Source organism: Camarhynchus parvulus, chromosome 9 (genome assembly GCF_901933205.1).
Source record: "Camarhynchus parvulus chromosome 9, STF_HiC, whole genome shotgun sequence".
In the NCBI taxonomy this organism is placed as follows: Eukaryota; Metazoa; Chordata; class Aves; order Passeriformes; family Thraupidae; genus Camarhynchus; species Camarhynchus parvulus.
Window position 1 is genome coordinate 22285297 of NC_044579.1, and position 71938 is coordinate 22357234.

The 71938-nt window shown below is 40.9% G+C and overlaps 3 protein-coding genes across 3 annotated transcripts in view; all 3 read left to right on the forward strand.

Moving 5' to 3' along the window:
- Nucleotides 1-13424: 13424 nt before the first annotated feature.
- On the forward strand, nucleotides 13425-33056 carry NMNAT3 (nicotinamide nucleotide adenylyltransferase 3). The gene is made up of 3 exons (XM_030954611.1): nucleotides 13425-13459; nucleotides 21386-21522; nucleotides 32571-33056. The coding sequence occupies exons 2-3, from the start codon at nucleotides 21414-21416 to the stop codon at nucleotides 32978-32980; spliced, it is 519 nt and encodes a 172-aa protein (XP_030810471.1). The 5' UTR covers nucleotides 13425-13459; nucleotides 21386-21413; the 3' UTR covers nucleotides 32981-33056.
- A 2163-nt stretch (nucleotides 33057-35219) lies between these two features.
- On the forward strand, nucleotides 35220-52067 carry RBP1 (retinol binding protein 1). Its single transcript, XM_030954550.1, has 4 exons — nucleotides 35220-35328; nucleotides 35945-36123; nucleotides 47332-47433; nucleotides 51885-52067. Exons 1-4 carry the CDS (start codon nucleotides 35256-35258, stop codon nucleotides 51936-51938), a joined length of 408 nt encoding a protein of 135 aa, XP_030810410.1. The 5' UTR covers nucleotides 35220-35255; the 3' UTR covers nucleotides 51939-52067.
- A 17518-nt stretch (nucleotides 52068-69585) lies between these two features.
- The window catches only part of RBP2 (retinol binding protein 2), a 7839-nt gene continuing 5486 nt past the window's right edge, over nucleotides 69586-71938 (forward strand). Inside the window, exon 1 of the mRNA XM_030954574.1 lies at nucleotides 69586-69682. Within this exon, the coding sequence (XP_030810434.1) occupies nucleotides 69610-69682 (73 nt within the window). The 5' untranslated portion in view covers nucleotides 69586-69609. The remainder of the gene's footprint in view (nucleotides 69683-71938) is intronic.

A 71938-nucleotide genomic window follows, 5' to 3' on the forward strand; every position in this document is an offset into this window, starting at 1 on the left:
AGAAGAAGAAGAAGAAGAAGAAGAAGAAGAAGAAGAAGAAGAAGAAATGCCCAATTCCCTCCATCTTGTCCCCAAAACCCCCATTCTAAAAATCCCAAAATATATCTTTTCACCCGGTGATAATTTTATTATTACACTATTTAAACTTCTGTGGCTTTCAGGTCTTCATACAAAGCTGGTAATTTGCTCCACAGGTCATAATCAAACCCACAGGTGTTCTGAGCTGTGTACCAGGGTCTCTGAGCCCCCTGGCAGGGGTCCTGGAGACTCTGGACACCCAGAGGGATGCGCTGAGTCCCGACAGAATTGATCCCTGTTAATGGCAGCTCCTCCCACAGAATCCCAGCAGGGCCAGCGGGCAGTGACAGAGATTTCTGCTCAGAGCTCTGCTGGGACACTGATGCACTGATGGGGTTAGGATGGTGTGCTGCATGTTGAGGATGTGGACCGGGAATTTTAACTGCACTCATTTGCTAAATTCTTGTTAAAATCTTTTCTTAAAGTCTGTTCTCTTTGAGTTAACTTCAGTAAGTTCTCACAAGGTGCCAGATACTGCAGGTAACCATTTCCAAAGGCTGAGTGTGACTGGCACCCCCCAGAGAAACACAAGACACATCTTTACAGTCCCAGCCTGTGCTCCCTGTGCGGTACTGCAGCAGAACTCCACCTGCATCACCCACCTTCAGATGCATTTACACACCCATGCAGAAATGGAGAAATGCTATCCCACCTCCATTGCAAACTTTCCTTCTGCATCAAGTAATTCAGCTAAGACATTTTTTTGCACATAAAATCATTCTGGTCTTAAGCATCTCTCACAAAAGAACAATCCTGCAGTAAGAATTGACAAGAATCCCCTAAAGAATTATGGATTTCAGAATCAAGAACTATCTTTTGCATTCCAATTCCAACAAAAATTCCAATTTCTAGATGAAAAGGTACCTCTGCAAGCAACATACAGACAGTTTTCACTCCTGAATTTCTGCCTCTCTGTGCCTCTCCTCTCATGCAGAAAAATTAACTTGTCTTTGTCATCTTATTAGCCAAGAAATCACTGCAATATCTTACATTTATACAATTTCTGCTTTTTCCTTTATGTTGGATATATCAGTTTAGACATGTAAAGTCTCCATCACTCATATTTCCTGTTTAATATACATGAAGTATCAGTAATAAGTGGGTATCATCTCACATACTGTCCAGGTGTTTTTTGAAAATAAATTAATGGCAAACTGTTGAATCTCACTAAAGGGATATTTTGCAATTTTTATTAGAGCATGCAAATAACTGCAATTACTTATACCATAAAAAATATTAGTAAAAAGTGTTTTTGGAAGTCACAGAGCAGAAAATACTTTTTTTTTAAATAAACCATGAAAATAGATACAGGAATATTGCAATCAACTATATTCATAATTACTTTTAATGCAACTGAGAATGAAGTTTTCCTAAACCCCACCTGTCTGTTGATTTAAATGGTACCTTTCACACACTGCAGTAAATCTGCAGCTTTCCTAATGCAAATCAAAAATATGCAATAGATGAATGGTCCAATGCAGCAATCATGATTGCAGTAAAATAATAAACAGCCACAGCTTGAATAATGTTTCTAGTTTGATCACAATGTCAACAATCAAACAGCCAAATACTTTTTCTCTTGAACAAAATTTAGGGAAATGAAAAATACTCAAAACCTCATGCAGGTGACATTCATTAAGTATTTTCCTCATTGTTCAGCAATAACTTCCTTTTTTATTTTATTCAAGCAAGTCACAGTGTTGCCAGGACATTTTTGTGAGAACATTTACCTTCACGTATGCTTGTCAAAAACATTATTTCTCCAGAAAACAGAACACTGTAAATTGGATAGACTATTTCTTGAAGGCAAGGAAAATAATGTTGTTTACTGCTATTTTTTCTAGGTTTCTACATATAATAAGACTCTGAAATTAGCTCCTTGGGATGGTTAATGAAGTCAAGTAAGCCCATTTATTGTACAACAGAAGCAATAACTTGTTTTAATTCCATATTAATATAATTTTGCCTGGATTTTTTTTCAAAATAGACAATTCTGCTCCATTCTGGGGCAAATTATGTACTCTGTGCACATACTGAGCATGCCTTGATAACCAGAGATCCCATTACATATTTAATAATTGACTATTCAATAGAGCATTGATGCATTTTTGTCTGGAACTAATTCACCTTTGTCTGTGTATCAAGAAGAAAGTACAGTGAATTACAGATACGGTCTTGAAATGTAAAGGCCATATGCTTTATTCATCTCAGGTCTTTTAAACTCCATATTCATGACAGGCACTGCTTGGGAATTAATATCCTGACTTGGATATGCCAGTATATATACAATATGATTTATTAGAGCAATGATTCGTTGAAAAGCACCTTGAACCTCTCAGGGAGACAGCACCTTCTGTAGCAGGTTTGACCTCACAAATAAATCACTCACTGCTGTATTTGCAGAGATGTGTGTGACGTGTCACACTAACAAATAAACCTGGTGGTTACAGTATTTAAAACCAAGTTTAACAAACCCGCCCAAAGTCTAAAAACTCCACACACAAATGTCTCTGTGGCAGAATAGTAAGCACAGGAAGGTCCCCTCTGCTCATGCAGAGTTGTCATCCCATCACTGCCAGCTTAGGAAGAGAAGACCTTAACAGAGGGCTTATTCTCAAATGTAGGATGTTTCATCTCACCAAAAAATAAGCATCTCCAGCACCTCCATTCTCACCAAACACTTCTAATGAAGGTCAATCAGCCCGGGTGGTTTCAAGCACAAACTCACTGATCTAGGTCTCACAACCCCATTGAAATCAGCCCAGAATGAAAAATAAGACTGAAGAAAGCAATCTCTAGAATTTTCAACAAATGGCATTCAATCTCAAGGAGAAAGAGCAGTAATTTTTCTCCATTGGTAAACATTCTCTCTTAGCTGTACCGTAACCAAACCACTTTTCTATGTTTGGAGGCTGCATGTCTAAAGGTGAATTTGTTGTATATTATGCCATTTAAGCCAGCATCTTCAAGAGCAATAAATTCCCATAGAAATTATTTTGTCACTTTGACACAACTGCACTATTGGCCCAATAATGCCTCTGAATTTCCTCTGACTATAACCAAAGCCAAATCCCTCACAAGTGAAACAGCAATGCCCTGAAGTAAAGCATCTGCTACTTTTATAGTGATTTGTAAAGTCACAAATGTAGGTTTGTCACCAACCAAATCTGGTGAAGGGTTGCTTCTATCTGATAATTACTGAAGTCCAACTAGCTGTGATCCCAAATCCTGCTTGGAAAGGGAAGCATGGCATAAAATAGAGGAACAGGTATGATGAACTTGCCCAAAAATAAAGATCTTTAATAGCAAAATAACATATGAAGAAACCTCACCATCTGAGGGGCAAGATCCAAAGACCTGTGGGCATGGCAAATGCAGCCAGGTCCAGGGGTATCTGAAGGCAAGGGTCCAGTCACGAACACGACCTGATTTGTGACAGCTTCTGAACTAACTGAGAACAAGAGCCAGAAACATGACCTAATACAGAATGGTTCCATTGACATCCTGACTCCCATAACCATGTTCTTCTCACCATGACCTGACTAGGTGCCCTCCCTTCAGTATCCTGTTTCCCATGGCCTGAGGTTGATGCCCTCTGTAAATGCTACTGAGGCAAAAGTCCCAGCTGGACACAGGTCCATAGATAATCTTATCTGTTACACTACCTTGTAACATATACAGGCTGACATAAATCTTGTCATGGAAAAAACCTGATAATGTTCAATTTAACATTTTAAGAGATTTCAGATACAGACTCTGGTATTACTTCACCATTCTTATTCTTAGGAAGTGTTTATCTTCAGATCCCTAGAAAGTAGAAAACCATCCCAGACACCTCTTTGCGTCTTACTTTAATTTTTGCTGTCTTTGCAGCCATTCCTCCAAATATTTGGGTTTCATCTCTAAATGTGTTCAAACCATAACAGACTTTTCCCTGTACTTGGCAGTTGTTTTCCCTCAGAGGGTTTAAGAACACAAAGCACCGCAAAAATTTTTATCCACCAATACACAGCTATGTTTTGAGAGGCATTTATCAAACAAGGTCAGTTTTGCCACAGCCAAGACAGACCCCACTACACTGATCACTCTGCAGACATCCCAGATGAGTGCACTGTTCCCACAGCCCCATTCTGAGGGTGCACTATCACGGCAGTCACTCACACAAACCCAGGGGATCCCCAGCATTTGTTAAATTCTGCTTGAGGAAATAGCTGCAGACACGCCCTGTGTTGGATAAATGACTCTTCCTTGCTGCCATCAAACCCAAAAGTGAGTGTTCTGCTAAATAAGTGCTTTTTTTCACAAAACCACCCTGTGGTTGCTGATGAGAAAAGAATTTTGTCCCATCTCAAGAAAGAATTTCAAGTCATGTAAGCTACAAACCATTGGCTCAGCTCTAGAGGTGGGGCCACTGCATGTACCCCATTCTCTTTTAGGTCGGGAGCAGAACCAAAGTAAAACACTGAAAAGACCTGAACTAGGATTTTTAGGAATCTACATTCTTTGCTTTCTAACACATTCGAAATGTCTAAATTTCATTTCCCTGAGGAATGTGGGTTTGACTACACAGCTATCCAGGTGTTAAACAACTTCATTTGTAATTGGATGCTGGTCTGTGATTTTATTTCATCTTTTACTGATGGGGCCCTTGACAGGCAAAGTCAATTTAGCGATTTTCTGAAGCAAACAATAACTTACAAGATATGAATTCAATTCACGGTCCAGTTGAAGTGTTGGGTGATCCCCAGTGATCTCACCACATGTTTAATGTGGTTCTGCTGTACCTGGGAATATTTCCACTCTTTCACACCCTTCTTTGTTGAGAATACCTTTGGTAAGTACCATTAATTCCCAGTGATTTATTGACTTCATGTTTATTTGACAAGATGTGCTCTTTACCCACTTGTGTGGCGTTACAGCCCTGACATGCTGCACACCCACACCTTCACTTCTGGTTTTGTTGGGATTGTGATCACAGACACGTGGGCAACAAAGACAAGGGACACTGAAGATCTTAATTACAGATCTCTTCTTCCTTGTGTTTTTGATTCAGGAGAACTAATAATTATTTATAACACAGACATCTGGGGTTTTTTTCTGCTCCCACATAACTGTTATGTTGTCACTGCATTCAGTAAAACACATCTAGTGAAAATGCTTTCCACTGACGAGTTCAGGAGATAATGCTGGTTCTGCATTAGCTGGAAAATTACTGACATTTCACTGCATGAGGAATGCTGTTTCCTAAGTGGATACTTCACCTTTTAAAGGGCTTATTCCAAGCTTGGCTGTAGGCTGTACCATTGCACACAGCTTTTGTCTTTCATCAACAACAATGGCAATCACCAACACTGCTCTGCAGCCCCAGACACACTTCAGCTGCCTCCAAGTGGTGAAAATAACCAGCAGTTCCTTGCTCCTGAGTTACCCTGTGGTTTTCCTAGCTGGCTCTCTTGGTTCTCTGGATCCTGTCAAAATAAGTCAAATGCCCCATCCAGGACTAAAATGAAAATGCACTCAGAAATATGTGGGAAAGTAAGATTTTTATAAAAACATTAATATCTTTAAAGAAAAATAGACAAAGCTCTACTTATTATTTCTCTCTCTTTTTAAAATATGCACATATTGTCAACTGTTAGCACATCACAACCAGCTACACTATTTTGCAGTAATAGGTAACAATGACACACAAGATTTTGTGGCTCTCCTGAAGGAAAAAATCTTGATGCAGCCGTTATGAAAAGTAAAACAAAAACAAAATAAAACCAACCAAACAAAAACCAAAACCAAACAACCCCCCAAAACAAACAAAACCCCACAAAAACAAAACAAAAATTTAAAAAAACCCACCCAACCTTATGTCTGCATTTCTCAGAGCTTCATATAAAATATTTTTCTCTGCAAGGGTTTATTTCAGCAGTGATCTCTGCAGGAAGAGCAGAGCTCCAAAGTCAGGCACTGCTGCTGGATTCTGAATTGCCTGTGTATGGGCAAACCAATTAGTGACTGGCAATAAGTCATCAGGTGCAATTGAAAGGAATCTGCAATCTGGCTTTCCCTTCTCAAGAGGCACTTATCTCCCCATCCATTGCTGCTAGAACTTGAAACTCCTCTGCAGCTGCCATCTGGCATGCAAGTGTGGATGTGGGCCTAAATGAGGAACAATAAAGATGGATGGAAGCCTTGATGCTTTGTACTGCACAAAATGGCTTTGTAAAAGATCCTGTATATTAATTGATACTGAAATCGAGATTTTAAGCATTATGACTACGCCTCATTGTATCATTTCAAAGTTATATAAAACAGATTAAATAATCTTCTAGCCAAGTCACTATAAACTAAACTGGTGAGGGATGAGAGAAAGAAATAATCTAGCTGATGAAGATAACAGAAACACTGGTAAAAAAAATGGGTAAAATGTGATGTTTGTGGCACATTGAATTTTTACTCTCTAAAGTACAATATCATATTCTCGGGGTCTTTCTGGGTCACTGCAACCCTGAGAATGTTAAAAGTCTCTTTTCCCAGCCCGGCACTTGAAGAAGGAGTCAGAGCTCTTCATTTCTCGGTCTCAAGGTTGTTTATTGTATCTTATCTATAAAAAATTTTCTCCTGTCCTGCCGAGGTCCGTCCAGCCGGACAGTTCCAGGCACTGCGTGCCCCCAGGGCAGTGTTATATCTTTATACTAAAAACTACGTGTACAATGTTTACAATCACTTTCCAATACCTATCACCTGTGTTAGACAGTGAGCTTCTACTCTAAACCAATCTGTAAGTGCCAACATCACAGCAGAAGATGGAGGCCAAGAAGAAGAAGGAGAAAGGCTGGACATGCCCAGTTCCCTCCATCTTGTTCCCTGAATCCCCATACCAAAAACCCCAAAATCTACTTTTCCACCCCGTGATAACTTCACTATTATTGTGCCTAAAGTGTTGTGGCTTACAGATCTTCATATAAGGTTGGTAATTTGCTCCATGGGTCATAATCAAACCCACAGGTGTTCTGGGCTCTGTGCCAGGGCTTCTGAGCCCCCTGGCAGGGGTCCTGGCCATCCTGGACAGCCAGAGGGATGTTCTCGGTTCCCACATCACATGTCTTAAAAAAAGTGTACATATATGAACAAAAAAAAAAATTATTTCTTTTTGAAATTCAAGCCATGTTGTGCCTCAATAGTCCTGTAGGAGGAGGATGCAGTAGCAGGTACCCAGGGAAGGCAGGCATCTGGCTGTCATGGCCTGGTGACATTGCTGAGAGCCAGAGCACCAGCACTGCGGGACACAGAGGGAATTCCTTGTGGGAACAGTGACCCTGCAGTGCCTCCCCGAAGCACAAACCCCACACTCTCCTAACCACTTTGTTTGTCCACATAAATCCCACTGTACTAACTGGAGATCAGTTCTAGGACAGGAAAAATTCTCTCAATTTCCTCCTGACAACTCCAGGAGAGGAAAAGGAGGTTACATGGGGGAAGAAACCTATAAGTATGGTTTGCTATCAGAAAATAGCAACAAACTTGAGTATTTCAGCAAGCCTGTGTGGCTGTGGCAGCAGAATCAAAGACTGGAGTACCTCCATTTCTGAGAGTGGGGAAATGATATGCCTTCGCAGCAATTCCTCTCAGAAAAGCAATAATGAAAGCCATATATTATCTTCAGTTTTTCTACATTACACAATTCAGTGTTACAGAGAAGCTATTCTTAAATTTACAGAGCTCCCAAAAAATGCCAGCTCTGGTTCACAACAAACCTTCAAGGTTTGAAATTAGTCTTTGGTCTGCATTGAGAGAACACAAAATCCTCTCCGTATTTTTTCCAAAGGAAAATGTGTCAGATACCAGATTTTATATAAACCCAAATGCTTTCCAGTCCTGTACTCATCTCTTTTCTCTGTGCCCTACCTGTGCAAGGGATCAGTGAGCACTCTGCAGTCAGAAAGTTATCAGAACAAACATGCCACCATGACACATTTCCATATTGACTCCTGCCACATTTGATCTAAATGCAATTTAATTAAAATCATCAGCACAGGGCACACGGAGATCCAGCAAGTGCCAGTGCTGGACAACAGCACAGAGAGAAGTTCTAACTCTGCTGGCTACCCACGTTCCAGCTGGGCATGTTACAGCACCTTTGCTGCACAGAAATGTATTACAGATTACAGCAGAAGAATTTTTTTGTCTTGGTCCTTTCTGAATTAGAACAGAGTCATACCAAGAAAACAAGAATGGTTTCCTTTTGGTAATGGGATTACTCCCACTTTCAGCTCAGCAGAACTATTACATCTCAAACTTCCAATGATACAGAAGCTTTAGGTATAGGAAAGCTGACATTTGACAAAAATGGTGCTGTGGTTTCCAGTACAATTATTAGAAATACCTGCAGTTAAATTCTGTAGGTTACAGAAGAACACAGCACCATGCTAATATTCACTAATGAAATCCCACAGAATGCACGAATGAAAAGCAAGGTGCCAAATACTTTCATAAAATCCACTTGAAAAAACAATATCAAATTTCTTATATTAAGAAATAGATTTCTAAATGATCTTACAAAATTTCTCTTGGACTTGTTATATGTTGTTGTTGTTGTTGCTACCTCCAGACACAACCCTGCAAATTGTTTTAAATTGTGATTAAAATACCAAACAACTGTAGGATTTTATCAGCCAGTAATACCACTTACTGTGCTGGAAAGATAAAATGGAATGTCATCAGAAGCATTATGCAAAAAAACAAGCTATTTTAGCTCCACTAAAATTTAAAATACAAGCAAGTAAATGAAATGACAAAAACAACTGATACATATTGACATAACTTTACAAACAGTGGAGGATTAAGGAGAGGGAGGAAAAAAAAAGAACCCAAAGCAATTTAAAATGCATGTCTAAGAGACTGTCTAAAAACAGAAAGAAATGAACCAAACATTTCATTCTGTTCACCTGTGACCAAAAAAAAAAAGACTGTTTTGATGGTCATGGAACCTAAAACAAGTGAAAAATTTTGTTTATTTCCCTTTTTATGTTTGTATTTTATCTTCCAGATAAGCCCTCCTTGCAGCCAAGTTAAAAAGTTTTATGATTGTTCTTTGAGCCTTTTTAAGTTGGTTTGGGTTTATTTCTTGACTTTTAGACAAAGCTTTGTATTCTCCCCTGTCTCTACCTCCTCAGCTCATTTATCTTCTGTGACTTCAGAGGAATCTGCACACCAGAGCCTGCTTTGCTTTGTTTCTGTACTGCAGTTCAGCCTTTTGATTCCTCCTGCTTGCCTCTGTAATACTGGATTTGCTAATGTTTGCCTTTAATTCCAACAGCCCTCAGCCAATGGAATGATTTTCATTTGCAGGAAGTCAACATTTTCTTGCCCACCCGTATTTGTGATATTCGATGTAATGTTCAAAGTAGCTGTAACTGCAGCACTTAAGTAAGTTCAAGATAAAGGTTGTGTATTTCCTTTACTTGTTTATGGATGAAGCCATGGGAATATCAGCAAAGCTTCAAGCTAATGCTCTCCAACTCTGCTATGGAGGGGAAAGGTTAATGAACAATTCTCTCATGTCTCTCTTCTCCATCTTGTCCCAACAGAAATTTCTTCAGATCTGAACTACACAACAGAACAGAGCAGATGCCAAGAACTAAAAGATTATTTATTCATTTACAATTACAAGCCCTAATTCTACAGCCTCAGTGTGCACGAACTGTGTAAGACCCTGGATGTTTTGCATCTCAAGAACTGCATTAAATGCCAAATTTTCTTCACAACATCTGGAACGACTTTGGTTTGGAATTCCATACTTACAGTTTAACACCTTGACATGGGTATTCTGATTTACATTTTACTTAGTATAAGAGTAACCGAATAACATCTTGCTCCAAATTCCCCCTGAAACTAATCTAGAGACCCATGAAAATAATTCTGTGATAAAGAGTAGAAGCCAGTCCAGTGATTACCATTCTCTTTAGGTGATTGTCAGAACATGACCTGATTCTGTACCAGTAACCTTGTCTTTATTTGGTTGCTGGAAGACAGGTTTTAATTAACCCACCTTTCATGTTGCTGGGGAACTTTGGTCATTTGTTCTTCCCTTGCAGAGAAGCATCTCAGCTCTTGTACACCTTCATGTCTGGTGCCCTCATCATCCCTTTACACCACTGTACCTCAGGCATGGTTTGCAATTTCACCCACTTCCAGAGGGCTCATGGAGAACTCAGCTTAGGATCACATCCAGCTCTCTGTTTGTTACCTTCAGCAAATTATTCTCAGTTCTAAAGCATTTTGTTTATGAAACATGTTATTAAAAACTAATGTGAACTGGAAACCTTATGTTTAAAGGCAGCAAGCCAGAAGTGCACACCTGTGATGCAGTTTACAACAAAACTGGTGAAGGACAGAACCTCGGCCAGCCCAGAACAGCTCCCACTGGCACCAATGGAGCCTCACTAATTTGTGCCCACTCACCAGGTCATCCTTAGTTTTTCAACCTGATGCACAAAATTTAACCTTTGGATTGGTTGTCTTTTCTATAAATGAAATGTTTCCTTTTATAAGGAATTGTATATATTGACAAAATATGTAACAGGAATTCAAACTCTAGGAAGAGGAGCTACTACTTTTCAGGAAAAACTTTATATATTTAGTAAGCGTGGTCAGCCAAAATAAGTGGTCCATTATGCACAGGATGACAGTGTCATAAAGTTTTTTAAAATGGACTTTTGTCTGTCAAAGGGAGTTGGGGAATTGCTTTTTCTACTAAGTTCTAGATCCTTTTGTAAGAAAGATTATTTATATACACATTAGTTCATTTCAAAACGGCTAATCTGATTTTTCATCATTATATAATCCCACAGTTTTTAAAAGTTAAGCATCTATGGTCTGGACTCCTTATACCATAAGAAATTCCTTGAGTAGTCTTTGTCCAACACTCTCCCTGTTTTAAAAAATGACAGAAGTCACCCTGGCACTAACAATAATAGTTCCCTAATATCTCAAATTGCAAGTTGTTGAAGAATGAAACTTGATGTGAACAGAGCAGGACCAATGACAAGCATGGAAATGTCATGGAGAAATACACAGCCACACACAATTTCAGTTCAATTTCAGCATTTCCCACACTGCCACTTTATCCCCCTGAAGTTAAACCTCAAAAGTGCAAACTCTGTTCCCAGTCTGAAACCAAAACCCCACTGCCAAAACCATCTCTTGGTCAGCTTTCACCAAGGGCAACAAAAAATCTGAAGTACATCTCATGGCCTCTGTGCAGGAGTGAAGCTTCATCATTTGCATGTGCATTTCACATAGCAGAGCTTAAAAATGCATTCCACAATCCTATTTATTATTTACCATGATGCCAGACCAGAGGAAAATTTGTGTTTCCTTTCATCAGTACAAAAACCAGGATGTTTGTGGTGGGCTCTAAACCTTACTGCTGACATTTTGATGTCTCAAGAAACTGGATTTCATATGCCTAAAAATTAAAGAAGCAAATTATTTAAAACTCTCTGGACTTCACTTTTTGCAAAATCTATTTAACACACTTTTCATTACATTGGTGTATTTTGCAGAACGTTCCATAGCTGATGGAGAAGGAGATGACTTTGTGAGGCCATTGGACACAGTGAAAGCTGAGCTTCATGAAGAGTAAGGCGACTGTGTCTTTGCAAACACACCATGTGAAACTCCTTGTAGACAGGGCCAGGGACTCACACACGGGGAGATGATGGAAGAGACTATCAGCTCTAGAAAATGGTACTTATTGGCATGGACTGCTGCTCAGCCAAGGCCCTGGTAAATTCCTGAACTTAAAAAGAAAGAACAAAGTCTTAATAGAGTTATGAACGGTGTTTTGTTACATTAAAGAACAAGAGAAAGGGGGTACATAGTAGAGAGGGACATCATAGAGTAGGGGATGCAGGAAGTGCCTTGTGAGAACCTTGGCCCATGGGGAGAGCAAGAGGGCGATGAGGACAGGAAATTAGGGCAAAAATGGGGCTGTGTCCCTCAGGCATGTGAAAGATCCCATTGGAAATGCCCCATGGCCTCTCCCTTCATTTAAACGACATTACAGGACTCCTCTGTCTCCTTTTCGGACACAAACCTCCAGTGAATTTTCCCACAGGTTCATTACTCTGCGTCTCACAAGCCGACCTTCCCCATGCTGCCAGTACAATCCTGCGACCTCACCCTCGGTAACAGCGGGAAACTGAAAGTTTGGGAGGTCACTCTCAGGTGACAATAAAAACACACTCACTGCTGTTATAAATAAGCTTGACTAGGCCAATATTCAAGCAGCAATCAATTTATTAATTAATATGGTAAAGTGTGAGCAATACAGTGCTGGGTACAGTGGGGGAAGTTTTCTGTCCAACTGCACACCCATAGTTGGGGCTTACAGGTATTTACAGGGGTACTCATAAGCTTTCTCAGCAGTTTCTATTCCCAATTTTTACATCACAATTCTATACACTATTGTAATTTAGTTTTTCTCAGGATGTACATCCCAAAAGGAGTATCCCAGGTGGTGGTGGTCCGGCTTCCGAAAGAAGGAAGGAGTATTTCATCTGGTGAGGTCCAGATTCCAGATGTGGGCCCACCTTTTGATTGCAAGGACTATAAATCTCATAACAGCGATGTCCAGCTCCCCTTGGTCAAACCTATTAGTCCTTGAGTTGATGTTCATCTTCCTTTCTCAAGCTGCATGTTTCCTTTTTATATATTCTAAAGCTATAGTTTCAAAAGATCCTTACTACAAGCAATATTCTAAAATTACACTTCAAAAGGTTATTATTGCAAAATTCTTTAAGGCTTACAAGCAGAGAGCTCCTGTCAAAAAGCAACATCCTTAAAGCTGTAATTCAAATGCCCCTAAATCAACTTAGGACTTATAAAGATTAATTGCACACAAAGGATAGGTTCAAAGGCCTTCTTCCATGCCTTATTTTTATCAGTTATTATTAGAATTCGTCTTTATAACTGTCCCATGGTCAGTTTCCACACATATTACAATCACAAATACACACGTTGCCTGTATGTACTGGACCCGAAACACAACTTTGTATTTCACACTGCGGTGGAAGGAGGCAAGGCTGCGGCTGTGGAGGTCACCCTCAGGTGACAATAAAAACACACTCACTGCTGTGGAGGTCACCCCCAGGTGACAATAAAAAAACACACTCACTGCTGTGCAAGGAGGCAAGGCTGCCGCTGTGGAGGTCACCCTCAGGTGACAATAAAAACACTCTCTCTGCTGTGGAAGGAGGCACGGCTGCCGCTGGGCAGCGGCGCTGGGGGAGGCCCGGCCGCGCGGGGCCGGCCCCGAGCCTGCCCCGAGCCTGCCCCGGGAGCCGGGGGCAGCGCTGCCAACCGCGGGGGCCCCGCTTGTGCTGCGGTAAGCACGGAAGGAAGGACGGACGGACGGGAGGAGGGTCGGAGCCGGCCGGACGCCGGCGGGAGTCGGGAGCGGCTGCGGGCTCGGGCGGGGGCGCGGCGCGGAGCGGGCACTGAGGGCATTGCGGGTAGGCCTCAAAGCCCCGGCCGCGGCTGCTGGGCTGGCCACGCCACGCGCCCGATAAACGCTTATCCACCACCATATAGGCATATATATTATATATATATTTGTGTGTGTTTAAAACAGAATGCTTTTTTTCCCTTCTCCCCCCTCCCTCCCCCAACACCTAGGCAAGTGCAGTGAGGGTTAAAGAGTACAACAGCAGATATGGTTACATTTTGTTTATTTCAATACATGTGGCTTTCGCCGTGCAATTTACTCGTCTTTTTCCTCCGCTTTAAGACGGTGCAGCAGCTGCTGTTTGATTTTATAAACAATGCACGGTGTTTGTTTTCTTTGAGCTTTGTAGCAATACAGTCCGTGTGAGCTCATTTTCCAGGTGCGATTCACTACTGAAGTCTGGTTCCACTGTGTGTACCAGTAAACCGACTTTGTGCCTTTAACTTCAGAAATGTGAATTTCAGAATTTAGCCTATTGTGACAACCTAATTAGCACTGAGATGATCTCAAAGACCTTTGAGAAGTTCAGAGCTGTGTGTGGGGAGCACGAAGGACACAACAGGTGACAGTCCCATCAGAGGGGAATTTGAGCTTGTGCCTTTTAAAATAATTTAATGAGTCAAACTGGGTTTCATAGCAGGGATGATTTCTGAGGATTTAATTGCTGCAGTGTTTCAGTTGCAGGTGGAGCTGTCAAGGCCCAGGTGCCTGGCCTGGCCCAGCAGGTGCCACTGGAGCCCTGCCTGTGTCCCAGCAGCCAGGCTCGCTGTGCCTTCCCCACCACACTGCTGAGAGTTGTGAAATACAAAGCTGTGTTTGGTGTCAGGTACATCCAGGCAATGTGTGTGTTTGTGATTGCGATATGTGTGGAAACTGACCATGGGACAGTTGCGAATTCTAATAATAACTGAGGAAAGTAAAGCATGGAAGAAGGCCTTTAAACCTATCTTTTGTTTGCAATTAGCCTTAGTTGATTTAGGAGCATTGGAATTAAAGCGTTAAGGATGTGGCTTTTTGCTTGTAGCTAAGCCTTAAAGAGTTTTGCAGTAATAACCTTTTGAAGTACAATTTTAGAATATTGCTTGTATCCTTGAAACTATAGCTTTGGAATATATATAAAGGAAATACGCTTATCTCACACCTTAATAAAGCAGAGAAAACAGCTTGAGAAAGGAAAATGAACATCAACTCAAGGATTTATAGTTTAGACCAAAGGAAGCTGCACGTCAATGTTATGAGATTTATAGTCCTTGCAATTAAAAGGTGGACCCACATTTGGGGAGCTGGACTCCACCAGATGGGATTCATCTTTCTTCTTTCGGAAACCAGACCCCCACCACCTGGGGATACTCCTTTTGAGATACATCCTGAGAAAAACTAAATCGCAATAGTGTATAGAATTGTGATGTAAAAATTGGGAATAGAAACTGCTGATGAGTAAAAACTGGGAATAGAAACTGCTGAGAAAGCTTATGAGTACCCCTATAAATACCTGTAAGCCCCAACTATTGGTGTGCAGTTGGAGGGAAAACTTCCCCCGCTGTACCCAGCGCTGTATTGCTCATACTTTACCATATTAATTAATAAATTGATTGCTGCTTGAATATTGGCCTAGTCAAGCTTCTCATTTATAACAGGGTGTGCAATTACTGCTCAAATGCTGGTGTGGATGTCACCCTCTCACCAAGCACTGTGCATTTTTCTGAACAATAATTAGCAGAAATGAAGAAATTTGGCATGCGGGGTCACAAAGTATAATGGTGAACTTCAAAAACATAAGAAATGCCATGCAGCCCAGTGATCTGGCACAGGCAGGTCTTGCTCTGTGTTCTGGAAATCCTGCCTCATGCCATGGGTGTTATATATAATTATTTTGCATTTGAGTGTTCTGCAGTAGCACTGCTAGGGGTTTCATTAGCTTGCTGCCTTGTAAAACCAGCTTTATAAGAGCTGATTGAAGATGTTTTCTTTATTACTTAAATTTATCTTCCATTTGTGTGTGAGCTCAGTTTCTGAAATTTGCCTTAGGATATGCTAAGTGTGTTTTACTAGTTGAAAGAAAATTACAGAAGTGTTGATAGACAAAAAATCGCTCTAAATGGCTTCTCAACAGGAACTCTTGAAGTTTTAGCAAGAGTTTGTTTTGACAGATAAGTTGGTGCTTTCACTAAATCAGCAGTTTGTTTGCTTAAAAATAGGCTCCCAGAGCTGCAGTTCTGCGTGAATCCTCTTTTTCTGTAAATCAATATATTGTGCATTGTGGATGACTGGCTCATACATGCAAACAGGAGGACTTAGAATAGTTTAGACAATTCTTCTGTAGAAGAAGAAAAAGCTTATTTGTTAGTGTGATATGGGCACAAAGAATAGGAAGGGAGTTGAGTCAGGTGTTGAGTGATCACTAAGATTATTGGAGCAGTAATTATAAAGATCATACTGCAGGAAATACAAGATACAGGAGATGATCATAATCTCTTGAGTTGTGGAAATGCTGCAAAACTGTGCAGGGAGTGGTGTTGTGTGAGGCCAGTGAGATCCTGCACTACCCAGCAAACACTGGCTACGAGGTGTTGGCCTGTCTGGTCCTTTTTTACTTATTTTCTGCATAGTTCTGGGTTAGTGGAGGATCACTGGCCTTATCACCAGATGAAACTGCTGCAGAGCTCTATGTCTAAGTATTGTCAAGTGTTTTATGAACAGTTAGAATATAATTAATGCCTTTCGTACAAAATGGGATTATTTCATTATTTTCCCTGATACAGAAAAATAACATTAAGGATGTTATGCTGTGGTTGTATCTACATGTTTGCTGTTTAAGGACAGCAGAAAATCTGAAATAACCTCAGAATATTTAGTAAATGCACAAACAGGGATGTTAAAAATATGGTAGTTTACTGTTGGTGTGCAGGAATAGTGGTTTCAAAATTCCATGTTGCTGAGTTGTATTCCTTGTTGCTGTTCAGGCAATGGGCAGCCTGTAAGCATGATTATTTTGCAGGATGATTAAGAATGTTAATAACATATAATATTCTTAAGAATACTCAGAAAAACATGTAGGATATTATCATGGGAGTATCTCTGTGGATAATTCAGTGGCTGGACTCTGGGAGCAGACACTCTTGTGCCCCACTGTGGAATTCTAGTTACAAACTTGCAGCAACTCACAGGCTAAAAAAAAAGTGTTGTTCACTTGAATTCACAGGCTCTGTTTTGTGTGTGTTGAGAAGATAATCTTTGTAACCTTGTGTTAAGCAATAATTCTGCTCAAATTTTACAGAGTACAAAATTGTTGAAGGCAATGCTGTGTTCATTATTAACTGGACGTTCAATATTTGCATGTATTTCAGACTGCGTGAGTCCTGTGCTCAATTTATTATTTATATTTCTTGTGCTTTGTCAGTGTGTGCTTTTTGTGGTGAATTTTCTCCTTTAGACCCTTTAGACTGCCGATTCTCTGTAGCAGTGCAGCAGAAAGAGTTGGGATTGGAAACTGAAAACAGAGAAGTAGTTTCATTCAGAAGAAAAAACTCATTCCAAGTAAATGGAGCCATAAGTCATGTTTAGGTTTTAGAGATGTAACTGATGGAGAGGTTTTGTTGGTTCTTCTGTGGAAGGGAATACAGCCTGAAATAAAGGAATGGCAAGAGTGAAGTGTGCTGTGATTTGAATTATAATCTCAGGAGAGGAGGAGACACTTCAGCTGAGGCTGCTTTCTCTGGTTGCCACCAGGGCACTTGGAATTTGGGCCACAGGCAGTTTTCTATGAGGTGACTTGTTCACCGAGAACTTTTTGTTTTGCTGGGAAAATTTGCTCCCCAGAGTGAGCAGGTCTGTCTCAGACAAACCCCCCTGTGCATTGTCAAAGGCAGCGTTTGCTGTGTTTTGAGCCATCTTCTGTGTTAGACGTGAAAAAGCCCAGATGATTTTTATAGGCTTGGATGAGTTGCTGCTCTGGTGAATTCTGCGGTGAGGAGAGGAGCAGATCTTGGGATTTCTCTGAAGCTGCAGTGGGACTTGTGTTCTCTGACTAAAAGTCTGGTGTGGAGATTGGAAGGAGCAGCTTCATGGTTCTGATACAGTGAATTTGATAGGAAATTATGTGTTCTGTTATGGCTTTCAGTGAAAGTCCAACAAATGGGGTCCACCTGAATCACTGGAATTTAATAATAATAATGATATGACTCACCATGTGGCCCTGAAAAAGCTGTTTTGGAGGGTTACAGCATCATATTGGGCTGTGTGTAATATATATGTCCTCCTTGTAAAATCCTTTGTGGCTGGAGTGAGTAACTTCTTGATGAGTAAATGAAATACTGCCCCAGATTACACATTTTCCATTTTTGCTCACCCAGGTACATATGTTCATTATTAAAGGGAAGGTGGGGATATACAGGTAAATATTTGTCACTGTTGTGGAGGATTGCTTTTGGTGACAGCAAATGCTGGGAACTTACTGACTGGAGTAACTTCTCTGTGGCAGCAGAGAATTATTATTATTATTAACAGCATGAGAAACTCTCATATCCAGTCATATTTTTAGGGATATTTGTGTACTGTGGTTTGCTATGATTTGGGTCAGCTACTAATGTGTTTTATTTCCTGACTTTCAAAATCTATCTCACAATTCTAATACTTTTAGTGTCATTTGGTGTAACTCAGCTGGTCCCAGTGCATCTGCATGAATTGATATGAAGTGATGATGTGGCCCAGTAAAAGAATGGAATCGGGCAGCTTTGAACTTGTTCAAATCTAAATTTCATCTAAATTAATCTAGATTCCCCCTCACAGGAGGAGATAATGCTTTAATCCTGTGCTAGGATTTGGTTTATTTCTGCTTTTTGCAGAACTGTTTCCCTCAAGGGTGAGTGACTCATAGCGTGCGTGCACGTATTAGTGCCTTGTTCTCCAGTTTACTAATTGAACAGCTCATGAATCAGACTGTGCTGCTCAGCACTCCATTCTGCTGCTGATAATTAATCAGATATGGCTCTAATTACTGACTTTCAGCAGAACTTAAGTGTGGTCATCTGTAACGTCATCTGTTATTGACATATTGTAGGAATACAGGCACCAGGGAAAGAACTTGCAGGAACTATCTAATGAAAATCATTATGCTTTGTCCATCATGAAGCCTTTTTTATATAGCTTGTGTGGCTTCCCCATCTGGAGGTGACTGCCCTTTTCTGCATTGCCACACGTTGTTGGAAGCTTCCCAAGCTGCAGACTGGCATTTCTAGGAATGCACTGCTTGCCCGGGGCTGCTGGAACACGGGCCCAGAGCAGGGCACACAGACTCTGTGTTTAAACTTCCCCCAGTGTTTGATTTCTCAAGGGAGCTTAGCTGAAAAATCAGTTTACTCTCTTTTTTTTCTGTTACTTTGAGTAAGGTGTTCTAATTATTTGAAGTGTTCTAATGATTTGAAGTGTTCTAATGATTTGAAGCCCCCCAGGTAATTAATACCAGCTGACATAGCAACTGAATCAGAAAATTTTGTTTCAAATACTAAAAGTTGTCCTGGACCTGTTGAATAGGTGTAGGATGCACCATATTTGGGGATAGTAAAAATAAAAACACTGATTAAAAAAAAAATTATATATATATGGGGTGTTTGTGAGTTTATAGATGTATAATACCTTGTGAGATGCTTTTTCATTACGTGTTTATTTTCTATAAGTACAATCTTGGTTTGTTGTGTTGGGTTTTTTCTGTTTTCTTTTTTGGTTTTGTTTGTTTTTTTGGTAGTGGTGGTGGTTTGATTTTTGAATTTCCATGGTCAGTATGTCAAGTTATCACTAAAAGGCACAGGTTGAAGTCTTTCCCTCGAGTTTCCGGGGTATAAATGAGTAAGAGCTGCAACAAAACTGTCCAACACCTTTGTTTCAGGTGAGGAGTAGTCTGTAGAATTAAAAGCAAAGCAAAAGCAGTCATTCAGTTGAGATGGCAAATAAAGGAACGGCTATGGAAATATAAACTGCACTTGATCAGAACAGGAGGGAGCATGGGAGGGCCGTGAGCCAGCAATGAGAGCTCCATCCAGATGCTGATGTTTTGCTCAGTTTCAGGGCAGAAACGCCTTCCCCCATGCAATGGAGATACATTTACAGAATTGCTGATACTGAACAAAAGAACAGTTTTGGTTTTTTCTGAATAAAGAAGCTGTACATTTTGCATACAGTTTTCATGGGGGAGTTTTTGTATTTGCACAGGGACAGTAAAGCAGAGGAGAGAGCAGGGTGCAGTGAAAGGAGCTTCCTCCAGCTGCTCCCATCACAGACCATAAAACTTGCTGTCTTTCAGTGGCTCTAGAGCCAGCAAGTGTTTTCTCCCCAGTATGTCTCCCCTAGTATGACGAGAATTGAGGAAAGTAGAATAAAAACATTATAAAACAATTGTATTCATTACTAGATGCTGGAGGTACAGATAGCACTTAGTGCTTCAGAGGATTTTCTCAGTAAAAAGGTTCAAATGTCAAAGGTTGAAAAAGTCACAAATGACAATATTAACACTTGTTACTTGGTGCACTGGGTGCTGTTCCGTGGTACAGTCCCAGTCTTCAGGTTGTAAATCCTCCGTAAATGAACTGATTGGGTTGGCAGCTATAAAACATGGACTTGACATGGATTTAACCATTATTATTAAATTTTTCTAATTCAGAGAAAGGGGAGAGGGAAAAAGGGACTGTAAGAACTGGTAACTACAAGAAGTGGGCTCTGAGCTGCAGCTACAGTGCAGAAGGAGAATGAGATTTGGCTGATCAGAACACACAATCTGTGCTGGGTTTGGTCTGTTATCCCAAGACTGGGCTCTGAAGTTTGGGGTGCAGGTGTCTCCTGCTGGAAGCCTGTTCTGTTTGATGGGGGGGCTGGAGGCCAGGGAAGGGAGGAGAGTGGTGTTTGTATGATACACAGGTGTGAGCAATGTAGAGATTTCAAATTCTAGGAAAAGACTTGGGATTTGCAGACATGGATGTGGGACAAAATTGTTTTTATCATGCCAGTTGTATTCTGGATTAGTGTGAAAAAGAGTTGTGCAAGTAAATAGCTCCAAGCACAGTGGATTTAAACTGGTTTTTGCTACATTTTTAGTAGATGACTGACAGTTTAACATGACAGGGTTTTTTGTAAACACCCCTGCAAGGCTCCTCACAGCTTTTTAATGCCCTGCAGATTTCCTGACGCTGCTGTGCTTCCTCTGCCCTGCTGCTCCCTCTGCAGGTGCACTGTCCATTGCTCTGCAGCCCAGCAGAGGAGCCGCACATGCCAATGCTGATAATCTGGCAGGAAGTGTTTGCCAGCAGGCTGACCCCCAGTGCTGCCTGCCCGGCTCCCAGGAAGTCACACTTTAGGATTGGATGTTGCACGTGAGGTTTTGTCACATGTTGCAAGGGTTCATTGAAAGAAGTTACTTAAAAAAAAAAAATTGCTTTAGTAGTAGGCCTGCGGGTTCCAACATTATCAATGGCCACCAAGACAGAACAAAACCTTTCTCTCTATTAAAAACAAGTTAAAAATTAAAAAGAAATTTAAAAAATTGTCAGGATTTAGTAATAGGAATGTAAATTTCTAAAAGTATGTTGTAGCCATGTCTGTGTGTGGGGAAGCAGAATGTATTGGTGTTTTCCTAATTAATATCTAGGAACAGCTGTGTTCCTGAGCAGGTAGGTGCTGAATGCTGGGACAGGACTGATCTCTGGACACTGCACTGGTGCTCCAGGAACACCCAGTCCTGGAAACAGCTCCTTTTATGTCAGGAATCAAGGGCAGACTCCTCTTTCTCAAGTTTGTCTTTTAATTTTTTTTCTTCAGGGAGGAGCTGTAATGTTTTGCTGTCAGGATGAGGAGCAGGATCCCTGTCATCCTCCTGGCCTGTGGCTCCTTTAACCCCACCACCAACATGCACATGCGTTTGTTTGAGCTGGCCAGAGACCACCTGCACCAGACAGGTCAGTGAGGCCTGGGAAAAGCAAGAAAGAGTTTTAATACTCACTTAGATCAGCTCTTACTTTACAGCTGGGTTCATTTTAATATTCTTTACTGATATTAATGTAAAGCTTTCATGGGATATTCAGTATAGAAAGTCTGGCATTACTCAGTGTATAAGCAAGTATAATGAGTGCTCATGCAAAGAGAGTAAAAGTTTTATCAGCAGTTTGAGGATCCTGCTCATGGCACTGGCTGAACCTTGTGAAATAATATGGTTAATAATTTTGAAACTTAGGAAAATCTTTTATGTTCTAATTCGGTGCTTTTCTGACACAATGTGTTTCAATATGAAGAAGGGCTCAGGTAGCAGTTTTGATAGCTGGGGGAAATTGGAGAAAAGATGAAATGTTAATTATTCATTATCTGTCTTCACTAAGAGGCGCTTCATCTATCCTAAAAAGATCAGAAAAGCAAGATGCCACAGGCTAGAATGTTTTGGAAACAAAAGAGCAAGGTGGTAACATCAGGAATTTAAGAAAGAATCAGAAATGCCACTGGAAAGCCTTGAACTCTAAGCTTGAGCAGCTCCTTAGTTGCTCAGGGATTTTTTTTCCATCTGCAGCTAATATATGCGGTTATATTTCTGCAAGTGGTTGGGAGGGAATCATTATTTATTGGAATCTGACAGAGAAGATTCTAGGGAGGTGGTTCAGTAGGAACCTAAACTGCAAATAATAGTGAAAGGAATTTGGCTGTCAAATTGAGCAGGGGGAGAGAACCTGGGAACCCACTGATATCAGTGTGCAGTAAAAGCAGCAGTTGCACACTCAGAATATCCTGTGAGGAAACCTTGACTGTCATGAGGAGGAACTACAGAGCTGGCTCTGAGAGCAGCCTCTACAAGTCTGTTTTCCTAGAATTAACATTATTTTGTTGCTCCTGCAGGACTAGAAATAAAGGGTTAAAAAGAGATTTTAATTTACTTTTTTCACTGTAGTTTTATAACTGATTCTGCTGCCCAGATATGCAAAGAGTAGAAAGGTAATATGAGACCAGCTGGTAATTCTGTTTAAGTCATAAATTGTAGTCCAGTAACATTTCTCTTTGCCTTTAAAGAAGGACTAAACTGGGAAATTAATTATTATTCTGTCTGAATCAATTTAATGTCTGGTCTGCCCCAGGGTCAGTTTAGAAAGTCTCCACCCCTTAGTCAGGGTAGTTTGCTTAAAATCTAGTAATAATCATATTAAAAATGAAATTTTTAAAGGTTGAAATGGAAATTGTGCCTTATATTACACCTGATGTCAGTGCCTAGTTCTGGGTAGGGTGCGACTTGCCTTTTGGCATCTTATTTTAATTTGTGAAGCCTTACAAGTACAAGGACTTTCTGCATTGGATAATCCTTCTTTGGTGTCTGGGCTGCTTACAGCATTGTCTTTGCACTTTCTGAAAGCTTCACCCAGCGTGGCAGCAAAGTCAGAGCCCTCAGTTTGCCTGCAGCAGCTTCACCCATCCCGAGCAGAGGTGGCTGCCCCTGCAGGAGCTCCAGGAGCAGCTGGATGTGTTTGTGCTGTGTGCATGGGTGTGTGGTTTCTATGTGTGGGTACTCAAACCCCACCTGTGGCCCCTCCTCGACAGGGAACTCAGTTTCTCAAGCAGATGGGGTTGGCAGCATGCTATAAAAATGACTGATTCTGGATGCCTCTTTTATAGCAGAACCATTCCTACCCAGCAAATTTATTGGTCATTCTCTCATGGTTTCAGCCCTGTTTCCACTTCTGGGGTTAGCAGGGAAGGAGAGGAGAAATTGGAGCTTATTTGCTGAGAAGCAGCAGCAGCTGCAGCCTGGGAGCTGATGGAGGGGCTGGAGAACAGGAGTTGTCTGACTTGAGGCAGCAGAGATTCCCTTTCAGAGGGAACAGTTCACTTTGGAGCTGACACCTACACTGGATGCATGAAACAAGTGAGGAATTAATCGACTCGTGTGAGGGATGTGTTTCCTAGGCTTGGGAATGGCTTCATCCTCCTGCTGCTTCAGTAGTGCTGCTCCATCACAAATCAGGCTGAAATGATGAGTTGGGCTATGGCTTGGCTGGAGTTCAGTCATCAACCCTGGAAGTGTACCAAGGACGTGTGGATGTGGCACTTGGGGACATGTTCTCTAGTGCTGAGTTACTGGTTGGACTCTGTTATCTTAGAGGGCTTTTCCAACCTCAGCAGTTCCAGGATTCTGTGACTTCAGAGGCAGGTTTCAGTGCCATGAATGATGTGACTATCCCTGATGTGCATCCTGACTGACATCTCCAGTAATTCTGTCTGCCAGCTTTTTGTATATCACGTCAGTTTCTAATGCTGCCTAATCTTATTTTTCATACATCCCTATTTTAAGTAAGACATTTTATTGGGTTTCTTTAAGTGCCGTTTCATTGCCACATGTCAAGTAATTCATCCTTTTTCTGTTAATATCAGCCAATAAATCTTGTCATGCTGCCTTTTAAATACAGCACACATAGCTGTGTGTGCCTGAATGACTCAAATCATTCTCTTTACCTGGATTTTCTGTCTACTCTTTTGAATCTGGCACTTTACACATCTGCAGACAAAGCTAAAATTTTCCAATATTCAGTCCCTTGTTTTAAATTGTTTTTTGAAACTTGCAGTGACTGTGGCAGATGCCTTTAGAGTCTATGAATACCTAATATCAAGTACTTTTACTTCTCTGTGACTGTATTCCTCATTTGACCATAAAGACCAAAGAAATAGAACTAGAATCAATCTATCTGAGTTACTTTTAATCTTGTTTCCCAAGGGTTGGCTGTGGAGGACACTTACATCCCCAAGTTTCCAGGTGAGACCAAAAGCGATGCAGGTCAAATGAGGAGGGTGTGAAAGACAAGATGTTTTATCTGTGGCAAGACAAATGCCAGGGGAAGGTGAAGGATAATGAGTTATTATCTTATGAAAACTGGGGAAAATGGGACACCATTAATGGGTTGCTATCACAGTGTGGCTCTCTGCAACCCCAAGTATGGTCCAGCCGGGGGGAACAGCAGAAACAGAGGGACAGGAATTATGGACTTGTCCAAATATAAAGAACTTTATTAGCAATATAACAAAGGCAGAAACATGATCATCTGAGGGGCAAGATCCAAAGACAGGGGGGCGTGGGGAGCATAACAAGATGCAGGGGTATTCTGAGGGTGACAATTTACAGTGACACCTTGATAACAGAAAACTAAATACCTATTTTCCTTAATAATCTCCTTTAACATGTTTGAGGGACAGTCTTTGTTTCATTCCTTTTGTTATATTTAGTTTTCTGAGCACTAGCCAGTTCTCCTAAACAGTTCTTAGATAATGTAAGTTCATAGCAAGAGGAACTTTTTTGCTGCTTTTGGTAGGTACATCTTGAAAAACAAAGCCACTTGAGGGCCTGGAGGACTTTTACACATATTTAGGACAAGTAATAATAACAAACTACATGATGAAAACAAATACAATTCCAGAGAAATAGAATTTGAAGATAATTCTAGACCAAGGAAGGTATGAAACAACCTGTAATAATTTATGGGAGAGAGAAGAGAATTGCAATGGACATTAATAAAAGCCTGAGGTGACAGAATTTAATTATTTCTTCTTCACACACCTGCCAGAACTGAGGGGCATATTTGACCAAGTGAACTTCTAAATTACTGAATTGGAAAGAAGTTATTTAGAGCCAGTAATAAAATTATTTCCTATATTTTGACAGCTAAAGTTTGTGTGGAAGGCTCTCGTGGATGCTGCTAGCACAGTGCTGGTTACTCCATTGTGAATCTTCTCAAGCCATTCCTGTGTTTGACTCTTTGAAGTGTTACCAACCTTGTTTTTCTTTTCCAGTTGGTTTCATTTCTGCTTGGGAACAAGCTGATATGGCACCAGAAGCTCTTATCTCATTTCATTTATGCAGCTCAAGGGCAGATTAGAGACTGAAATCTTTCCATCTCACAAGGATGTGGCAGACCCATATGCTTGGTTAGCATGAGCTCACAGAAATATGATTTTTTTCATTTAATATATTCATTTAAGTTATAAGGGAAGAACTTATATCTGTAGAAATGTAAAGAAAGTGAAACATGGCAAATAAAATCATCATGTAGGAAAAACCTTTTAATAAGGTTAACATAGTACTGAATTCAAACTGCAGTTTGAAAAAAAGTTTCCTTCCCTTTAAACGAGAAATGAATTTAAACTGTAATTTCTTTCCCTTTAAATGACAACTTGTTATAGCACTGTATAATACCAGAGTATGAGAGAATAATTGTTGTTCATAAATCAAGTGGAATTATTTCCAATTTCAGATCAAGAGAAGGACTTAATTATATACACATCTTTGCATGATGCTGGAAAATTTTATCTTGCTCATTTTTCCTTTAATGAGAATATTTTAAAACAGAGGATGGTTTGAGCTGACATCTTAAGAGGATGTAAATCTCATTGAATCTTACTGCTGGTTTTTTAAGTCCAATTCAGTGAAGTTCTTTTGAAAATTTTATTGCATCAAAATAAATGTGACATTGCTAGAGTGACATTTTCGTGTTGGAATATTAAATTGTCATGTACCAGTATCAGAAATGTCAGGGGTGCTGTTTTCCTTACAAAGCAATAAAGGTAGCATGCTGCATTGAAGTTTCTCTGTTAAAATAATTGAATTAGAAAAAAGGACAAGGATTTTTTTCCCTCTTCAGTAGCATATTTATCATAGTTATTTAAAATGCATGTGCTACATTAGAAATAATTTTGTTCATTTCTGTTCAGCTGAAACACTCTTCCTCTCCTCTCAATTTCTCAAGGCTTGCAGCTTGTGGTGGTGCTTTATTTTTGTTTGCTGGTTTGGGGCCAGAACTGCAAAGTCTAACCAGTCTGTTGTGTTAATGCTTATGTTGTGTTACAGGGGTAGAAAACCAGGGGCATATTGTCAAATGTATTTGACATGGTCAGCCAGATAGAAAGGCATTTAGTGGCTGCTGAGCTGATGTATGGAGCACAATGCTCCAAGTCTTGTTTTAGACTCCCTTAGCCCCATCTTTGTGCTTCAATCTTCTGATTTGTCTGAAGCACATCTACCACAGCTGCAGTAATATGCTGTAATTCTTGCTTTAACACAAAGGAAGGCACAATGATTCTGATAAATAACAATGATCAGATATCTAAGAACAAAGAAGTGGTCAGTTAAGTCATTCTTTGCTCTGGCTATACCAACTGTACTAACTGGACTATGAAAATTAATTCCATCTAACAATTTTGATAGTGTGCAACACCAATTATTACTATGTCTACATGGTTTAAAATTGTCTGTTTACTCAGCTTTCCTTTTTGGGTCATTTATTAGGATAAACATGATAGTAATTGTGAGCAGTTCACAGAGGAGCAAAACATTTGCATTTTAATTTTGTAATTGCTGGGAATGGATTAATAACAAAACCCAAATCAAGTTGTCCATAGCATCTCAAACCTTTGCCCTTAACCATGATGTTACCCTTTGAAGAGGTTGGACTAGGTGAGCTCCCAAGGCCCTATCCACCCTAAATTTTCAAGATTCTGTGAAGAGACCTAATTTTCGTATTTTTCTTTTCTTTTTTCCCAAAGGAAGGTATCAGGTGATTGAAGGCATAATGTCTCCTGTCAGTGATAGCTATGGGAAGCAAGGCTTGGTGTCAGCAAGGCACCGGGTGGCAATGGCCAGACTGGCCCTGGAGACATCTGACTGGATCCGTGTGGATCCCTGGGAGAGCCAGCAGGACACCTGGACAGAGACAGTGAAAGTATTAAGGTGATTACATTATCTTCTTCCTATCTTTATGAAATTACTGACTGCCAAAATTCTGCCATGTCAATGCACAGAACTTGCTCCTCTAAAACACTCAGTCAGGACTCCCCACCAAGAATCTTTCATTTGCTTCCCCCAGACCTGAGCAATAACCATGGTCCTGCCCTTGTGTCCTTCAAGTAGTTGGATGCATGTGGAAAGCCTCTGCAAAATGATGGCCACTGCTGGGTTCTGCAGGAAAAGTTCCTGCCTCTCATGTTACCTTTCTTGGGTGTAAGTCTCTAAGCAGGTGACAGAGAGCTTGTGATCAGAAAGTAAGAGAGTTCACAAATGATGCTGCTCTTCGGGAGCATCTCTGTTCCAGGTTAGCTATGGTAGCAGTATTATGCCTCCAGGTTTATCTGTGCACACATCCTTGTAAAGTTTTCTTATTAACGCTATTGGTAAATTAAGCCCAAGCCCATAACTGTTGATGTTTTCTTCAAAATCTCGGAGTCTGCTTTGGTTTTGTGCTGGGAGGAGAAATTAAACAAGTTGTCCAAAACTTGATGCAAGGACCTTGAAACATGTCCTTTCCATATGGTAATAAATGCATGTGGGGCAGGGAGTGAAAACACAAACTTCTTGTGCTAACTGCTCTTTGGAAAAGGTGCTACAGAATGTAACAGATACCATGAAACTGGAAGCCTTCATGGAAGTCTACAGCAAATGTGCTGTAAGAGCTATCACTGATTCTTCATTTTTATCCCCATTTTCCAGGTGACTTTCTAAGTGGAAACAGGTGTTCAAGGCTCTAAATTGTGCTCTCCAACAGCTGCCCCAAAAGCTCTTGTAGCTCTTTGTGAAAGCTGTTAAAAGCCAGACCTGTTACCTTACAAAAGCATCCATAAGAATTCATTGGAAACTTACAAGACAAAGTAGAGCCTTTTAAAACTGCTTTTATTTGCTTCCTTGAAGGAACACAGACATCCAGTTGCTCCTTTTGCCCCTTCCCTCCAGGCAGCAGAGCAGGATCAGAGTGGGAGGTTTTCTATCTTTGCAGAAAACTCTATTCTTTCTCTAATCATAACTGTTATGTCCTAGTTTGAGAAGTCACCAAATGCTGTCCTACAGTATGGCCTGGTTATGGGGCTTTTGTCCTAAACTTCAGTTCAGTCAAACCATTTTCCTCCAGAGCAGCAGTCTCAGATCTTACAGATCAGGTGATCCTACTTTGGTCTCACACAGCTCCAACTGAAGTGAGTACTGCTTGCAAGACAGGGTTCGTAAATTATAAATCCACTTCTGAGTTCTTCAGGATAAGAAATCCAGTAAGTAAAACCTATATGAATATTTTTCTGCTCAGGCAATGTGGTATGAACAGCCAAACTTCCCATCTGCCTAAAAAGTGAACCTCTAGTTATATTAGGAAATCAACAAAACATTAAAATGGATGCTCGTTAAGGAGAGAAACGAGCTTAAATCTTGTTTTGTCCACAAATGTTGATGTGTATTAATGAGCTGAACCAGTGCAATAATCCAGTGCTGAACCTTGTCCCTTGAATGGGGAAGCAGCATTTTGATTAAATGCAAGTGTTTGTGCTTTACACTGTATTTTAAGTGTCACAGGTGAAAAAAAGATTAAAAAAGAGCAGATCCTTACTAAGTATAAACAGGCAATGGTTTATTGTAGAGTTGTTGTTCTTCACATTCATTCAGAGTTAATCTATAGGTTCTTCACTCCTCAAAAAACCAAGGACTAACTGCTACCTTCACAATAAGCTCCCTCAGGTAGGAAACTTCACTACCAATAGAAAGAGATTTTCCCATTGCAAGGCAGAGGAAATCATTATTGTACCTAAGTGTCTCTTCTTATCAGTAGTTTGAGTTGTACACTTACCTGCAGTAGAACATTTAGTCCTGAAGCACATGAATGGCCTTTTCCTACAGTGCTTGTTTTAACTGAGTGCGATAAAAATGTCACATTTCATCAAAACCTGTGGATTTTGCAGAGGATCCCAAGTAGCTGTGACACAAAAGAATTTAAAGCAGCAAAGCTCAAATCCCACTTATGGCAGTGCTATTAAATGAGTATGGAAATCTTGGAGACTCTCCCAAGGCTTTTCTTAGAGAGGAGGAGGGAACATAATAGAGCTGTTTTCCACTTAGCTGCTGTTGATGAGTATTCCTAAACAAGGAAGAAGTATTGTCAGTAGGCAAAGGACTGCAGTCATTGCTCCTGTGGATTTGACTGGCATGCAGCTACACCACACAGTAATTAAAAATTGGCAAAGATCTGCATTACCCAACTTCTGTTGAGTTGTGCTTGTGATTTAGCTCTATAGTTACTCAAAGCTTCATACACAGTTCAGAAAACGCTTGAGAAGCTGGCAGATGGGTTTGTCCTTTTTGCTGTGTCTGAAGTAATGCAGCCCCACTTGCTCCAGCCCTTGAGCTGCTGAGCAGACCCAGGGCAGCTCAGATTTTGCAGTGTTTGTAACTGCAGGGAGCTCTTTGCCAAAGGTTCTTGTTTTTGAATCCTGGCCCGAGAATGTCAGAGCACGACACACAGTCGGTGTGCTTGGCTATAGATAGCAGCAGCCTGTTTACAGCAAGGCAGGGTTAAAATTAGCTGTGTGGGAAGGCACAGACCAAGCTCCTGGTACCCACTCTCTGCTGCCATATGTGCCTCACCTCTTGGCTGTGCAGTTTTCCTGGCCAGTGGCTGAGCACCAGAAATCACTGGAGGCTGCTTTGTAGCCTGCCTGGGTGTAGGTTCTTGACAATAAACTGCACATACTCAGCTTATTCCTATGGGTAAAGTGTTTGCACAATTAGAAGAGTGTACTTTTAAATCAGTAACCTGTGAATTCCTTCCTTACAGCAGACATTCCGAGGGTCAGCTGGGGCTTTGTACATGCACTGGATTCAGACTGTTCCTTGAAACTCAGAACCTTTGTGTTGCTGCAGCTGGATAAGAGCTGATGGTCACTGTGGCTCAATACATGCTGCACTGAAATTGGCCACAGCCTTGATTCTGTGTCTGCTTGTCCTGCCTGACCAGGAGCTTGTATCCTTGGAACAATGTTGGCTTGTGCAAATGTGAGCAATGATTAGGCCTGGCTCAGGATGGTGCAAGGCAGGGACTGTTCTAAACGAGCAAGGTTGTGCTGATTTGGAAAGAAAAGGCCACTGCCATGAGGTAGCAATTGCAGGAGGGCCCAGAGATGGGGAGTGGTAAAGGATAAAGTAGCAAAAACCTGGAAAAACATGCAAAGGGATCCTTGCCTGCCTTCCTGGATCTGGACCCAGTAAAATTAGAAGCACGGCAGATGTCAAAAGTCTTATGAGAATTTTTAGTTTCTTGGAATTGTGATTCTTCTAATTAAAATAAACAGGAAAACAGCAAGGTGAAAACTCAGGAAACATATTTTTATGGAGAAGAGGAGGAGAGAGAACAAGAATGTCTTCTCCTCAAAACAGACCACATGTTACAAAAACACTATCATGAGGGATTGTATGTAGTCAAGAAATTACAGCTAGTGATTGAAGTGAGATTTAGTCCTGTTTCAGGCAAAAAAACCTCCTCTATGTTTTAAATGTAGTAGCTACCAAAATTGCCATAACGGAATAATTTCAAAAAGAATGTACAAACCAGGATGCCATTAAGGGGATCACATGTGAATTCACAAAATGTAACTACATTAATACTAATCTCATAACAGCACAAATGTGCCAAATTCCAAAAAAGTGGTATTCCAATCCAAAGGGCAGAAAAGTAGACCCTGTTCTGGTAAGGGAAAGTGCCAGGTAATCACTTTGTTGCATGTCTGAGAATTACCTCACACAGGAGCCTTTATTTTAAATGCAGGCACCATTATAATGAAGCACTCAGAACGTTCCAGTCCAAGGAGTTCACAAGAAACAAACATCCCACAGAAAGTTCTACGGGGGACTCCCTTTCTTGCCAGCAACCAGGTTGGTTCATGACTGTAAACATAATGCTGTGTTTATCATTGAAAACTCTGCAGCTTTACCAGATTAGTAGTGAGAAAATTGAACATAGTTGCTGGTGAGTTTTGAGGGTTGGAGCTGCGTGCCAAAACCAAGCCATGCCAAATGCCAACATAACTGCTGGGGCAGTTGTTCTGTAATAGCTCCCACACAGATAAGAGACCCTGGAGTTGTATTAATTCTTGATTTAATAAGCAACTCTTTAGCTCTGTCAGAGATGTACATTGTGGCCCTGCTTGTTTTGCAAAGCACAGAATACATTAATAAAAAATACAGGGATTGCTTAGAATTCTACTTCTAGTGTTAGACAATGGACAAAGTGTATGGATAGCACAGTAGTGACGCTGCCACGTGGATGTTTGCTGGCCAGAAAAGCTCCTGTTGGCAGTAGAGGCACGGCAGGCTCTGGAAACAATGTCAGTATACAGTTCCCTATCTAATCATTTTCCCTAGTCCTATGGCTTGACAGGATGCTGCTGGATTTCTGATACATTGCCTTTTTCCTCTAGTATTTTAGCATCTCTTGGACATCAGTAATACATTTCAGTTGTTCCTGGTTGTTAAGGAGTTGTATCTTTACAGTTGGTGGAGGAAAGACGTCACACTTTTGACACATCATCACTGGAATGTTTCTTACATTCTGAATCTCTCCTTCAAGGTGTTTGTAGAAGACTTGCAGATGTGCTAACCATCAAACGAGTGTAAAGTGAAGGCAAACCTCCTTTCCTCTTCATTTCACATGAATACAAGGCTGTGAAACTGCCTGGTCAATGTTTGTACAATGCTCAGGTGGAATAATGATGAGTCCTGTGGAAGAAGTTTGAGGAAAGAGTTCTGTGCTGGGGCTTAGGCAGTGAACAGCAAATAAGAAATAGAGACAATAAAGAACAGCAGGGCAGGATAGTGTGGAGTAGCCAGGTTCAACCAAGTCTAATCTTTATGCTAAATTATTTCTCTTTATTTCCTTCTTCCCCTTTTTGGATTGCTTGGGTGGAGTAAAAATTCTCCTTTAACTGTGTACGGATAATATTCAATATGCTTTGAATGATGATGAAGTAGGTGATAAAGTAGTTGTGACCAGACACATAAAAACCTAAACTGAATTTTTCTTGCAACTTTCTGAAAAAAAGCCTGGAGTAAAGGTAAATGATTTAAAAAATTATTTTTTTTAAATCTAAAGTGATGAGTTAAAACTGATTTTAAGTATAAACTTCCTAGACGACTGAGAAAAGATAAGACATCTGTTATTTCCTTTTGTCTTTCCAGTTCTACCAGAATTAAAGCTGCTCTGTGGGGCTGATTTTCTACAGACATTTAAAACACCCAATCTCTGGAAGGAAGAAGACATCAAAGAAATAGTGGGGAAGTTTGGTTTGGTCTGCATCAGCCGGGCTGGCTCTGATCCATCACAGCTCATCCAGGAATCAGACCTTTTATCTAAATTTCAGCACAATATTTTTCTAGTGAGAGAGTGGATCCAGAATGAAGTCAGTGCGACGCAGATCCGCTCTGCCCTGTGCAGAGGGCTGAGTGTGAAGTATCTGATCCCAGACTCTGTCATTGCCTACATTGCACAGCACAACGTCTACACAGCGGAGAGCGAGCGCAGGAACCAGGGGCAACTGCTGCAGCCCCTCAGGCTGCAAAACACAGCAATAAACCCTCTGAGGGACTGATTCCTGCACTGTGTGCCGTGTCAGACTATGACCCTTGTCGTGTAGATTTCTTGAGAAAGTTGTTTCTTATTAATAATGAAGGGAAAGTCCAAAATTTCTTGAAATCATGTGGTATTTTAAATCCATGAATCTCTGGTAGCATTCAAGAAAATTGGGATGCTCAGCTGTGTAGTTTAAAATACACAAGGAACAGCTTCTTTGTGAAAATAAAAGCAAGGAGATCTTCTCAATAAATATTCTTAGTATTTCAATAATTTCAGTAAGTCAATAAATATTATTTAAGGGTCAAATATAGTATTTTCCTAACTTGTAATTCTGCAATCCTTACTGTTCTAAACCAGCAAAATATAATGAACCATAACTTGAGAGAGAGAGGTACGTTTAAATATATATTACTTCTAAACTTTGACTTTATAAGGCCCTGAATAACTTTTTTGATTTTTGGTGATCTGGCCAAGACATGGAAATCGATCTTTCTTCCATGCAAGCACTTAAAAATGCACGTGCTACTTCTGCCACTTTTAAGGCTCTGGGTTCTCAAATGACTGGCAGTCCTCATCCCCACATTTGAAGCTGTGTCTTGGTTTGAAAGACAGATGTCTGCTGAGTAAGGCAGGAGCCTCCCTTGGAATGGAAAGTGTAAACCCCCTCCCTCTGAATTGTTATAAATTTGAAATTAAGGGGCTCTCAGGCAAAGATATGAGGATAGGAATGGCAGTTCTTTACTAATATGTATAAATAAAAAATTAAAAAAAAAAACAAACTAAAAACTACAACTTAATAGGGAAATGAAAATAAAATGTAGTAGTACAAAAACACTGCCAGAGTCAGACCATGCCCTGCCCCCCTGTGTGTCAGGGGTGGCACAGCCCCATCCCATGGGGGCTCAGCCCTCCTGCAGTGCCAGCTGTGCTGCTGCTGGAGCAGGGATCCTGCACAAGGGGGGAGTTTTCCTCTGCAGCTCCAGGGCTGCTGCAGATGGGCCTGGGCTCCCTCTGGCAATGCAGGGCAGCAGAAAGCTGCTCCTCTGGCAATGCAGTGGGCAAAGGCTGCTGTGCTGCTCCAGGCTCAGATTGGATCCAGGTAGGAATGCTTGGCTCCTCCCCTGGGCGCAGCATCTCCCCATGGGATGCTGGAATTGGATCAGCCCTGCAGGGACACTCAGTGGCCATGGCCAGCAGAGATCTCCTGGAGGGAGGATTGGCTGTGGGAGAGTTAAAAGAAAACTGCCCCACCTGGTTTTAACAGATGGTGATAGAATACACACTTCTGGTTACATCTTGCATTGCAACCTAAGACAAGTGGGTTTCTTTTCTTCTCTGTTCCAGAGTCTTCTCAAGAGCAAGCACTTGCCAAAGCCCCAGAGTACACAAAATATCCAGTGGGGGCTTCAGTTGTACCATATGCAAACATCTGAGAGGCTCAGTACTTGAGCTCTGATGTCAGTGGGGAAAATCCGTGCTCCTCTCTGCTGTTTGCCTGTTATGCTGATTGAGTGTCTCTCATTTCTGACAGGAGTCACTTTCAGAGAATACAGAACTCTATAAAGTGCTCCCTCTGTGTTTCAGAGCTCCTCAACTGAAAGCATTCGTGCAGCAGTGATGTAGCATTTATCACTGTACAGAGTAACCACTGCTTCCCAGTACAAGTTTCCACCTAAGTGGTGCTTCTGAGCCCCCAGCTGGCCAAGCAGCTTCCACGGGTGGTTCTTTAGGATTCAGGAGCTTGTGGAACGACTTAAAGGAATACCAGACACAAATGGCTTTGACTGAAAGGGTCTGTATGATTGTTTTCTTGAAAAAAAGCATAAAGTAGCTGAAACCTATTCAAGAAGAAGAATTTGGCTCAAAAAAGACACAAGATAAGCACTTTTGTAGCTTTAGCTAATATTCCAGACTTCTATAGCTTTGGCTAATATCCCAAACGAAAACTATTTGAAAGGGTTTTTTTTTCTGAGTGGCAGGAAGAATGAAGAGTAATATGGTTAAAACGGATTTTCCTCACACAGTGATATGAAAGGTGAATATTTCATTTGTTTTAAATCAAGTCATCCTGCTGTCATGTTAGAAATCTCAAAGGTTCAGCCCTGTAGAAGGATTTAAAAGCAGCACTTCAGCAATAATCGGATTAGAAGGACTTGCATAGCTCCATGGTATAAAAAAGAGATAAAAGAAACCAGAGTTCCAACTTGCCACAAAGCAAGGCAGTGAGTTGTGGGGTGCAGAATCAACCCACGGTTCTGAGGCAGTGATTTTGACCATCACCTGGAGCAGGGATGCCTGCAGACTTCAATGGGTACTGGAAAATGGTCAGCAATGACAATTTTGAGGAGTATCTGAAAGCACTGGGTAAGGTTCCCTTCAAACTTCTTGAATGAATACTCAATGCCACCTCTCTTATTCTTTACGTGAATCTATTTTTTCTTGTACAGTCATAAGTCATTTTTGTGAGAAGTATTTTTTTTTCAGAAATGCACTTTAAGGATTGCCTTAAGCAAAACTGTTTTGCCTTAAGCAGCCTCTACCTTTTACCATCTTGAAGCTTACATTAACAGACATTAAACTACATAGCTTGAAGAGGTATGTGGTGGATTCCAAACATAAAAAATCTCCTATAATTTCAAAAGCAGTAAAATTTTCATATTTAATAAAGATTCAGTGTAGTACTTAATGCAATTTTTGTGTTTGTATTTGATGTTGTGTTAGTATCTCTATAGAAATATTAGAGGCCTTATTAACTGTCAAATACAAATGGTATTTTTTATAGATTTCACATAATTGGAAAATTGAAACATTAAGTTATTTAAGTTATAAGAATTAGGTTACATCCTTTTTCTGGATGGGAAGGCTGGTTTGAAAGATTGGGACATCTATTTATCTTTGTTCATTTCAGTTCTCCCTAGAAGCGACAAGCTTCTTTTTGTGGAAGACTTTTGGGATAAAAATAACTCTTTTTCTTTTTCAGATGTAAATGTTGCTGTAAGAAAAATAGCAAACTTGCTAAAGCCTGACAAAGAAATCCTTCAGAACGGGGATCATATGATCATTAAAACACTAAGCACTTTTAGAAACTACATCATGGAATTTGATGTAGGAAAGGAGTTTGAGGAGGATTTATCTGGGGTGGATGATCGCAAGTGCATGGTAAGAAGTAGAACTTCAACAATGGACAAAATGATTATTGATAACCTGAGGCCTTTCACAGAACACATCTTTTAAGCATCCTGGTGGCTATTCCTGAAATTATTTCTGTACTTCTCAGTTTGCCAAGAGGTACCTACAGTTTGGAGCATGCCTTTAGATTAGAGGAATGCTAATTTTAGTCAGGAGCACAAAGCAATTTTATCAATCAGTGAATAATAACCTCAGTGAAGCTGTGCTCATTTATACTGGGATGTTTGTTAGACAGAAAGACATCTAGGGTCACTTCCAGAACCTCTTTAATGAGTAAGGTTTTACAGTAGAGGAAATCCACTGATTGCAAGGTCAGGCACTGCTCCTGTGTGAGAATGGCCAAGTGCTTAAAGATCGCCTGGGTGTTCTTATTAGAGTGCACACTTAATGAGCCCACTGGAACAAATCTTACTGAAATGAATAAGCAAACACTGGGGACTTTGTTTTACAATAGCTCCGTTTTATGAGCTCTTTTTGCTTTTTAATTTAGGACTGATAAATATCAATTTACAGAGGAAAAACTTGAGAATAGCAAGTTCTCACCTATTAGTTTGGCAGCATGACACTGGCAATATTCTACAGTTAGGAAGTTGACAAATAAAAGAAAATTATCTCAGAAGGGACTCTAGAGGAGAAATCTCATAAAAGAGAATTAATAGGTTTACATTCTGAGAAAGATAGTGCTATTTAAAAACAATACTTTTCTCTCACACTAAGATTTGCAAATTTGCTTTTGCTCTGATCGTGGCAGGAAAGGGAAAAATGTGAAAACCAGAGAAAAAGAATGGTTGGCTACTGAGTGCCTCAGCAAATCCCTCTGTGGTCCTTGTTCCAGACGGTACAAGTTTGAGAGTGCAGAATCCAACATTCACAGAAGAGAGGAGCAGCTGCATTTGTGTTTAGGAGAGTGCCCCAGTGGCAAAATTTTGGGATTTTGGTTACTGGAATGCTCTTAATTAGGATATTGAGGTCCAGATTCACTGAACAGTTAGGAGCCCAATAAAAGATTTAAGACTGAGGTGATTAAATTACCATCAAAGATAGCAATGTTCAAAACATCTGCCCCAAAGGTTTGTGTGTGCACAGAACTGTCCATGTGTAAGCATTATCTGTACTTGAACATCATTAATTCCCATCTGAAGGAGAACTAAGCCATACTCTGCATGGTGGAAAGAAGTAACATTTTATTATTTTTAACAAACCAAAATTCTGTACCCTATTTTGCTAAATTGAGTGATAAGGGAAGGATTCGAAATGTTAAACCAGAAAGAAGAAACTAGAGAGAGAGAATGTCAGTCACTACAACAACTGATTGATTTGGCATAGAAACTAGTTCAGCCTACTTTCAAAGGTTACTCCAGCATTTCTCTGTTTACTGTTTAGTGGGAAATGCTTATTCAGCCTTGGAAGCAGAAGGGATCAGCAGCTTCCTGCCTGTTCCAAACAAACAGACAAAAACCCCAAACAACCAGGGGTAGTCACTGTCTCTGACTGGGTTTTTTAAGAAGGATTTAGGGATGTAATTCCACAAAACCCCCCAGAGATCTCTGTGTGTCTCTGTGTCTCCAGCTGTAGCTGGATAGTCCAGGTCACTGACCACTGGTGCTCCATTTGCCTTGCAGCAGCACATCACACTTTATAGTTCAATTTTCTCATTAAAGATTTCTTTTCTACATGAGACCTCTGTTTTGTCAATGAAATAACAGTACAAGAAGCTGTTTTGCTGAAGTGACTTCAGTCCAAATCTGATAGCCATAATGTCAGGCAAAATTTGCAGTTGTTAAGCAGCAAAATGACTCCAACAGTGCAGAAGGGGTCTTGTGAGAGAAGAGTCATGGAGCTTATAAAAGGTACTGGACCACATCCTGTGTGGTGTTACAAAGAAAACCACCATAAAAGCAGATGTTAAATATCATTCTTGGTGTTCCATTTGTTCATGTAGAGCCTGTGGAACTGCATGCCATAAAAGGCTTAATCATTAATAGTCAGCCTGTGTAATGGGAAAGGTTGTGAATCAATTATTGTTATTTATATTGTGGACTGAGCAGACCACGGGGCAAGTTTTATCCAAGGAGCTCGATATGTGAGCAGTACAAAGTAACATGGATAAGACAAATTACACATTAAACATTAATCTATACAGCAGAGCAATCATCAGGAGACTAACAAAAACAACCTTAGAATTAATCCTTCCTAGACATATAGATTGTTTTTTCTTTTAATGAGGAATATATCATCTAGCTAGAGTTAACATATCTGTAAAAATAATGTCAGCACAGTGGACAGGTTAGATCCTGTGTGTAATTCACTGAAATTGTGTTCACATTTCAGTTGTAAAACATATCCCTGAGCCAGTCAGGGTAGAGTGTAACTACAGTAATTCCAAATCAATGCTGTCCATGAGCAGGAAATGCTAAAAAGTTTTGCTGATACTTATTTTCGATGTTGGAGTTTTGACATTAGGAACTTGACAGTCTTGTGATAGTACAAGCTCTCCTCCTTTGCAGTTAGGGGATTTTTCATTTTTGTGGTTGGTCAGTCCTGGGAGCCTGTCTGAACTTTCTTGATCAGAGAGTTAATTGAGAAGGATAAACCTTAGCAATTTCAGTTTGTCCTTCTCCCCACCCTCAGCCTGGCTTTCTTGCATGCACATATTTTTGGGTGACTGTTCACTGCAGGAATAGAGGGAACAGCAGCTGGTGACCTCAGGTCCTTTAGGATGTTGTTTCTGTTGGGAAGTGAAAATTTGCAACTTTAGAAACACTAAAGCCCTGCAGTTTAGGTAAAGTTGCAGTTTCTGTGTTCTGCAAAGCCAAAGATGGGGATAGTTGAGCACAGGAGAGATCACAAATGACAGTTGGTGTCAATGCTCCTCAGGCTTTCCACCCAGGATTGGATCTCCTGGATAAAAGTTAAATCTATTCAGTTGGCAATTTTGTGAAAGAGATCTTTCTGCAACTTCAAACCTGCTTAACTATGCAGGGTTGTTAAAAACTTGGCAGCTTCAAGTACAAACGTAAAAATGAAAGTTCAGGAGCATCTTTCATTCCTTGCAAATGTTCCAAGGTGTACAGTAGATGGTGTAGAAGGAAGTTTAGAACATTAATTTGTGTTACATTTTTTCTCACGTGATGTGAATTGGAGCATGTAGTTAAGCTTCTACTGCTTTGAAGAGTTTGTTCATAGTTTTAATTGGCAACATATTATCAGATGGAGAATGTACAAGACAGAAATTTAAATGGAGAGCTCTGGCTTTGGTATTTCTCACACTGAGTCTTTGATCCTGCTGTCTTAATTCTCAGTGAAGCTCCAGTCTCATCATGAAATCTCAATTTTAAAGAGAATTTCTACAATCTCAAGTTCTGATTAATTTAGCATCTCAGGTGTTGCTCTAAGTATGAAACTTTGTTTCTTTTATATAAACATTACTGTGGAAAAAATTTACTGTGCAAGCAAGAGGAAGACCCTATTGAAAAAATTAATCCAAAACTATCTCTGACAGTATCTCTCATTTATCAGCAGATAGTTGTGCTTCCCTTTTTCCACTGTCAGTGATAACCAGTGAAGCTGGTGAAACACCTACAGTGTGAAATATAGGAATATAGCACATAGGAACAAGGCACATAAGCGTTCTGTACCTTCACAGTGTAATTTACTTAGTGTTTAGTAAAGAAATGGTGAAAAAGTTAACGGAAAAACCTTAAAATGCTGAAACAAAGGCTGAAGTTTCACATTGCAAGTCTTTGCATCCAATGATTCAAAGCAGATTGAAAATTGGATAGCTCAGATGCAAAAATCACTTTCTTAAAATTTTTAGTTTTCTAATGATTCTGCTGCTAAAGCCAGAGAAAACCTATGCATAATAATTATTCTCTGCTGTTCAGGCATTTGAAACACTGAATTGCTTTATCTTAGACTATTAATTAATCTATCTTATGCAGAATTAATCTCTTTTGACAGAAACTAAGGGTAAGTGATGTGTTAAAAAATCAAGAAAGATTTTATGTTCAAATTACAGAAGAGCAGAATTTTATGTCCTAAATATAGAAGAGCAGAATTTCTTGGATAAGTGAAAAGAGTTGTGTTATAACTGAGTATTTGTCCAAGCATATGAGAGATGCTTTGGTAACTCAGAACCTTGTGCTCTCTGATACAGTAATTTTCTTCTTCCATTGAAGCAGGAAATGAAATGACAAAGGCAGGGAACTGGGAAACAGAGAAAACCGCAAGAATTTTAAACTGAATGTGGGAAATAATACAACTTAACCATTTAGTCATCTAAACCTGAATACAAGTGGGATATAGCCATGGATAAGTTATCAAGTGGGTGTTTAGGTTTCCTTTATTGGAACTAACAGAACCTGTAGTCCTAGTTAAAACCTGTTGGGGTAGGGTGAGGAGGATTTGGGAGTTGTGGAATTCCCACATCAGATCTAGAATACTTTTTACCACGTGAAATGTCAGTTAGTGTTTGAAACAGCCACACAAGGACTGTTCACAGACACCTGAGGGTGCCATGTCCTGCTGAAGGGAGGGAAGTTGTTCAAACCTGATCATGGCTCTGTTTTAATTAACAAACGTGCCTAATGTGACACTGATTCCTCTCAGGTTTGTACTCAAGAAAACTGCAGTGGAGGTAGTTGTTCTGGCCATAATTTGATTTATACCACTGCAAGGTCAGAATAAAGCCCTATTACAAAATCACATGGTTTGTGATTTAACTATTTAGGCAGGTTCCTCTGTTACACAAATGGAATTCACAGCTGTTAATCTAGTTCTGAGCAGGCTTGGGAATTAAGATTTTGCTGCCAGAAAAACAACAACCAACAAACAACATTCCAGTACATGGAATTCCAGGAGGGATCTCCCACAGAGTGAGAAGATTCAAAATAAACAGTGCCTGTCTAGTAAGATGCCAGATCAGCAATATGTCTTTACTTGATCCCTCTGATTTAGCTTAGCTTAGCTGATTTTATTTCTTTACTCTTCCAGTGCTGCCCTTTTGGGCTTATAAGTATTTTCTCATATATTTTGGTGGAACAAGCATTATTTTAGAATTACTGTTGCTGGGTCTGGTTTTCTCTCAGATTCAGTGCCTCCTGTCTCTTTGCAGTACTGTAATGTCCCCAGCTCCTCATTGGCATAATCCCTGATTTTTTTTTTTTTTTTTATTTTGGGGGGGAGGGAGGTGTAATTTAAAAGAGGTAGAAATTATGATCGTTTTCTGTTGGTATTTCTGGCCCTTTACAAACTGCTCTCAAAAAAAGATGGAGAAAATTCCTCCAGCCAACCCTCTGAGGCTCCAGAGAGCAGAAGTCCATGCTGGGCCCATCTGAGGCTCTGTCAGAACGGACTCTGGTCCTTCTGTGTGTGCCTCAGTTTGGAGGAGCAGTTTCCTTTCCCCTGCCTTGTCCCACCCTGCTTGCTCCTTGGCCATCAGTCCCTGCCTGGAAGTGATGTGCTCAGCACATTTGCACGGTGATAGCAAATGGAATCTTTGGCCATATAAATGTCATAAACTTTCACATTTTGCAGGGCTGGATTCCTGTCTAAGCCACGAGGCTGATTAGAAGCTTTGGAGCTAGTTATTCACAGAACTGCTGCTAGCACAAGCAAGCTCTGCAGGGAAAGTGGGTTTGGATAGGTTTAGCATTTCAGCTTTTTGTGAACTCTAAAAGTTCTGACAGCTATGAATGGAGAAAGAGCAATCAGAATCTGCTGAAAAGCTGAGAACCAGACTTAACAAATCCAATTTTGAATGACAAACCATTAGTGTTATGTACAATTGTATCTTGCCAAAATTACACAGGGGATAAATCAGTTATAGCCATTAATTTAAACAGTAAGTGTCTTAGAATCGATTCTGATCGTTGCACAGAGTGAATTGGATGTGATGGGTTTTACTCTTTTTTCTGGCATGGGATATACACAAGTTTTCCTATTTTTGTATTACTTGTATACAATTTTATTTCAGTAAGAAAACAAGCCACCATTCCTAAGAAATAAAACAGTGTGCACTGTCTAAAGTATTGATTCTCCTCCTCCCCCCACATATTGTCAGCTGCATAGCCCAGAGCTTTGCACCTTCACTTTCCTACTCCCTGGAACATCTCTTGTCTTTGCTTTGCTCTGCTGTTCTTATGAGCAAGGATTCAAAACAAGGAATTGGAACATTTAGGATCTGATCCTATCTGACTACAGCTTACTTTCCATCTAAATTTTTTCAATCCAATCCTAAGGCCCTTTTCTAGCAGTGATGCTGACAGTGACAGAAGCAGAGGACACTTTGCCGTGGCTGAGCTACAGCGTGGCTAAATAGCTTCAGCCTTTGGCCAGCACCAGGATCTGGAGATAAAAGATTTCAGGAATCCTTCCAGGAATCTTCCTGTTGGGTTTGTGGTTGTTTTCTCCGTAGTTTCTGTTGCTGAACTTTCAGATGCAGATGTGCTGAGGCAAAAGGGGCTTCAGGCTGTAGTCCCTGGAGCAGCCTCCTGCAGAGGCCATAGGCAGTGACCACATGGCAGAACTCCCTCTCACTGCTATTGGACTTTGTCTGGGACAGCAACATGAGTTTATTCTATCAACACTTCATTTTTCCCCAAAACAAAGCTGCTTACAAGAGGTTGTGGTATCACTTTGATACTTAGTACAGATGAAATGGTTTATCTTGAGAAGTTGTTAAATACCTTGCTGGAGATATGGCTGTGTTTGACCGAAAGTTCTAGGATATTTTCTTTGGTGTTGTTTACAAGACACAGCTCGAATTGGATTTTTCTGTTTCATCTGACCTAAAAGAAAAAAATTACTTTCCATTTTTTAATCCTTCTTAGATCATAATTACAGTTGTAAAATGGGCTGTCATTCTCCCAAGCAGAGACTTACTGGCTGAAGATGGAGCAGGGAGTGTGGTGCATGCCTGGCTTTGCAGTCATTTGGTGCTCCAAATATAGAGACAGCACTGAGGGAAGCAGGAGAAAAATAGAACTGATGCTGCTGTGTTTGTGCTACAGATAGAAATCAATATCATATTTTTGATGAAAGGTGGGAGCTGCAATTCATACTTGTAAAAGCAACGTGTCAAAAATCTATGTAGCATTAACAAAAAATGTTCATGAACGACTTGGATAAAAGTTATTTTCTTCCATTCATCTGTAAAATCCATTTTGCACCCTCAGCTGCAGCCCCTGACCCAGGCAGGCACACAGGAATTGCCAGCAGGGGAATGAGAAATATTGTGCAGAGCCAGCACCAAATGTCTTTGCACTCAGACCTCAATGGGAAATGCAAAGTGCTCTGCTCACATGTTTGATGACTATTTCAGTAAATTACAAAAGTCACTGTCTCTGCCTGTGTATAAGGATGATTTGCCACTGGAAGCTGAAATTGTGCAACATTTCGCTACAGGTGCTGCTACTAAAGAAAAAGCAGATATGTAGTCAAGAATTTGTTTAGGGGTTACTACGTATTTCATTTAATAAATCTACCTTGTCTCATAACTGGAAACAGTAATGAGAATACTTCAATTATCATTTCCTCCACCTTTAATATTCAGGAAGATTTAGGCAGTGCTATGCATACGAATTTAAAACTTCATAACACAAAGAGATTAAGTCACTAACAAAAGCATGTGGGTGCCTAAGTAATAAAAGGAGAATATCAAAGTACACAAAAAGTGAAACACTACAGAAACCATACCATAAAAGTAAAGAAAATTTGAACTTTTTTGTGTTCTCAGGCTTCAGAGGCTTTTCCACTCCCCAGAAGAGCTCCATCTCTAGTATTACACCTGAAGGACAAAGTGTACATAATCTGAAAAATGTGCAGTGTTGGTGGTTGGATTTTTTGGGAAGAGTTAAATTGAGGCAAGACTCCCAGGTTTTTACCTCACTCCATCCCCTTTTCTGGCATTCCCTTAGTATTATTGATAGAACTGCTGACTAATTGCACCCATCACCATTCTCTGTTGAATTTTCCTACAGAATTACATACACATGACCCAGGATGTGTTCATCTTAGGGTTAAGTATGAGCAGGTGGAAAGTAAGCAAGAGTCAAGCTTGCTCATGGTGAGCTAGATTATGCACTATGTAGCTGAAAGGAATAAACAATGGCTGCCATTTATTATCAAGTAGTACAAGGTGCTCAAAGAGGCAGAGCTCAGTTTTAGAGAAATGCTCCATTTCCAGCTGGTTAGTTCTGTTATGGAAGCTGCAGCTCTGCAGTGTCCCCTGGGTTCCTGTGGAGCAGGAGCTGAGTGCCTGGGCTGCCCTGTCCCCCAGCCTGGGCAGGATTTTCAGTCCTGCTGGGCAGGTGGCAGCAGCTCTGTAACCAGGCAGCCCTTAGGTAATGCTATTACCAAAGTGGGGGCAAACAAGGTTCCTTACAAAGGCACACTTTGCTGGGAAAAGTAGCTTTACATAAAAGGTGAAGTGTTTGTTTATCTTGGGAGCCTGTGCCAGGAAGAACCAGAGGGTCACACAGAGCTACCTTAGTAGTCTGCAAGCTCCTGATTGTACCATGGCAAGGTCCTGATCCAATCCTCAGAAATAAATCCTTGCTCTCTGATGCAGCAAGAGGGATTATACATACAGCATTTGCCCTGCAGTATTTCTGGAGTGTTGTTTTTATGTTCTGATTCCAATGTTTGGGAATGTTGTAAAGCAAGTGTTGCTCAGGTTGTAGAGGGTGGGATGTTGGCAGCAGCCAGTGCACAGGAGCAGCCAGAGCAATTCAGCCTCAGCTAACACTCACTGTGTGTCTCAGTAGAGGTATTTGAGGTGGCAGGACGTGTTTCAATCTGAGTTCAAAGAGAATTTTATATTTTTTGTACTAGTTTAATAAAAGAGACATTGAGACATTACAGTTTGACCTAAAGAAAGGATACAGATGCCACTGATTAAAGTGGTTGTTCCTGCTAACAAAGAAAATTACATTATGTTCTCTTGCAATGTATTCTACCCTTTCTAACCTTCAGAGCAAAGCAGCTACATACAGAAATCAGGAATTGTGTGGTTTACTCATATCCCTCAGTATTATATATTTCTCAAAGGGAAGGCAGAGGATACCTGAGAATATTGTCTTATAAGACAGCTTGGTTAATGTCTGTGGGTTTAGACTCTTTGTGGTTATCACCAAATTGCAAAAAGCAATTTCTAATCTTGACTGGAAAAACAAAAAAAATCCTGAGGAAAAAAGTGTGTTGTTTTCTGAGATGAAACAATTTCAGTCACCCTTGGAGGCTAAAAAGTTCACATTTCCTTGTGCTGCTGCAAATATTTCTCTATTTCCCCCAAGTGTACTAAGTCAGTGTAACACTCTCAACTGACTTTGAACATTAGGACCAATAAAGTTGGATCCTACTTTATCAGGGTGTTTTGCCTCTGAATTCACATCTAAACCCACCAAATTTAACTATTAAGCTAGAATAAAGATAAAACTATGCTAATACTCAATGGATATAAATAAGTGGAGTTACTTATGAGCAAAGTTCCACATACAAATGCTTCATTCCACAATATCCCTCACATCTACAACTCACCATTCATTGTTACATTCGTTTTTTAGAATAAGAAATTTGTAGCTATGTTAACTTATAAATTAAACATTATTCACCTTGACTCCTATTATTTGTTATCTTCTGTCTCTTCAGTGGATGTGTGCAGATTCAGACATGGGAGAGGATTTAGGTTATGGTGACCACATTAACTACAGTTTTACCCAAATGTGTTGTTCCTTCCTGCATTAGCATTTTTTTGCGTTAAAAGGATATGGTTTCATAAAATGTTATCTACTGCTTGGTTTAAATACATCACTTTACAAAAGAGAACAGAAGCATTTGTGAATGCATTGTCTAAATTAGAGAGATTTTTAGCAAGGACACGTGAGTTTGTTTCTCAGAGCCCCCATGTGGTGCAGACAGACTGATGGGATCAATCCCATTGCCTTGCCCATGATTATCTGTCCTGGCACTCTGGAGTGATTCATTTTCCATGCTGCTTTAGTCTAAAGCTTCCCAGGGGAGCAGGCTGCTGCCTGCACTCATTCAAAGACAGTGCCTGTCACGGGTATCATTTAAGAATTAATTGTTTGTGACATACACAGATTAAATAAATAGGACTGGATAGATCTTGTGTGTTGAACTGGGCTTAATTACTAGAAGGAAGAATGTAGGCTGACTTCTTCTCTGAGGAACTACACAGGATGGATGCAGGAAGTGTCCTTTAATGACAGATCAGAATTCTTCATCTCTCCGTATCTGACTGCTCAAGCAAGTAGTGGCTGAAGCCTTTTACAAGATAGACATCAATTCCCTGTTTAGTCCTCAGAGCACCTTCAAACAAGCTAATTTACAGGCCATGTGCTAATATTAATGTTAAACTATCCTCATGGAGCACAAACTGTCACCACTCTTCCCTCTTTAAATGTTTTACAGAGCATTGCTTCTCTTTGTCTCAGGGAGATGGGAAAGGCAAATTGTCAGTAAGTGCTGACCAGAGGAACAGGCTGCACTGTCATACAGTGAAGGAATTGTATAAATCAGTTGTTCCTGAACCCCCAGGACAGCACCAATATTCACACAAGTGCAGTATTGATTACTGCACCTGACTCTTGACTTACTCTGCCAGTCCTGGCTCGAGAAGTCCCCCAGCCTTTCTTTGCAGGATGCTGCAAAGTTCCCAACTCGCTGACACTTCCAAACCACTCTGCTGGGTCAAGGAAGGCAGATTGAGAATGAGGAAAAGCCAGCTCAGTGTTCAAAAGCTTTGTTCATCCACAGGAAATGGGAATTGTTCTCAGGTAGGACAGCTGGGGAATCATTCTTAGGGTGGAAAAAACCAGACTGGATCTCAACTTTTCAGCTCCTATTGCACATACAGTGTTAGACTGAAGGGCCCTTTGCTGCTGCATTTTTCAGCAGGGAGAGAGGAGTGTGTTTTACACAATGGTTTTGATGGTATTTTTCTTGTTTTATCTCATCACTCCAGTTTATGGCAGGCAGTTGGGCAGCAACTTTCTATTCAAGCTCATTTCTTAGGTAATTATCCTAAGTGGTACAACACTATCCCATCATTCTTCTCATGAGATATACACTCATCATTAGAGATAAGTTTTGTTTCACAGAAACTAATCATAATATCAGAGAATATGACAGTAATCCCAAACATGTCTGTTTTGTTAGACCACTGTGTCTTGGGATGGAGATAAGCTGCTCTGTGTGCAGAATGGAGAGAAGGAGGGCCGTGGTTGGACCCAGTGGATTGAAGGAGATGAAATGCACCTGGTAAGATCATGCAAGAGCTTTGGAATGCCCCTCCCTTCGAATGGTTAGATACAACACAGCAGGGAATGTGCTGTGTCATTTTGGCTGACTTGGACAAAATTTGGTATTGGTGCAGCACTTGACTTGTTTCTAAAGCAACAATTTCATTTGGAGCCATTATGTTTTTATGTCCCTTTCAAAGCCTGACCATTTTGAATGCTCTTTCTGTGCTCAGTGTCTGTCCAGACTCACCAGGCTGAAATGTTCACACATTTACCAGAATGTCCCTCACAGTCTGCAAAATGCTCAGTATGGGAGCTGTGAAACTGAGCACCCAAAAGCAAGGGGAAAATGCACAATTGTTCTTTTAAAATAATTACAGGCCACACTGCATTATAGCCTAGAGAACTAAAATGGCAATTAAGCTTTTGAAATTGATGTTTTTTTCAGATCGTCATTTTTATCTTTCTAAATTAACAGGACTTGAAAGAAGATGCCTGTTCTTTTGTCCTATAACTCTTTATAGCATCCTCACTCTCTCATCAGTGTGGGTAAAAGGCAGTGCTCCTGCTGGGATAATAAACTCCAACCTCCATTTCTCCTCACTGTGCAGTGCTATTAGCATTCAGCAATCTAAATGGATATATTCTAAATGTTCAAATCAGTAGCAGAGTTATCAAATCCTTGCAGAAGCACCTCAAGCCCCTTATTGCCAAACATAATTTTGAGGAAGTATTGGTGGTTCCAGAATGCAGCTGAGGAGAGGAATGGGTATGACACATCTCCCCAGCTGGCCTTGGTGCAGCACAGGCAGGAGAAGGTTGCTGTGTGAGTGAGGACTTCGTAGCTGAGGCTCAGAAACAGACCATGTAAATGAAATAAATTGTCCAGTATGTTGGCAATTTAAACAAAAAGCCTTGGTTTAAGAAATACTGTCAAATGTCACAACTGTGTACAATATGCTGTCCTCTGGGCAAAATAAAGGCAGAAGATTTTTCTGCTTTAATTAATTTTTGGGAAAGAAATGTCCACATCAAACTAGGTCAAGATGACAAATCACTGTAAATAAAGTCTGCTATATTGCTTCATCAAAACTAGGTTCTGCAATATGTTTTTGGTCTAATTGGGATTCCACAGCACCCAGTAAACCTGGCTGGGCAGTCCATGTTAACCTGTGGAGCAGGGCACCAGAAAAAATTCAACATGCCTGGATTTTGGAAGCTGCAATAGTGCCTGCAGAATCAGCCAATTATTATTCTCCTTCCAGGGGAGAAGTGAAGTGTTCCCTCCTCACCTGGAGGAGGGGAGGCAGCAGCAAAAGGAGATGCCCAAATTTCCTGTGCAGGCACACTCCCCCCAAGAAGCCCTTGTCAGTATTTCCACACTGTTGGGGAAGATGAAACAGGAAAGCCTTATAAATATGATTTATAAGGCAGAAGACTCTGAGAATATAGAAACTATAGGTGAGATTGAAATGAAAGCAAGCTTTGAGATCCCTCAGTTACTGAACAACTGGAAAACAATGGTGTGGCTGGCTGAAGGTGAATCCCCTTTTGATGGAACAACACCCTCTGCTTGCAGGCAGCTCCAAGGGTCAGAGCAAACCCTACAGCTTGGCAGAAGGGGTCAAAAGAGGAGTTTTTAGGGTTTAAAATGTAACACAGTGTGGTAATGTAGTGATTCTTATAGGCTGTATGGAAACACTATAGGATTTGTATCTTGTACTAGATTGGTTAGTGAGAATTAGAATATTCAGCACAGATGAGATTTATGGTATTGTAATGGGAACCTCGCTCTCTTACACTTTTACGCTCTTAGGCTTTTGCTCTCTTGCCCTTTTTCTCTCTTACCTTTTTCACTCCCTTACTCTCTCACCCTCTCATCCTCTCTGCCCCTCTCTTCTCTCAGGCCTGCTCTGAGCTGTGGCTGGCAGGCCCTTTGCAATAAACCCCCAACCAGCGGCCCCTGCACCCAGGCCCTGTGCAGTAAACCCCAAATCCCAGCAGGGCCCTGCACCCAGGCCCTTTGCAATAAACCCCAAACGCAGGGCCCGCACCCCTGCAATAAACCCCAAATCCCAGCAGGGCCCTGCACCCAGGCCCTGTGCAATAAATCCCAAGTCCAAAAGGCCCCTGCACCCAGGCCCTTTGCAATAAACCCCAAGCTCCTGACCTGGCTGCAGAGATCTCTGCTCTCCATCCGTCCCCACCATCCTGCCCCTGATGCGCCTGCACCACCCTGCTCCCTCCCAGCTGCAGGCAGGCAGGGCCATGGCAGCTGCACAGCCCTCCCAGCTCTGCTGGGACAGCTCCAGCGCCCATCCAGTGCCGCCCCACGTTCAGCTCACAGCTGGCTGCCCTCAGCCCTGCACATCTGGGCCTTCCCCTGCCCACAGAAACCATGGCACCCACTGCTCTTGGATTTCTCTGGCCTCTGCTGGCTCCCAGGCATTGTCTCTTCCCATCTTCTGTCCCCCACAGCAATTCCTTCAGCCCTGGTTTCTGTTCTCCTTATTCTGATTCCTGGCCCTGGCCCTCCATGCCCAGAGCACTTTCTGGACTTGTCCTTGTCAGGAGGTTGATTTTAGAAGGCAGAAACTCAGAATCTGTTGCTCTTGTGTCTAGTGCCAGTTTAGGTAGCTCAGGATAATATGACTGCACTGAGGCTGCTTTTCAGAAGGCTGGGAGGAATTGTGGATTACACCTGCCAGCTCATGCATTCACTCACTGGCACTTGGAGAATTTACCACAATCTGTCTGCCATGTGTGCAGAAGTCACTCCAAAATTAATTCATGCAAAAGAAGTGACCAGGTATTTTAGAGCCCACTCCTCAATCTTTCAATTTTCTCCTTTCTGTTATTTCATGGATTTCAAAAGATGTCCTCTTTATTTCTCTAATCCTTATTAATGCAGCTCTCTCCATTGAAAGTACAGTAGAGTCCCCTTTGGTATCTTATTTTTGACCAGCTAAGATTACTAGGTCCTGTCCTTTTGAGAGAGCTTTAATACAATGAGCAGTTACCTTTAAAGAATGGATACTTCAATACCTTTATGATCCTATTGAACTTTACACAATGAGCCAAGTGTTAATTTATTCTTTTCACAGTTCTGCAGAAAGTAGGACCACATCCTTCAGTAGTTTATCGCTTCCTATTTCCTTATTTCATTCTGTGGTCTGTACTTTGTAGTTCTTTTTGGATTTTATTTTATGTGAGTGACTTATTTGACCATTCCCCATTTCCTTTTGAGTTTTATTGCCCTTTTCTATTGTATTGATTGCTTCTGCTCCATAGTTTTTGTCACTGTCAGCAAATCTCTCAGCCCTTATTGCACACTCCTTCTTCTGGGTTACCTCTGCAGGAGTGAAGAGAACAGGTCCTAACCAAAATCACTGCTCAGTCTGTTGTTCCACCATCCCAGCATGAAGCATTTTCTCTTATTGGGGTCAAGCAACATGTGTTGTAGCCCCACATTTCTCTTCACAGAGAAAAGCAAGGCACAATTCTTTCCAAGAATATTTCTGGGTTTCACATTCTCTGAACCTCAGAGAAAGAAAACACAATTCTTATCATTTGCTGTGCCTGTGTTTGTGCCAAAGCAGAATGCAATATGGAGATGGTTTACCCACAGTGATGGGGTTTTGTTCCCTTGGCCTGTCAGGGCCAGGTGTGTGTTTGTGTGTCTGTCCACTCACAGTCACGAGATTCAGAGCAGTTCTGTGCAGGGTTGAGTGCTTGGCAGATTCAGTTTCAGATGTATAGAATAATATAGTATAATAAAGTAATTAATTAGCCTTCTGATATCCATGGAGTGAGATGCATCATTTTCTCTCCTTCTTCGGGGTTCCCAGAGCAGCCATAATATGTCAATTAGGATTATTGACCTAGTTCAAGGATTTTTAAAGTCATTTTATCAAAGTCCCTCATAAGAAATGTGCATAACTTCATCAAAATATTCTGGGAGCTTTATTAAAAGTCTCATCTTGAGCTGGAAAGTTTATCCCTTCTGCTAGGTCATGCATGAGCACAGTCTTTATGTCCCTTAGGGGCTTCCACACTCTTTAGGGGCTTCCACACTCTTTTTTCTTGCACCTGAACCTTGCCCCAGGCACACACCTGTGTGCACTCCCCAGGTGGAACTGCTTTATGCACCCAAAACAGAAAATGCCCATCCCAAAGGCCTCAAGCAGTTGCATATTATTCACTGCAAATCAAGAATGATGCACCAGGAACGTATTTGGCCCTTTAAGATCTGAGATACCAAAATAACTTCCCTTGCTCTGCCTTTTAGCAGAAAACAAACCCAAACCAGATGTTTTCATTTAGGATGAAAAATAGGCTAAAATATGTACAAGCCTCCCAATTTAATTTAATAGAAAATCATGGATTCAAGTTCAGCTGGATGTATATGTGAATCCATAATGTTTGTGTCCTAAGTAAAAATTGTGGTTTCTAATTATTTTCTCCTCCTAGGAAATAAGAGTGTGTGGAGTCACATGTAAGCAGGTCTTTAAGAAGGTGCAGTGAGCTTCTGCTGCTACAGGGGTGAAGAACAACAGAATTCTGACTTGCCAGCCACTCTCCAAACGTTAGTACTGAGCATCCTCAGCACCAAGAGCAAACACAGAAATGAAGATCACATTAGAACTATGTAGTTGGAATAAAATAGTTTTAGGGAACTGAAAAAAATGACTGCAAAGAAAGCTATTTTTAGAAATGCCAATTAAAGATACTAAACTCTCTAAATGTGTGCATACCATAATACTTGACTCTGCCAAAAAAGGACTGTTAGGTATAAAAGAAGATGCTGGAGGTTCAGACCTTGTAAGCTATTTTTTTACTCTCAGTATCACCCTTTTACTCTCAATATCACCCTTTCAGAGCCTTAGCCTTGTTTTTAAATGGTGGACTGCAGTTTTAAGGAAGCAAATGAGAGCTGTAGGATGCAGCTTGCATTTAAATCCTGAATTTACTGAAGTCGGTAAGGATGTTACCATTAGCTCTGGTGAAATAGATCTATACTGGAAGTGTTCCATCAAAAATAAAAATCTGATTTCTCAAAACTAGTAAATTTATGTATCAAGATTTTGGAAAAAACAATGCTTACAAAAGCATGGCGAAGGGGCAATGCTTTTCCAAATGCCTTAGCCAATATCTGCCCATGCATTTTTTTTATTGTTGTTGTTCTGGAGACACTGACACAAGGTCACAGCTAGAAACTGTCTGTAACTGTACACACACCACGCAGAAGATGAGGCCAGCATTGCTTTGTACAGTATCATTTGCAGATATTTTATGCCCATCACAGTCCCATGTTCTCATGCAGACTGAGAGCCTTGGCCTGGCAGCTGAAATCAGAGCACTGATTAAACCCAAGTGAGGGGAATAATACTGCCAGATTTTCAGTCCATTAACACACTGGATACAGTGAGCACCACCAGCCCACATCAAATTCTAAAAGGTTTAAATTCACAAAGCTTTAGCATAATGTAACCTGGAATTCCAGGTGTCTCCTGTAGGAGATGTTATCAGCCATTTCCAGGGACTCAGCCAGTGGGGAAATCACCAGAGCAGAGCCTGCTCTGCTCTGGAACCATCCTTTCCCTGTTCTGCACTGGGACCATCCCTCTCCCTGCTCTGAACTGGGTCCATCCCTTCCCTGCTCTGCACTGGGTCCATCCCTTTCCTGCTCTGAACTGGGACCATCCCTTTCCTGCTCTGAACTGGGTCCATCCCTTCCCTGCTCTGAACTGGGACCATCCCTTTCCTGCTCTGAACTGGGTCCATCTCTTTCCTGCTCTGAACTTGGACCATCCCTTTCCCTGCTCTGAACTGGGACCATCCCTTTCCTGCTCTGAACTGGGTCCATCCCTTTCCTGCTCTGCACTGGGTCCATCCCTTCCCTGCTCTGCACTGGGACCATCCCTTTCCCTGCTCTGAACTGGGACCATCCCTTCCCTGCTCTGAACTGGGACCATCCCTTTCCCTGCTCTGCACTGGGTCCATCCCTTTCCTGCTCTGCACTGGGTCCATCCCTTCCCTGCTCTGCACTGGGACCATCCCTTTCCCTGCTCTGCACTGGGACCATCCCTCTCCCTGCTCTGCACTGGGTCCATCCCTTTCCCTGCTCTGAACTGGGACCATCCCTTCCCTGCTCTGCACTGGGACCATCCCTTCCCTGCTCTGAACTGGGACCATCTCTTCCCTGTTCTGCTGCAGCTCCTCTCCTCAGCTCTGCTTTTGCCTTCCCCAGGGACTCAGTGCTGACTGGGACAGTTCAGACCTGCAAATGGAAAAAATGCTGCCATCCTCTGTAACCAGAGCCTCTTTTAAAACAGGCACTGTTATTAATCCTGCTTAGGAAAGCCTGGTCTGCCATGGAATCCCAGACTCACAGGATGGCCAGGGATGGAAGGGCCCTCAGAGATCCAACCTGCCTGCCATGGGCAGGGACACAGCCTGGAGAAAAGGAGCTTCAGAAACAGCCATTGTAGGGTCCAAAGTTAGCACAGTAGGGATGGCAAACTTTCTGTATTCTGTTATTTCAATGGTGTAGCACCAGATGTGCTGTAACAGACATCTAATTCCATTTTATAAAGTTTTGGGGTTTGCTTTACTTCAGAAAGTACCCAGAAGACATTATCCATGAAGATTTAAGCACCCCCATGTGATAAACAGGTGAATAATACTCCCTGTCCATGTAAATTCTTGTGCTAGCATTGCAACAGCTGTGGATGACACCACTCAGAATTACAGACGTGCAATCAAATTATTTATTTAAGTTCCCCTGTAATTATTTTTTCTTGGTAATACTTATGGCTAAGTAGGGAAATGTACTTGAGTCTGACAAGCCAGGGCTCTGCAGAAGCTGCTTTTCTCTCCTGGAAGAGTGTGTTAGCCAGCCAGCTGTGTGTCCATAGCTCAATGGATATCCCAACAGACAGACAGACCACCAGTTCATGGGGATTGAGTTTTCTTCTACTTGGAATGGGACAGATCAAAACTGTTTACAATTAAATAAAGTAGAAAGGTTGTAAGGGAGGGAAAGGATCAGAAACCTGGGGATCTTGGGCTAAAATGCTGCTCTGCTTAAGGGAAATTGCAAATCCTTGCCTATTTAAAATTCTATTTATCCTCTTACACAAGGTTGAGGATATCCCAGTTGCCGAATTTCAGCACATCAGTCATTTGTTTTTCTTGGAAGATTATTGGACACAGAAACTTTTTCCCCTAAAGTTTCTAATTATTGATTTCATAATCATGGACACCCTCCAAGTACCTTTCCCCTCTTCAGCCCCAAGGAGAGCAGGAGAACAAACAAGTAACTGTAATGAAGTGATGGCTCACACCTCCATCCCCAGACAAACTTGGCAGGATTTTTTTTTAATGCTCAGCACTAACAAAGACCTTGTTGGAAATGTAGTTTTCCTTCAACAGAACTTGGCAGTTCATAACCCTTGATTCACCAGCTGTCTTCTAATTTTTGCCTGCAGTTCTCTCCAGTCTTGTGTAACATTCACAAACGCTTTTTGCAGAAGGTTGTAAGTGGATCAATTACCATCTAGCTAAGTAAATCCAATTGTTAAAAGCTATTATTATTGCAATCAAACAGACAGCTTTCCCCCTTTGGGTCATTTGGTACAAGGGCAAATTTAGCGCCGTACTAATAACTAATGGCTTATCAAGCAGAAGGAATGTAACCTGCTGCTAATTATGGAGGAAAGGCAAGACCACAAAGCAATTCCACAGCTCAAGGGTGGAAAATACAGAAACTTCAGAAATGTTTAACTTTCAATAGATTCTCTTCAAATCATCTCAATTGCTTGTCATTATAATTGTAACCTCTTATCTCACTGCAGCAACCCTTTCCCTTGGAAAAGGGAATTATGTTCATCCATTGCTTCCACGAGAATGCTTTCCAATTAATGTGTGTAAAATTACCCACGCTGTTTCCATGAACCTTTAACAACTGTTATCATGAAATGTTATTTAACACTTTCTCCATAAAATAGATACTTACTGAATGTATAGCATTCAACAATTATTCGACAAATATCTGCCTCCCTGACTATTTCATAACTACTTAGTAACCAAGATCTTCACAGGGAATCCATATCCAGATTTGCTTCATATTTATTTTCTTGATCTTCAACAGAATTTCAGCCATGGTTTGCCAATATCCACTCTGTATTTCTACAGAACTGCAATACCTTCAGATAATGGACATCTTACGTTTTGTTAGTGCCTACAGAAGCAGTGTGAATGGAAAGTGTAAACAAAGCAGACTTTTCCCATTGTTGAGAAAACACTTTTTCTTTAGGTGAACCTGCAACATGCAGGTCCATTGCAATGTAATTCCTCCCACCAAACAGCCATTCTCTGTTTTGTCCATGCCACTCAGGTTTTCTTAACCCCTTCCAGGACATAAACCTGGCTGGTCCCATCTCTTACAAGCCAAGCCATGGAAACCAGAACTGAAAGGAGAATTGGGGCTCCAGTCTACATTTGTGCAACAGTCCAGCTCTGAAGGCTGGGGAGGAGCTCCTTGGGATGATCTGTGTAACACTTTGATTGTGAAATAAACAAGGGCTGAATGGCAAATTCCTCACGTCAGATTCCCAGGGTGTCCCATGGGACTGAGCTCTGGGGCACAGCAGAGCCCTGGTGTGGCATGGATGTGCTCCTCTGGGTACATCCACTTCCAGCAATGTCTGTCATTTGCTTGGCTCTCCTCTAGGATATTTGACAGTAAAAAGCAAGAGTTCACCACTGCAATATTAATAAAACTTCCTAGAATGTATCATTTGGTATTATATTCTCGATTGGACAGCCTCCTCTGTAACCACAGAACAGATTCCCAGCCATTCATCCTTTCACCCTCTAATTTGTCTTGGATTATTACCTAGGTGGTACAGCTATTTCTATTTTAAGAAGTTTTTTCTCACCTCAAAGCAAATGTTTATTTAAATAATTTGCTCCTGTCTAGCAAAAGTGCACACAGAAGTAGAGTCCCTTCAGTACCATGTATTTTATTACCAGGGCAAGTTTTTCTCTATATTAGTAGTTAATAATAAGACTCCACACTGAACAATTAAGCAAAATGGCACTTCAGTTCTTCACCAAACCCTTCAATAAGACTGCCTGGCAATGAAGTTTCTGCACCATGGAGGCAAAAAAAAATCCCCCCTTTCAATTGCAACATTCTTATTAAAGGAAGGGAGGAAAGAAGGATAGGAAACAGGCTGTGATTATTGACTCTACACTTATTTACACAACAAGAGACCATTTGTCTTGTGGTACACCCCTATCCTAGTGCTGAGCAAATAAAAGGTCAATATTGTGACAAGAGCACTCCAAATTTAAAATATTTTATTGAAATGTTCAGCTATTTGGCATTTCCAGATTGGAGCAGAAGCATGAGCAGTTATTTATGTGTCCATCAGCATTGCTTAGAACCACAGCACATGGGGAGAACTCACTGGAATTTAACATTCCATCAAGTGCAACAAGACTCACAATAGTTCCTTGCCCCCCTTCTGTAATTTGAAATCACCATGATTTGAGTTACATTTTCTTACCAAGGCACTGATGCTTGTCATCCATAACCATTCCAATTTCCAACACTTCTCTCCAGCTGGGCATGCTAAGGGCATGCAGAGGAGATTAACACAACTCAATGGAACTTCTGTGAAATGACTGTGTGTGATCCTTCACCCATCCTGGCACCAAACATGCTGCCATTCTTGGTGCTGGCATTTCCAAGGTTATTTTTGTAGAGTGTAAGAGCCAAAATGAGGGATGCGGGACTCCAGGCAGCTCTCCAAAATGCAGTTTATTGTATACAAAATGCAGTTTATTGTATACAAAATGCAGTTTATTCCATCCAAGATGTTACAGCAGTCCAGGGATGTGGGTGACAGAGCTGTGCCCACAGCTGTGAGCTCCAGCTGCAGGCAGGCCTGGAGACCGTTTGGTTTTGGTTACAATGCATTCTATACTTTTCTTTTGGCTACAATGCATTATAGACTTTTCTTTGCTGAGCATCTTCATACAGAACAACCAATCTATACCTTAACTTTTATCTCTAGCCTATCATAACTACTGTAATTACCATATTCATGTTACTGTTCTCCAATCACTAAAAGTTAGTACATTACAGTTTAAGCTAGAAGTTGTTTTTCAATTTTCTTGCAGTGGAAAATTCTGAGACCTTTTTTCTGCTTGCCACATCAACAGTCTTGTTTGCCTGTGCTGTCTTCTTGCTTGGTAAAAACATCTTCTTGTTTGGGGTGGGTTTATCCTTTGCTCTAAGCCATAAAAACCTCTTCTAACTAACACACCCTTTGCCTCCTTGGTTATCCAGTAAGACTGGCTCAGCAATTCCTTTCTTCTATGTCAAAACTTGCTTCCATCTCTATTCCTTCATCAGACTCCACATTTAAAAATCTTTCTGCTAAGCACACATATCTGTGAGACTTTCTTGTCAAACTTTCATCCTTCCTAACATCAGAGGAAAATGAGAGAAAATTGCCATTTTATTTGTGTAACAACAACACAGAAAGAACTTGCTCAGACACAGCAGTGAGCAGCTCCTCCACACACCCAGCTTTGGTTACAGCAAGGTAATGCAGCCTCTGCACTGCCACACTGATGCCAATGCTCATCAGAGACAATTACTCAGGACAGTCCTTAAGGGCAGCACGTGCTCTGAAGTAGCCCTGGCTGGAAAGCCAAGCCATCACTGCTGCTCCATTCCAACATTATTGGAATGTGTTCATTATTTCAGCTACAAACACAGACACTCAGTTCCTCTTTGCCACTGGTAATAAATTCTAACTCTGAAAGAATTACTTGGGAGTTTTAGCCCTGTTATACCTACAAAAGCAGCCACAGGCACAGAGCAGGCTGTCCCAGTGCTCTGCAGCAGTAACTCATCATCCCAGCTCTGCCTGGGCTCACTCAGCCAGTCTGAGACACGGGGGCTGCAGGAGCCAGACAAACAAGAGCTGCACACGAGGTTTCACACCTCAACGTGATGCAGAAACTGGTGATTCATCCCCTATCAAGCCAAACAAAAAAGAAGTAGAACATCAGAGCTGCCTAGCAAAATAACCTGTGAACAGTCCAGTTCCACCTCCTTATGGACCAAAAGCCCCAAAATTCCACTAGAGGCTTTCCTTGTCATCTTTCGTGCAATTGGACACAAGGAAAATGTCTCCCAAACACAGATGCAGAATTATTTCAGATAATAGGTTTTTTTTCTACATATGTTCAACCCTTTAAAATGTATTTTTCTCTCTCACAGCAAGTCCACCTTGTAGACATTTGAATTACCACATTACACAAAATTCCATTTCTGGTTCCACCTCTCAGCATGGAACCATCTATTTTTGACTGTCTTTCCAAATGCATTTTGGGAACCAAAGAAACAAGGACGTACTCAAACTGCTGAAGGTCACTCAAAAACCTTACCAGGTGCTTAACTTTGAGTTAAAATTAACAGTTAAAAAGCACCTAATTTGCTTGAAAATCTTGTGGATATTTTTAGGAGACCCTTTTTGCCTTTTCAGCCACAAAAAAAATGCTTTGAAAATCTGATTAATGTCATGCAGTACTTCCCACTGCAGCTTGTGTAACTTCAGGGACATTTAGGTCCTTCTCAGTCATGTACTCTCCTGAAATGATTGGTTTTCAGGACCCATTAGACACTAGAAATTTGAAAAGGGAATGGCCAAATCTTAGTCAAGGGAAGGTAAAGGTAGAACAGATCCCCAGACAAGTAATATTGTTCTTCTTTTAAGTCCCCCCTGCACAATGAAAAGGAAAATAAAGGCCTCACAACAGCAAAATTATCAATAAGTACAGCTTTCAATCACAGAGATGACCAAGGGTTCATTGCAGCTCATCTCTGAAGAATCAAGCCTCAGGACACTGGATCAGGAGGAAAAGAATAAATGTACTAGGTATGCACAGAAAGGGGCCCTTTTCATAAGAGATATTTCTTTGTGAAGTAAAGCTCTTCCTGGACCCAGTACAACTTTTTTTGGAGTGCATTGGAGTGTTTTGTTGTGCAGCAGGTTTGTTCCACCAGACAAAAAAAAAATAATTGTTGATGAAACAGCTGGGCAGAAAAAGATTTTTCCTTTTGTCATATTCCCTTTTTAGTGGAAGTACTCCTTAATTTTATAAAATTCAGTTTTTTATAGATGTACCACGGGTCATTTTGGTCCTTATTTGCTTATAATTTTGCCTTTTCACAATGAAAGGCAAAATTATAAGCAAATAACACCAAAATGACCCGTTGTACATCTGAAATAACACTTTCTGAAATAACACTTTTTAATTTATCTTTATCTTTTGACAAGACAACAAAGCTATCTGTAATTTTGCCAAGGATTTCAAAAGTAGGTATTTCCATGTTTAAGACTGATCAATTAACTTCCATCTTAAGATTAATGCAAATATGTTTCCTTGTCCTATTTAAATATCTAAATTCAACCTACTGTCTACATTACAAATGCCCTTGAATGGATTCTGCAAGGGGCTGAGATCTCTGCCTTGATATGGGAGCTATAAAAGCACAGTGCTATCACTGACAGGAAGAAAAAAGCTGTGTTGATGTGCTGAGGAGATAAAAGGGAGATTAGCCAGCAGCTGCTGGTCAGACACTAATGAAAATGTATTAATGGGGGGAAAGGAACAGTCTTGGGCTGCTTTTGATGAATCTAAACTTCCAAAGCATCCAATTAGAGACTGGCTCTGGGAAGTGTGTGTGTAACAGGCACCAGGGAAAGGCTGTGATGATGATGATGATGGGATGTGTTCTTTGAAACTCCAGCTACACCTGATTGCCAGGCAGCCCCAGAGCCCTGAGCTGTGAGGGAAGGCTCTGTTGGGCAGAGAAGGCAAATCAGCCTTGGGAGGCCACCAGGAGCTCATTCCAAGGGTGGCAGGCACCGGGCTCTGCCCCCAGCTCTGCTGCCAGGGCTCCCAGCCCTTCCAGCCACGCTGCCCTTGTCACTGCCACTGCTGCTGTGTGACCGTGTTCACAGGGTCTGAGGGTGAGGGAAGAGAGGAGGATCTGACTCCATGGTTCAGAAGGCTGATTTATTATTTTATGATCTATATTACATTAAAACTATACTAAAAGAATAGAAGAAAGGATTTCATCAGAAGGCTGGCTAAGAATAGAAAAAGAAGGAATGATAACAAAGGCTTGTGGCTTGGACAGAGAGTCTGAGCCAGCTGACTGTGATTGGCCATTAATTAGAAACAACCACATGAGACCAATCACAGATGCACCTGTTGCATTCCACAGCAGCAGATAATCAATGTTTGCATTTTGTTCCTGAGGCCTCTCAGCTTCTCAGGAGGAAAAATCCTAAGGAAAGGATTTTCCATAAAAGATGTCTGCAACACTGCTTGAACCCTTAGCACTGCACTCCAGATGCAGCTGTAGCAGTCACCAGCAGGAAAAGGAATAATGTTTTGCCCTCATGCTGAATATTGTTCTAACAGACGTTTTTCTACCTTAAAATGCCCCTGGTTTCAATCTCCTGATAGCAGAGCTAATTCATGCAGCAGCGCTCTCCCCAAAAGTTCTCCCCATCTTTTAGCTGGCAGGCCATGGAGCACAGCACCCTGATAACCAAGACTCCTCTTTTCCCTGACAGGATTGTGTTTTACCAGCACCAAAGGCCATGGTAAACATCACTCTCACAGATATATAGCTTACTGCAATGACTGTGCTTTATGTTTGGCAAGTTAGGAAAAACTGCCCAGTTATCTATATTTTTACAAGTAACACATTTCATTTCAGCACAGGACTTTGTTTTCCCGCTGCCATGAAGGGAGACTCCTCATGAGGTGCTAATGGTGCTGAGGAAATACTGCCCAGCACAAACTCCTTTTTCATGGCAGAAGGCAGAGCTGACACTTCACTTGTGCTGTTCCCACATCCTTGGAGCCTGTGCCCGTGCTCATAACAGGAGACACTTGTATCCGTATTAGGTTTTGCTCTGATCAAACCCCATTTCACCTGGAAATTTCCATAAAATCATGATAGAGCCAAAACCTACAGTAACTGTAACTTCTAATGCAGTCCAAAAGGGGCAGGTAGGGAGAATCTCTAGAGGCCAGAGTGGACACTTCCATGTTGCACTAAATAGCAAATAATCTTAGCAAGACAGAGGTAAACATGGCTGTTCTGCCTTCTCCATCCAGCTTTCTTAAGTTCCTTTTGGAATTATTCTAAGCAAGCTGTTTTCCTTCCTTCCTTCCTTCCTTCCTTCCTTCCTTCCTTCCTTCCTTCCTTCCTTCCTTCCTTCCTTCCTTCCTTCCTTCCTTCCTTCCTTCCTTCCTTCCTTCCTTCCTTCCTTCCTTCCTTCCTTCCTTCCTTCCTTCCTTCCTTCCTTCCTTCCTTCCTTCCTTCCTTCCTTCTGCCACTTCCTTCCTTCCTTCCACCACTTCCTTCCGCCACTTCCTTCCTTCCGCCACTTCCTTCCTTCCTTCCTTCCGCCACTTCCTTCCTTCCACCACTTCCTTCCGCCACTTCCTTCCTTACACCACTTCCTTCCTTCCTTCCTTCCTTCCTTCCTTCCTTCCTTCCTTCCTTCCTTCCTTCCTTCCTTCCTTCCTTCCTTCCTTCCTTCCTTCCTTCCTTCCTTCCTTCCTTCCTTCCTTCCTTCCTTCCTTCCTTCCTTCCTTCCTTCCTTCCTTCCTTCCTTCCTTCCTTCCTTCCTTCCTTCCTTCCTTCCTTCCGCCACTTCCTTCCTTCCGCCACTTCCTTCCTTCCGCCACTTCCTTCCGCCACTTCCTTCCGCCACTTCCGCCACTTCCTTCTTTCCGCCACTTCCTTGTTATACACAAAATTCACTTATGTAGTTCTGCAGTTTCTCTGAAGTTTTTAATGTAAATTTGTAAAAGTAAATTTCGATGCTCTGTTGAAAACGACTTGTGAGCTCAAACAATGAAACCTTCTCTGGTGCCACATGGACTTTGGGTGTGTGTGGTTTCTGTCTCTGACCCACCCCCTCTACATTACAGTAACTCTCCTGATCAATTGATTGATTTTTTAAATTTTTTTTCCCACATATAAACTGGAGAAACACATCATGGATATTACTCCGAACTTCTGGGGAATCCTGTCACAATCTGAGATTATATTTAAGTCTCGGGTTTTCAAGTTTCAATCATTTTTCTCTTTTCTTTTACTCTTTTAGTGAAACACAACTTGCCATTCTCTCATGTTATTTATAGATATATATAAATATAGGTAAATATCTAAATCTATAAATTTTCATCTGAAATACAGAATTTAAAAAACTTTATTTTTCTCTTTTATCTTCTTCTATATTAAATATACTTGGTACATTTTACTGAAAAGTGAAATTACCATATTTGTGGACAAACTCCCTGAACTCCTGCAGACAATATCAGGATTTTTCAACTTAGGCTTTTTTTTAAAAAATTCAGTTTTCATCCTAAGTACTATTTCTATCAAATAATTGCCAACTTAGAGCCAGGAATTCACCAAAAGCTCAGACAGATATCTAGATGCCGCTGTTAGTAGAAAAAACTATTTTCCAATGTTCCAGGATGCCTTGGAGAGTTGCTCTTGTTCATTCCTCAAACAGGGTGGGGCAGAAGGAAGCCAGAGCCTTTCCCACAGAAGGGATGCTGCTGTGGGGCTGGAGGTGCAGGCAGAGAATTAACCATAGAGCCCTGTGAGAGGAGCAGATAAATGAGATTTACTGCACTGAGCATCCCCTAATCAAGAGGAAATAATGACCTGAGTTCTGAGAGGTGCAGCAGCACAGGATGAGGGTACTCACAGTCACCCTGACTTGCTGCTGCGTCTCTGAGCTGGTATTTTTTTCTGTCTGAAGCACTGAAAGGGATTTATGGTGAAAAGAAAGCAGAAACAGATGCATTCACCTATGCAGGAATTTTCCTGGAGAGGGGTAACCGTTCTGAACTGTTCTGCACTGGCAGCAGCACAGTGAAGGAACACAGGCTCAGTGTTGCTGGGGATTTCCATCAGTAGCTCTGGAGCCAGCTTACAGCCCTGGGACACTGCCCTGAAGTCCTTGAGTTACCACAAGAATGGTTCTCACCTTTTCCTAAATGGCTACAGTGAACCCCAAATTGGGCACTAATTGGAACAGCTGATACAACCACTTCTCTTCATCAGGATTCTAGAACTGGAAGCAAAATCTTTCTATCATTGAATTCTATCACTTAATGAGTTATGTGGAAATTTGAGGTCTTAGGTATTTGAAAGTATCTCTAAAAGTGTTATTCAGATGAGGTAAAGAGGATTGTTTCTGTCTGACAAAATGGAATCTTTAAAATATTCTTCTAATGGATGAGAGACCCTGCATTAAAAGGACATTTCAGCTTTTATGTCAGGCATGAGCAAGCCAAAGGAGATACATACATACTAAATTGTTGTGGAAGAATCAAAGAAAAAACCTCAGACTTCTTTCTATAGATTCTTCTAATTCAAAATCCATCATCAGTATTCCAGTTCAATGTCTAAGTAATACAACCTTTATCCAACAAAGATAAGAAGTGGCAGTTGCAATTACAAAACTTTGCCACAGAATAAATACAATTAAGGTATAGATTATAGTTACAGATATTAATGCATAGTTCATGAAGGGAATTCACATCCTGAAAAAAATCTTTGAAGGGAAAATTGAAGCAGCCTTAATGGCAATGACAAAGCACTTGAAGGGGTTCAGATTTTCCATCCATGCTGGAGTTAGGCCAGAGGGAAGCAGTTTTAGTGCAGAATGTAAAGGGTTCTGCTCATGATTGCTCAGCCTGGTGGCTTCTTCCATGTCCTTGGCCAAACCATGTTGTCTCCTCAGTTTTTCTGATTTCACAAAGGCTGATGATTTTTCTCTGCTTCCTCAAAGCCTGAATAAAGAGCTTTGAATAAGTGCTCAGGAGAACCAATAAACAAATAAATTCAGTATTCCCCATTCCCCATTTCAGCATTTTGAAAATCAAGGTCGGTCAGTTTTATCCACTGGCTAATAGTTCTCTAGAGCACAATATTTCAAAATGTAAACCACCTTAATAAAAGTGAGTTCTCAAGACAATAGAGTCCACTGGATTGTATTTTTTATGTTATCAGTAACACAATCACAAGTGACATTATGAAGTCTCTAAAAGCTAAGCCAAAGTCCTTAGTTAAGAGAGGAGGGAGGCTTCTGATTAATAATGTTTGTAATATCTGCATCCAACTCCACCAACTTCAGCAAAATCAGATGGAGTAGAAGAGGTGGAAATGACTGGGAAAAAACCCTCTATGGCTGAAAACCAATTACTTTATTTCTAAGAGTGATTTACAGCATGTTTGATGTATCTTTGCTGAAGTTGAAGGTAAACACAAAATGTGCTGAAGTGGCATAACTGACATCTGTGTGCCCTGTGTACACTGTTGCCTTTTTTCCCAACCTGGAAATGAAATTCAAAATAATTTTAGTAATGTAAGAGCAGATCTTTGTTTGAAGGCCTTCAGGGGCAGCTGTGGAAAGATGTCCACAAAAGCCCCCCCCCCACAGAGATGAGTACACAGTTGTAGGTTTTAGGAAATTAGCATAATTGATAAAAGCACCAATTAGGAGGACAAGTGGTGATGCAATCCCCCCAGGTCAGGCCCTCTCTCTGGAGCCCCTGGGCACTGGCTGGGCTCTGCCCAGGACATGGATCTCCAAGAGCTGCTCTCAGCCCTGGCTCCCAGCAAGAACCAAGACAGCCCTGGCACCTCCCAGGGCTTGGAGCTCTGGGATTTGTTTTTCCTTTCTGCCCAGGGAAAGGCCATGGAAAAGTACTGGGAAAGCTTGTCACCAATACAGTAAGTGACAGAGCCACAGATATAGGTGCAAAGGATCCAGAGAACATAGGAAAGAAAAAAAGGCAAAACCCAAACTGGCATCAACACCCTCATCCTCCCACAGCCTCTGCAGCCCGTCCCTGGTTTGCCATCAGGTGTCAGACAAGTTTATCCCTGCAGATCTCTGCTCTGGCAGGGCACCAAATGGAAGTGTTTGGGCAACAAGAACTCTCTGTACCACTGGCCAGAATCCTTCCATTCCCCTCTGCAGGGCTGAACACAACAGTAAAGTCCAGCCAAGCCTCCACCTCCAAGGCACTGGGGTGGGTTTGCCTGTACTGAGAGAGGCTGGGATCAGCCAGGGATGGCCAAGGCAGAGCAGGGCCAGGCAACCCCTCCATGGGCCAGAAAACTGCACCTGCTGGGCCCCTTTTGCAAATCAAACCTTTGGATCCTGTCCCCTCCTGCTGCACACACCTCTCCCCCTGCTCCTGCCCATCCTGCTGTCAGCAGCTGAGGCTGCAGGACACCACACATGGACAAGGAGCCCATTGCCTCCTTCCAGAGCACTCCTGGTGCTCAGAACGTGGCTCCTGGGGTTGGTGCAGAGCAGAGCCTGTGGCACAGCACCTCTGACAGCTTTTGCAGCAGCAGCCATCACTGAATGCATTGCAAGTGATTAATTTTCTAAAAAAAAAAAAAAAAAAACCAAAAAATAAACCTAGTGAGTGCAATGTGCTAACAAGATAAAAATAATAATAGGTGTCTGTGACCATGCTGCTTCTGTCTGAATCCTTCAGGGGGATTCAGTTGCTAAGAACAACTTATGCAGTTTGCCATATTCCCATGTGTTAAACAACAACCAGATCACTACAGGCAAAAGTCCCAGCTGTCAAGCATGAGGAGTGTAGGGGCTGCTTGGGGGAGGAGTACCAGGCATTTCTCTCCTCTGTCATATCTGCATATTGGATAATTTAAAAGAAAAATTAAATGAGGCAAGGGCAGAGTGGGAAGCATGTTGCAGACTCTTCAAAACACCATCCCCAAAAGTTTACAGGGAAAATTCCATTTGACTGGTCCTTCTGTGCCTTATCTAGAGCTCTGACAGAAGAACTTTTCCAAGGGGAATGCACTTGCAGCTCTTTCAGACAGCAAGAAAGCTGAACTTTGTTCACCTACCCAGACAGAATTTCTCTCTGGGCAGGTCTCAGACACAATGGGAGGAACTGGAAGTGTTGGAAGCAGTATCCATGACTGCTGACTCTTCCACACAAACAGCATTTGGGTGTTTTCCATGAGAGCTTTTCCTTTCAAACTGCCTCTAATCAATCCTGACTCATAGGAATGAAGCAAGCAATGCCATGTTTGTCTCTTCACACACAAATAAAGACCGGAAAAGTTACTTAGGCTTTTAGCAGAAGTAAGTTATTTTTTTGACTTTGCTTTATTTCCAAGAACTCAATATTCAGCCATAAATCTTAGCCCTGTGTTGAAAAAAAACCCATATGAGCTCAGTGTTTCATTTTTAGCAAGTGGTTTTGCAAGCAAAAGGTGCTGAGAACAAGACAGTCGTGACAATTAGGAGAGGGCACCTTACCTGCATTTCTCCAAATGTAGACTTTTTCCACAGGAAGGTAATACTGTTTTGCCATTTTGAAAGTTTGTCTCTGTGTATGGGGTGCGCGTAAACAATTAATACAAAGCACAAAGAATAATTTCTAAGATTTCAAGTAGATAATAAGTGAAAATTTGAAAACTTTGTTGAGAGGCAGGTGAGTCTAAGTGGCAAGGCAGAGCTGAGAGCTGGAACTGTCCCCCCAGGGCTTCCAGGCAATAGTGTGAGCAGTCCCTGTGCTGTGCCCTGCACCCTGTGATTCAGGCTGTGCTGGAGGTTCTACTGTCTCTCAAGATATTGATTCATAAACTGAATATTCTCTTTGTGGACCTTAGTGCAACACTCAAAGCTCATGAAGTATCACAGAACTCTGCCAAGTCAATATTTCATGTTTTATGAATTCCCTACTTAGCCAGTTCTCTGATTGGTTAAATGTATTGTCTGTAAACCTCCTAGTTGTATTTTTACCTGAAAAGCTCAAAATGCTTATTTAGTCTGATAGATAAACATGTGCTGAGAAAATACATATATTGGGGAAAAATGTAAAAAAATTAATAAGGGATGAGCATAACCAAAGCACTGTGGGGAAAAGCTGTACCAGTATATGTCTATGCTGTTAACTAGCTATGAAATTTTGTGCAAAGGATGTATCCATGTCATAATTAATTCTCTCAGAATGTGCCTAGCTCTGCATATGTACAGCAATGGGGCCTTCTGTTACTCTGTTAGTTGTTACGGGACATTAATTGCTGATGGTCACACAATACAGCCTCAGTCTCTTCCCCAGCTGACCAAAATGAGTGTTACATAGGAGGTAAACTGTGTCAGAACTGAAATCAGTGAGCATCTAAAATATCCCGCCTTGAGCTTCTAGCACATGCTCTGATTCTAGGAGGTGATTGTAGACAGTCTGATATATTCTTATTGTTACAGGACCTTTTTGTATGTACATATAATACATAAATATTATATTTTTATTAAAAATATTATAATTTTATATATTTATATTATTATTGTATTGCTATATAGGTAAATATTATTATGTATTTACATACATAGTAATAATATATTATTGACATTGGTGCAACACAGAAGCTAAGAAATCAAGTACACAAAGATGTTCAAAATCCAGTTGTTACAGAGGTATTACATAATACACTACAGAACAAAAGGGGTTTAATTTTCACTTTCAGTGTGGCATCCCTCACAGAGTTCCACCTGGAATTTCCCAGAGTGGAAACAAACACATCAGTAATAGATGTGGTCAGCCCAATAAGCTGTGCTGGAGATGAGGCAGGTTTCAGAAAGCTGCTCTCATCCTGTGGAAAGGTGTCAGCTCCCCTGGATCAACTGCTCTGCAGGCAGGGCACCCCCAGCCAGGGCTGTAGGGCATTTCCTGGGGACATTCCCACAGGAATTCAGCTCCAGCTTCCACTCCCTGAGCTCCCCCTGCCTCTGCCCCACTGAAAACCCTCTGCAGGGCTCCTGCAAGCACAGGTCAGGATAATGATTTTCCTTGTCTTAAATTAGCTCCTTAAGTTGAGGCATTTTAAGAACTCAACCCCCAGAAACTCTCAACTTTCTTTGGGTTTGTTTTGAGGGTTTTTTTAATCCCTGCACGAATTTTCAGCATTTGTGGAATTTTAACTTGGTTAAATTTAAACAAAGTAAAGGCATAAAAGAGAAATCACAAGATCAGTAACTCTTCCCTTTACTTATTTCTGAATTGAAGATCTAGACCTTAATACATTTTCTAGCAAATTTTTAAATAATATTCCCATTTAAAAAAAAAAGGAGGGGAAGGCAAGGAGTTCAAGTGTTTTACCTTTGGTCACTTCAGTTATTGTCTCCGTAGAGCCATCTGTACATTATCTTGTCTGATTAAAGCCACAACATAAAACCTTATCTTAAATTAATTTGCTTTTACTACTTAGTTTAAATTCCAATAAAATTTGACTGCACATTCTCTGTTCTGACACATTCTGAATGTGCTTATCTGCACAACTGAAATCCATGCTTTTCTCCCCAACTATGTATAAAATAGATCTCCAATAAAAACTGGCATGTTTCAGAGGAATTATGAAATCATTTTCAGGGCAGGATTGATACTAATTATGATTGATTTTGATTTAGTTTACATTTGCTAAACTTGCTCTTAAACCAAAACAAAAAAATTGAAAGTGTAGTTGGTACAAGTACAGCTATTGGTGTATGGCAGATATATTGAAAATCAAAAAAGCCAAAAATATTTTGAACAGGAGTATTCTCTTTCCTGCCCTAATATTTGTTTCACATTCAAGATTTCCTTAAGCTTTAAGTCCTGTATGGGTCAGCTGTGTAAGTCTCAGATTCATAGGGAAAAGTGACACGTAGAAAGGAGCTAAAAACCAATTCACCTTGGAAACCTTAACTGGCTTGTACAATTTGCCACGGTGTTCAATATATTTCAAAGGTATCCCATAATAACCAGCAGTTCTCTACAAAGGTCACTGTAAAATCATATCCTGTATTACTCCATATTTCTGAAATTGTTCCTTGTCTGCCAGCTGTTCAACTGAACTTTGCCAATGAAAGCAAAGTTTCCAGGGTTATCACTCTGCCCCTTCGACTGCATTATCTACAAAACCATAAACCTGAGTGGAAAAAAAAGATCTGGGAAGGTTTATAAAAGATTTCCTGAGCAGAGGCTGCGTCCAGCCTGTGCTCCTGAGCTGAAGCTGCCTTTGGGCTCTGCCACCATGCCTGCCGACTACAATGGGACCTGGGAGATGGTGACAAATGACAACTTCGAAGGCTACATGGTTGCTTTAGGTAAATGACAAAATGTTAATTAGATCAAGAGAAAATGGTTCAATTCTAAGTCAAATCCTTCTAAAAATTAATGAGCATTTTCTGTAATATACATTGTGGCATAAGGGTTTCTGCCAATCACATTGCAAATCAAGTAATTGTTTTCAAAATTGCAATGATCAAAATATATATAAGCAATTGAAGACTGGTAGCCAAAGATTTTATTCTTTATTTAGATAAATGAAAAAACAGATACAGGTGGGGGAAAAAGCCCCAAACCAACAGGTTTTCAGACCTAAAAGCTCTTTTTTACTCCTGGTATATTCTTAATGTAACAGTGGAGCCACAAGTTGGTTAAAGAGGAATAAGATATTCTATAACAGTAAATTAACAGTAATGCCATTATTTAATTAGTGCTTTGAATTAATTATGGTACAGAGATGAAAAATTTGAAGCTTTAACTGATTTTCTACTGGTTTTACCAAAGAACCTAAATCCTAATTGATTGATCTGTTCAGATGGAAATAGAAGAAATATATAAATACATAAAAAGAAACTCTCATCATTATTCATCAACAATTGAAAGCAGTTGCAATTTTGCCAAAGCTTTAACTCTCTTAAGAGAGAAAGGCAAGTCTCACTATTCATGGCTTTTAGCTTTTGCATTTGTGGGAAAAAACTCAATAACTCCAGGCACATCTGTAAATAATATGTGCATACACTTGTGAGGGACAAAAAGAGAGAGTGCTTGAAAATGAGAATGATTAGGACAATTTCTTGACTTTCAGGAGAAAGACACACATTAATTGAAGATATTTTTGTGCATATATGCATATATAAACTATAAGTTATATCTACACAATCAGCTACAGTAATTTCAAACTGCCAATTATTAAGCAAAAATAACCCAATGCCGAAACCAGTGCAAAGATGCAAATGTTGTAGGTGAGTCTCAGAAAAAAATGGCAGGAAAAGGGTGAAAAGATATTCTTCTGCTCTTTTTCTCTCAATTTTACATTTTGCTGATATTTTAAGTATTAATATGCTCAGATTCAAAGCACACAGGTTTTGAGGGGTATTTTTAATTCATCTGTCCTTTTAATTAATGCATACACATTTCTATACTTTAATTATAGATTAGGTTTGCCCTCTAAGTCAGAAAGTTTGATTTTATCATAAACATGTTACAAAGTATTTAAATATACTATAATAGAACTACATATCATTTTTATTGCTTATATTGTTCAAAAAGCAGTTATGAAAACCATGCTTTAATAAAACCTCCCTGATTTTTCTCCAGGAGCTACAAGACCAATATATTAGTCAGAAATAGCATTTCTTTAGAGGTCTAGACATTTTTGCCCTCAGAGAGAACTAAATTTTATGTTGCCTAGCTGTAAATCAGCCCTGGAGATACCTTTAATCCACCACAGCAGATAAAATATACCCAAGAAGACTTGCATATAAATACTGAACAAGACCATTATTCCCCATGTTTAAAAGTCACATTTTTTTTCAAGCCTAGCCTCTTACTCAACTCAATTAGTACTTCCCAAGTAGGCTAATGAATCTAGCAGAAGCAAAGGGCTTCATTAGTGAGTGGCATTGCTGGGCTGGCAGTGATTTACAGCCACCAGAGGACGGCCAGCACACCAGACCCATCTCTGAGAATTGCAGGAGCATGGGAGGTGCTTTCATGTGCACACAGCAGCACAGTCAGATCCCCTGGCATCTGGTCAGGAATGATTCTTGCAGATGGGGATGCTGCTGGGCAGCCTGGGATGGTGCCAGGGATGTTCTCCCCATGGTGCCAGCAGCGCTCCCAGTGCCAAGCAGGGTGTGCAGCATCATGTTAGTCCTCAATGGGAACAACATAAGGGTGCCAAGGGGATCAGTGCTGCAGGAAATGTTGACAGAATATGAAACAGAAACTGTCAAATGCTCTACACAAATGCTGTTTCTTGACTTTTGACTTTGAATTTGTCTCCTTTTGAACTGCAATTTGTTTGTCTGTCTGCAATTGAACAATAATGGATTTCACGTTTTTATTTGATTGCTTCTTTTTTCATTTCATTCTTTTACACTACTTAATTAACCTCTTGTATACTCCCAGACTACAGGTTCATTACAAAAATAACATGCCCAGGTCCTCTTGATTACATACTTATTCTCCCTTGATTACATACCCAGTCTAACACGCTAAATCTCTGATAAGGAATATTATTCTGAGATCCTTCTTTGGTGAGGCAAAAAAGGCACTCAGGCTTAATAGCCCCT

What these genes read in the sequence shown, in the direction of transcription:
- NMNAT3 (XM_030954611.1), top strand. Translation starts at nt 21,414, where the DNA reads ATGAGGAGCAGGATCCCTGTCATCCTCCTGGCCTGTGGCTCCTTTAAC. An exon ending in AGACCACCTGCACCAGACAG is followed by an intron (nt 21,523 to 32,570) that starts GTCAGTGAGGCC and finishes TTGTCTTTCCAG; the next exon opens with TTCTACCAGAATTAAAGCTG.
- RBP1 (XM_030954550.1), top strand. Translation starts at nt 35,256, where the DNA reads ATGCCTGCAGACTTCAATGGGTACTGGAAAATGGTCAGCAATGACAAT. An exon ending in TGGATGATCGCAAGTGCATG is followed by an intron (nt 36,124 to 47,331) that starts GTAAGAAGTAGA and finishes CTGTTTTGTTAG; the next exon opens with ACCACTGTGTCTTGGGATGG. An exon ending in AAGGAGATGAAATGCACCTG is followed by an intron (nt 47,434 to 51,884) that starts GTAAGATCATGC and finishes TTCTCCTCCTAG; the next exon opens with GAAATAAGAGTGTGTGGAGT.